Raw genomic sequence first — 72,089 nt, 5'->3', positions numbered from 1 at the left:
GTGTCCTTTTCAAGGGAAATAAAGTTCAGGCTTGAATTCACTACCTAATTCTTGTAAGTATTCAGGCTATTGTAGCATGTAATTTGTTTTAAATATATCCCTGGGCTTTATCTAATGTCTATTGATTGATTTTCCATTCATCTGTAATTCTCCTTGTGTTTTAACAAGCTATCTCACTATTATTATTATTTTTTTGAATGAGGCAGGGAACAGCAAATCTTGGACTCAGGGCAGACACAGGAATAGGGGAGGGAGATGGGAAATATGAAATGAATTATGTTCAAAGTAAAAAGCCCATGGCGATGGAAATAAAAAAGTAAAATCAACTAAAAGGAAATGTAAAATAAACCAGAAGGAAAATGCAGGGGAAACCCCCTCAGTATATTTTCTGTGTGCTACTGGATTCACTGACATCTTAAAAAAAAAAAATCTCTTTCGAGATTGGGTCACTTTGCTGTACAGTAGAAATTGACAGAACACTGTAAACTGGCTATAATGGAAAAAATAAAAAACATTTTAAAATGGAAAAAAAAAAGCTCTCTCTCAAAACTTAAGTTCAAATCTCATGAACCATCTAATGAATAATGAATTCTGAACGTCATTCTGATTTAACGTAAAATGTTGAGGACTTACCTCTAAGCCAATTAACTTTCATATAAAGTGCCATATATGAAGGCATGTTGATTTGCTGAAACAAGAAAACAAACAGAACAAACTTTTTCTGACTGCTACAACTGTCATCTTAAAAAAACCACTCTCTAGAATTTAAATAACTTATTTCTAGATGTAACCAAACAAAAGCATGTGTGTTAAGTATTCTTGTGTAGAAGAATGACTGGCACACAAAACCAGAGCCTGAATGTGTAATTCTGGCTATGAATTTTATTTTATTGTCTTTTTGCCATTTCTTGGGCCGCTCCCACGGCATATGGAGGTTCGCAGGCTAGGGGTCCAATCTGAGCTGTAGCCACCAGCCTACCCAGAGCCATAGCAACGCTGGATCTGATCCGTGTCTGCAACATACACCACACAGCTCAGGGCAACACCAGATCCTTAACCCACTGAGCAAGGGCAGGGATCTAACTCGCAACCTCATGGTTCCTAGTCGGATTCATTAACCACTGTGCCACGACGGGAACTCCCCTGTATTGTTCTTAACTTTAATAAGCTTCTGAGGGTTTCTTCTTCTACACCGGTTAACTTCAATGCTACATCTGTTTTGGGGAGCTGCCATCCAAAAGATACTGTCCAAAAGGCTGGAAATCTCCTCGTTTCCATTAGTATCTTTTGCTGGTTCTGTAAATATAGCTGGACCTTGGACTGCCAATGCTGGTCCCCAAGGATGAATGGGAAGACCTAGCCTGTTGTGCTGAAGCTTCCTCTGCAGTTGTTCCCACCAATTACGGAGAAGTCCTCGGGCTGCAGGCCATGGCAGAACCACCAGCAACAGCGTGGCGGGCGCCATGTTGCTCACCCAAAAGCCACCAAAACATTTCTTTTTTTATAGATGCATAGTCCCTGTTCTACGTGATAGTTACTTAGAAGGTTTATTTATTTATTTATTTATTTATTTATTTTTTTTTACTGGGAAAATGTACTTTTATTTGGGCCTTAGAATCAACTTCTTTTTTTTTTTCCTTTTTATTTATTTATTTATTTTTATTTTTATTTTCCCACTGTACAGCAAGGGGGTCAGGTTATCCTTAGATGTATACATTGCAGTTACAGTTTTTCCCCCACCCTTTCTTCTGTTGCGACATGAGTATCTAGACATAGTTCTCAATGCTATTCAGCAGGATCTCCTTGTAAATCTATTCTAGGTTGTGTCTGATAAGCCCAAGCTCCCGATCCCTCCCACTCCCTCCCCCTCCCATCAGGCAACCACAAGTCTCTTCTCCAAGTCCATGATTTTCTTTTCTGAGGAGATGTTCATTTGTGCTGGATATTAGATTCCAGTTATAAGTGATATCATATGGTATTTGTCTTTGTCTTTCTGGCTCATTTCACTCAGTATGAGATTCTCTAGTTCCATCCATGTTGCTGCAAATGGCATTATGTCATCCTTTTTATGGCTGAGTAGTATTCCATTGTGTATATATACCACCTCTTCCAAATCCAATCCTCTGTCGATGGACATTTGGATTGTTTCCATGTCCTGGCTATTGTGAATAGTGCTGCAATGAACATGCGGGTGCATGTGTCTCTTTTAAGTAGAGCTTTGTCCGGATAGATGCCCAAGAGTAGGATTGCAGGGTCATATGGAAGTTCTATGTATAGGTTTCTAAGGTATCTCCAAACTGTTCTCCATAGTGGCTGTACCAGTTTACATTCCCACCAACAGTGCAGGAGGGTTCCCTCTTCTCCACAGCCCCTCCAGCACTTGTTATTTGTGGATTTATGAATGATGGCCATTCTGACTGGTGTGAGGTGGTATCTCATGGTAGTTTTGATTTGCATTTCTCTTATAACCAGCGATGGTGAGCATTTTTTCATGTGTTTGTTGGCCATCTGTATATCTTCTTTGGAGAAATGTCTATTCAGGTATTTTTCCCATTTTTCCATTGATTGATTGGCTTTTTTGCTGTTGAGTTGTATAAGTTGCTTATATATTCTAGAGATTAAGCCCTTGTCAGTTACATCATTTGAAACGATTTTCTCCCATTCTGTAAGTTGTCTTTTTGTTTTCTTTTGGGTTTCCTTTGCTGTGCAAAAGCTTTTCAGTTTGATGAGGTCCCATGGGTTTATTTTTGCTCTAATTTCTATTGCTTTGGGAGACTGACCTGAGAAAATATTCATGATGTTGATGTCAGAGAGTGTTTTGCCTATGTTTTCTTCTAGGAGTTTGATGGTGTCCTGTAGTATATTTAAGTCTTTCAGCCATTTTGAGTTTATTTTTGTGCATGGTGTGAGGGTGTGTTCTAGTTTCATTGCTTTGCATGCAGCTGTCCTGGTTTCCCAGCAATGCTTGCTGAATAGACTTTCCTTTTCCCATTTGATGTTCTTGCCTCCCTTGTCAAAGATTAATTGACCATAGGTGTCAGGGTTTATTTCCGGATTCTCTATTCTGTTCCATTGGTCTGTCTGTCTGTTTTGATACCAGTACCACACTGTTTTGATGACTGTGGCTTTGTAGTATTGCTTGAAGTCTGGGAGAGTTATGCCTCCTGCTTGGTTTTTGTTTCTCAGGATTGCTTTGGTGATTCTGGGTCTTTTGTGGTTCTATATAAATGTTTGGATTGTCTGTTCTAGTTCTATGAAAAATATCGTGGGTAATTTGATAGGGATTGCATTGAATCTGTAGATTGCTTTGGGTAGTATGGCCATTTTTACAATATTGATTTTTCCAATCCAGGAACATGGAATATCTTTCCATTTCTTTACATCTTCTTTGATTAAAGTTTTATAGTTTTCAGCATATAGGTCCTTTAACTCCTTGGTCAGGTGTATTCCAGGGTTTTGATTTTGTGAGGTACAATTTTAAAAGGTATCATATTTTTGTATTCCTTTTCTAATGTTTCATTGCTGGTATACAGAAATGCAACTGACTTCTGAATGTTAATCTTATATCCTGATACTTTGCTGAATTTATTAATCAGTTCAAGGAGTTTTGGGGTTGAGTCCTTAGGGTTTTCTAGGTATAGTATCATATCATCTGCATACAGTGACAGTTTGATCTCTTCTCTTCCTATATGGATGCCTTTTATTTCTTTTGTTTGTCTAATTGCTGTGGCCTGGACTTCCAAAACGATGTTGAAGAGCAGTGGTGAGAGTGGGCATCCCTGTCTTGTTCCAGATTTGAGTGAGAAGGCTTTCAGTTTTTCCCCATTGAGGATTATATTTGCTGTGGGTTTATCATAAATGGCTTTGATTATGTTTAGGAATGTTCCCTCTATACCCACTTTGGCGAGGGTCTTGATCATGAATGGATGTTGAACTTTGTCAAATGCTTTTTCTGCGTCTATTGAGATGATCATATGATTTTTGACCTTTTTTTTGTTAATGTGGTGTATGATGCTGATTGATTTGCGTATGTTGAACCATCCTTGTGAACCTGGGATGAACCCAACCTGGTCATGGTGTATAATTTTTTTGGTATGTTGTTGGATTCGGTTGGCTAAGATTTTGTTGAGAATTTTTGCATCTATATTCATCAATGATATTGGGCGATAGTTTTCTTTTTTGGTGGTTTCTCTGTCTGGTTTTGGAATGAGGGTGATGGTGGCCTCATAGAATGTCTTTGGGAGTATTCCTTCTTCTTCAACCTTTTGAAAGAGTTTAAGGAGGATGGGCACCAGATCCTCTTTATATGTTTGATATAATTCACCTGTGAAGCCATCTGGTCCTGGACTTTTATTTGTAGGGAGTGATTTTATGACCTCTTCAATTTCATTTCTAGTGATCGGTCTGTTTAGTTGGTCTGTTTCTGCTTGATTCAGTTTTGGCAAGCTGTAAGATTCTAGAAAATTGTCCATTTCTTCCAGATTGTCAAACTTGTTGCCATACAGTTGTTCATAGTATTCTCTTATGGTTTTTTGTATTTCTGCTGTATCCGTTGTGATTTCTCCTTTTTCATTTATAATTTTGGTTATTTGGGTTCTTTCTCTCCTCTTTTTAGTGAGTCTGGCCAGGGGTTTGTCGATTTTGTTCACCTTTTCAAAGAACCAGCTCTTGGTTTTATTAATTTTCTCTGTTGTTTTTTGAGTCTCTATTTTATTGATTTCTTCTTTGATCTGTATAATTTCCTTCCTTCTGCTAACTTTAGGACTTTTTTGTTCTTCTTTTTCTAATTCGTTTAGGTGGAGGGTTAAGTTGTCAATTTGGGATCTTTCTTCTTTTTTGAGAAAGGCCTGGATTGCTATAAATTTCCCTCTGAGCACTGCTTTCGCAGCATCCCATAGATTTTGAGAGGTTGTGTCTTCATTATCATTTGTTTCAATGTAGTCTTTAATTTCCTTCTTGATTTCCTCATTGACCCATTGGTTTTTTAGTAGCATGTTGTTTAGTCTCCATGGAGTAGGTTTTTTCTCTTCCTTTTCCCATGGTTGATTTCTAATTTCATGGCATTGTGGTCAGAGAAGATACTTGAGATAATTTCTACGCTCCTAAATTTATTGAGGTTAGCTTTGTGTCCCAATATGTGGTCGATTCTTGAGAATGTTCCATGAGCATTTGAGAAGAATGTGTATTCTGCTTTTTTTGGATGTAGTGTCCTGAAGATATCAATTAAGTCTAACTTTTCTATTGTTTCCTTTAGGATCTCTGTTGCTTTATTGGTTTTCTGTCTAGAGGATCTGTCCATTGATGTGAGGGGGGTATTTAGGTCTCCTACTATGATTGTATTCTCATCAATATCTCCCTTTACATCTGTTAATATTTGTTGTATGTATCTGGGTGCTCCTATATTTGGGGCATATATGTTGATGATAGTAACATCCTCTCCTTGGATGGATCCCTTAATCATTAAAAAGTGTCCTTCTTTGTCTTTCTTTGTGTCTTTTGTTTTAATGTCTATTTTACCTGATATGAGCGTTGCGACTCCTGCTTTTCTGTCATGTCTATTGGCGTGAAATATTTTTCTCCACCCTTTCACTTTCAATCTGTATGTATCTTTTGTCCTAAGGTGAGTTTCTTGTAGGCAGCATATTGAAGGTTTTTGCCTGTTTATCCACTCAGCCACTCTGTGTCTTTTGATTGGGGCATTCAGTCCATTGACATTGAAGGTGATAATTGATAGATGATTATTTATTGCCATTTTGAACCTCATGTTCCAGTTGATTCTATGTTTCTCCATTCTCCCCCCCTTTTTTTTTTTTTGTTGGATGGTCTCTGGTTATTATCTGTTTGAGTGGTTTTTTTTGGTTTGTTTTGTTTTTTTTTCCCATTTTTTTATGAATGCAATGTTTCGTTTTGGCTTGTGGTTTTCCTGTTTTTTAAGTATGCTAACCCCTTCCTATAATTGTGTGTTTTAGCCTGATGGTCTTGTAGGTTCAAACACTTCATTACTATATTAAAATTAAGAAGAGAAACAAACAACAACAAAAAAAGAGTCTATTTATTTCCTAACATCCCTTGCCCACATTTTATGATTTTGATGACTCTTTTTTTTTCTTTTTAATTTTATTTTGTTTGAAGCATGTTCATGATTAAATCTGTATGCTGGCTTATTTGAGTGACTGCTCTCTGATTGTGGTTTCCTCAGTCCTAGTTCTTCCTTTTCTTTTTTTTTTCTTTTCCTTTTTCCTACCTTTCTTTACTTCCTTTCTTTTTGGTTTAGAGAAGCCCTTTTAGTATTTCTTTTAGCCTGGGTTTTGTATTGCTGTATCCTTTTAACTTTTGTTTTTTGGAAAAAAATTTTATTTCTCCTATTTTAAATGATATTCTTGCTGGATAGAGTATTCTAGGTTGCATATTTTTTCCTTTTAGCACTTTAAATATCTCTTGCCATTCCCTCCTGGCCTGTAGTGTTTCTGTAGAGCAATCAGCTGATATTCTTATGGGGGTTCCCTTGTAGGTAACATTCTGTTTTTCTCTTGCTGCCTTTAGGATCCTCTCTTTATCACTAACTTTTGCCATTTTTATTATGATGTGTCTTGGTGTGGGTCTATTTGGGTTCAGTTTGTTTGGGGCCCTCTGTGCTTCTTGTATCTTGAATCCAGTATCCTTTAGACTTGGGAAGTTTCCAGCGATAATTTCTTCAAATATATTTTCCATTCCCTTATCTTTTTCTACTCCTTCTGGAGTTCCTACTATGTGTAGATTGGCCCACTTTATATTATCCCATAGGTCTCTTATATTGCTTTCCTGTTTTTTTATTTGGTTTTCTGTCTGCTGACCTGATTGGGTGATTTCCATTATTCTATCTTCCATAACACTGATTCGTTCTTCTGCATTATTCATTCTGGTTTTTACTGCCTGTAGTTCAGTTTGTATCGCTGCAAATGAATGTTCTAGTTTTTCTTGGCTCCTCCTTATATTTTCTAGTTCCTTTCTGAGGGTATCTGCATTACTGTTCATATCTTCTCTTAATTCCTTCAGTAATTTCACTATTTCTCTTTTGAACTCCAGGTCTGTCTGACTGCAGAGATCTGTTTCATTGTTGACTGTTTTAGGTGAGTTCTCCTGTTGGTTTAGCTGGGGGTGGTTTCTCAGCTTCTTCATCTTGCTTGTTGTTTTCTTTTTCCTGGTGGAGTTGTACTCTCCATGGCTGGGCAGTGTTTGCCTTGTCACTGCCATGGAATGTTTCCTGAGGGCTGGCATTGTTGGTCAGTCTTTGTTGAGTCATTGTCTTGGTGTGGGTCTATTTGGGCTTTTCTGGAGTGTGGGTGGGGCTGACAGGGTCTCTCTGAAGCAAAGGATGACTTCCTGAGGGCAGACAGGACTGGGAGGTCCACACCACAATGGGAGCAGATTTCACTCGGCCGGGCAGAGCTTGCTCTGGTGTTTTTGGGCTGTGGGGCTCTTGCAGGGGACTGGCAGTGCTGGGAAGCTTTTCCACAGGAGCACAGCACCCCCCAAGGGCTGGAGCAGCTCTGGATCACTGAGAACCCAAGAGGCTCTTCCCCAGGCAGCCCAACTCAGAAGGACTGTCTGAGAATGTAGGCAGATCTTTTCAAAGCCCAGCCAAGCTTGTTCTAGCTTTTCTGCACTGCAGGCCTTTCCCTGGGGGCTGGTGGTGTTTGGTGCTGCTCTGAGGGTGTGTAGCCCCTCCAAAGAGCAAGCAGGCCAGGGCAGTGACAGCCCTTGTGGTGGTAGGCTTCAGGCAATTGTTGAAGCCAGCCCTCCTGGATGGCAGGTAGCCCCAGGTCTGGTGTGTGTATAAGGGGTGGCGGGGGGATGCACTGGGAAGCACAGCTTTCTGATAGCTGGCAGGCCAGTAAGCTCGCTGTGGCATGGGGAGTATTCTATGGGGGCCCACCCCTTCTTCTCTCCCCTCCCCAACACTGGCACAGACCCAGCTCTTCTCCCAGGTTCTCTCTGATGTGGCTTTCCACTTCCCTGCCTTTAGTATATTGCTCCATGCCCCCATGATGCTCTGTTTTCTAGTCTCCCAGGCAGTCTCTGCCCCGTCAAACTTGACGGACTGGTTTCTAGAACTCCCAAGCAGTCTCTGCTCCACCCCCACCCCAGCATTTTCCCAGGGACTAACCTCCAGAGCTGAGGTCTCCATGCCCAGCCCCCCCCAGGAGTCTCAATTTTTGGTGACTGTGCCAGTGGTTCAGATGATCTGTTCAGTTCTCGCTCTGCTTTTCAGAACTCTGACTTACTGCTACACTCTTCTCTGAATCTGGAGATTCCTCCAGTTCAGTTGATCTTTCCATCAAGTAGGTGACTTTCCAGGATGTGGGATCCCTTTCTCCTCCACAGTTCCCTTTCGGGAGCACCCCTCCACCTTGGATTCACATTCTCTCACTCTCCTCTTTTCTCTTGTTTTACCTAGTATTGTCACAAGATTCTTGCCATTATTGGAGTTTCAGGTCTTCTGCCAGTGATTGGTTGCCATTCTGTTTGAGTCGTTTATCCTGTAGATGTGTTTTTTTTGTTGTGTTTGTAGGAGAGGGCAAGCGTGTCCCCCTATTCTTCCACCATCTTGCCTCTTCTCCTCATTTCCTTTTATTCTTTTCCATGGCATTGATTACTACTACTCTGTCTTCCACCTCACTAATTCATCTCTGCCTCAGTTATCGTGCTGTTGATTCCTTCTAATGTATTTTTCCTTTTGGTTATTCCATTATTCCATTATTCGTTTTTGTTTGCTTGTTCTTTAAATGTTCTAGCTCTTTTTGTTACACAGCTTTTGTAACTTCTTGATTTGTGTATCCGTTCTTTTCCTGAGATCTTGGATCATTCTATCATTACTTTGAGTTCTTTTACAGGTAGGTTGCCTAGTTTCCCTTAATGAATTGTTTTTGGGTTTTTCATCTTGTTTCTTTGTCTGAAGCATATTTCTCAGTTGTTTCATTTTGCGTAATTATCTCTGCTTGTGGACTTCTTTCCATAGGCTTCAGGGTTTGAGTTCTTCTGGTTTCTCGTGTCTGCCATCTGGTGGGTGAGTTGGGCCCAGCAGCTTATGCAGGCTTTCTGGTTGGAGGGCTTGGTGCCTTCCCACTGGTGGTTGGAACTGGGTTTTGTCCATCTGGTGGTCAGAGCTATGACATGGAGTGTACTGATTGATGGCTTTCATTTCAGTATGATTTTAGGCAGCCTGTCAGCTCTCCACAGCATATTATGGCCTTTATCCTCTTAATAGGCAGTGTACTTGAGATTGTGCTGACTTCACTGAGCAAGCCTTTCTGTTTGCTTTTTGTTTTTCACTGCCCTCTTAGGGTCTGCTCCCTGTTGTTGGAGTAGGAAACTGTTTCAGAGCTATGATTCTGATCTGCAGTGTGAGGTAGGGGGGTTTGCAGCAATCCACCTGGGAAAAGAGCCACTGAGTATTCCTCTGCTGGAGCTGTTCACCCGTGAGTCTGCCCTGTTTGTCACCTTTCCCTCATTGTGTGGGCACCCAGAGGACACTGTTTTTGGCACTGTTCCAGAACCTACCTTAATCATGGGTATGTCAGTTATAGGCCCTGGTGTCTTTCAGTCATTGTTTTCTCTAGGTCACCAGTGTAGATCCACTAAGGTCAGGGCCCAGGATTGCAGTATTCATGCATCTGGGCCTGCTCTGCGATTTATGGAGGCAGCTCAGACACTGGCCTTGTCCAACCCCCAGGTGAATATGCCCACAAAGCTTTCAGTGCTCAAGCTAGACCAGTCTCAGGCGTGCGACCACTCATTGTCCATTCAGATTGTTCCACCAGCACTGAATTAATAAAGCTGGCAGTGAAGGTGTATGTCTGTCTTTTGTGCAGTTGAGAGGAGATTTCAGCTATTCTTACTTCATTGTAACACTGTTTTAGAATGGGTCCCTATGGAACCCTCCTGCACTGCTGGTGGGAATGTAAACTGGTACAGCCACTATGGAGAACAGTTTGGAGATACCTTAGAAACCTATACATAGAACTTCCTTATGACCCTGCAATCCCACTCTTGGGCATCTATCCAGACAAAGCTCTACTTAAAAGAGACACATGAACCCGCATGTTCATTGCAGCACTATTCACAATAGCCAGGACATGGAAACAATCCAAATGTCCATCGACAGAGGATTGGATTTGGAAGAGGTGGTATATATACACAATGGAATACTACTCAGCCATAAAAAGGATGACATAATGCCATTTGCAGCAACATGGATGGAACTAGAGAATCTCATACTGAGTGAAATGAGCCAGAAAGACAAAGACAAATACCATATGATATCACTTATAACTGGAATCTAATATCCAGCACAAATGAACATCTCCTCAGAAAAGAAAATCATGGACTTGGAGAAGAGACTTGTGGCTGCCTGATGGGAGGGGGAGGGAGTGGGAGGGATCGGGAGCTTGGGCTTATCAGACACAACTTAGAATAGATTTACAAGGAGATCCTGCTGAATAGCATTGAGAACTATGTCTAGATACTCATGTTGCAGCAGAAGAAAGGGTGGGGGAAAAAACTGCAACTGCAATGTATACATCTAAGGATAACCTGACCCCCTTGCTGTACAGTGGGAAAATAAAAAAAAAAAAAAAAAAAAAAAAAAAAAAAAAAAAAAAGAATGGGTCCCTATGGTCTCTTAGTGTGTGTGGGAAATGATTCCTTAGTATACCATTTCCCCCTTTGTAGCACGTGTGCAGATGTGGCCATCTTGTGCCTTGTCCTGAAGTTCTCTGTATAGTAGCTCACTTGCACAACCAAGCCAGGCAGGACTAGAGATGTAGTCCATGAATGTGGTGTCAGTGGCTTCCACAACCCTTCATGGAGCCTGGTGATGGCCAGTGGTTGTGATTTTGTGACATCTTTTGAGTTTCCTCGGCAGAGTGTCATGGCATCTCTGTACAGTGACAGTTTTCCATGTTCCTTTCCAATTCTGATGCCTTTATTTCTTTGTCTTTTCTGATTTCTGTGGCTATGTTGAGGAGAATTGGTGAGATTGGAGATCCTTGTCTTGTACCCTATTAGGAGGGAAGGCTTTCAATTTATCACTGTTGTGTATTATATTGGATGTGAGTTTGTCCTAGATAAATTTTATTATGTTCTGTTCCTCTGTACCCATTGTGGTAAAAGATTTTCTCATGAATGTTTGTTGAATTTTATCAAGTGCTTTTTCTGCATCTATTTTGATGGCCATGTGTTTTTTTACTTTACTTATGTGGTGCATCACATTCATTGATTTGTGTATGTTAAATCATCATTGTGAAGTTGAGGTGAGTCCCTCTTGGTTGTGGTATATGATCTTTTTATGTGCTGTTGGATTCTGTTTCCTCGTATTTTGTGGAGGATTTTTGCATCTATTCATCAAAGATGTTGACCTATAATTTTCTTTTTCTGTGGTATCCTAGTCTGATTTTGGTATCAAGGTGATGGTGAGTTTATATGCTGTCTTTGGGCATGTTCCCTCCTCATCAATTTTTGGGAAGCATTTGAGAGAAATTAGTATTAGTTCTTCTCTATATATTTAGTAGAATTCTCCTGTGAAGGCATCTGGTTTTGGACTTTTGTTTGTAGGGAGTTTTTGTTTTTGATTGTTTTGTTTTTTACAGATACTCTTTCACTTCTAGTGATTGGTCTGTTCAGATTATCTGTTTCTTTTATTCAGTTTTGGTGGTCTCTGTGCTTCTAGAAAGTTGTCCATTTCCTGTAGGTTGTTGAATTTATTGGCATGTAATTTTTCATAGTGTTTTCTTATGATTATTTAAATGTACATGATTACCAGTTGCTATTTCCCCTTTTCACTCTTATTTTATGTGAATTCTGTCTTGGTGAGCATGGCCAGAGGATTGTCCATTTTGTTTACCCTTTCAAAGAATTGTAACTTGGTTTTATTAATTTTTACAAATTTTATTTAATGAAAATTTTATAGCTCCGTTTGTAGCATATGGAAGTTCCTGGGATAGGGATCAAATTGGAGCTGCAGCTGCCAGTCTATACCACAGCCACAGCAATGCCAGATTGAAGCCCTAAACCATGGCTTGCAGCATTGTCAGATCCTTAACCCACTGACTGAGGCCAGGGATCAAACTCACATCCTCATGGACACTTATGTCAGGTTTTTAACCCACTGATCCACCACGAAAAGGTATTTGTAAAATCTGTTTTAGTTATTTCCTCTCTGATCCTTATTATTTCCTTCAATGACTTTAGGTTTTTTTTGTTTTTCTAATTTATTTAGGTGGTAGGTTAGCTTACATACTTGATATTTCCCGTTTTTTGAGAAAGGCCTGTATTGCTCTGAACTTCCCTTTAAGATGAATCTACTGCTTTAGGCAACTGAGCTTTTGCTTTCTTATCCAAGAAATTATTGCCTAGTCAAATTATATAAAACTTTTATATTTTCTTCTGTGATATTTATAATGATCTCTCTATATACGGCTTCAGTCCTATTTGAGTTACAATTGTGGGTTGTGCTAGGCAGGGGTCTACCATCTTTGTTTCACTTGTGAACATCCATCTTTCCCAACACCATTTGTTTTGAGACAATGCATTTCCCATTGTGTGGTATATGTCCCTTTGTTGACGATTATTTGTCCATAAATTTAAGAGCGTTTATGTCTGCTCTCCATGCTGTTGCACTCTTCTCTTTCCATCTGCATGTTGTACTTTATTGATACCTCTGAGTACTATGTCTTTGAAGGAGGTTTTACAATCAGGAAGTGTCATGCCACCAACTCTCCACTCACTTTGCCAGGATATTTAGGATATTTAGTGCTTTTGATATTCAAGATACATTTTAGAAAGAGCTTTTCTATTTTCATGAGAATTGTTCTTTAGATTTTGAAAGTTTCCTTTGAATCTATTGATCAACATGAGTAGTGTTGACAATTAATTATGTTAAGTATTCCCAATCAGGTATATGGAATATGTGGTGTTCATTTTTTAAAATGTCTGGTATAGTTTTTTCCAGCAGTATTTTATGATTTTCATCATAAAAAACTTTTACTGCCTTTATTAACTCATTATTTTATTCTCTTTGATACTGATATGAAAGAAAATATATTTTCATAGTTTTTGGATTATATTCTGTTAGTATATACAAATAAATTCTTTTTTATTCATTTTGTATTAATTTTGTTTTGATCTCTGTGTACTTTGTTTTTTAAAATATGGATGTCTTTGTCATATGTGAACAAAGATCATTACTGCACATTTTCTGGTTTAGATGGCTTTTTATTTCTTTTCCTGCTCACCTTGGTTAGAAAAAAATCAAGTAATAAATTTAATCAAAACTATAGAGTGTTCATTCTTTTTTTTATTTTTATTTTTATTTTTTTGTCTTTTCTAGGGCTGCACCAGTGGCATATGGAGATTCCCAGGCTAGGAGTCTAATTGGAGCTGCAGCTGCCAGTCTATGCCAGAGCAACAGCAACACCAGATCTGAGACATGTCTGTGACCTTCACCACAGCTCATGGCAATGCAAGATCCTTAATCCACTGAGCAAGGCCAGGGATTGAACCCGCAACCTCATGGTTCCTAGTCAAATTCATTAACCACTGTGTCACAATGGGAACTCTGAGAGTGTTCATTCTTAAAATTTTCATATATACAGAGATTTTAATGATAACTCTGTGTTTTTCTTACATAATCTTTATTACATTTCCATATTACAGTCAATCCCTGATTTCAGTATAGCAATCATGAAAGGGTACTTAATATTTCTATGTATCTATTTCATTTGATATAATTCTGTAGTATGATCTTAACGCTGTGTATGTGCACTTAATTTCTTAATTTACTAATCAACCCCCTGGCTTTCATAAGTAATACTGAATTATTTTTGCTGTATAATGCTTTTAATGAGGTTTGGAGTTCACATTTCTAGTATTTTGTTCAGGACTATTGAATCAGTATTTATTAAAATATTGGCTTGTAATTTTGTGGGTTTTTTTCTTTTCTAGAAATTTTCATTTCTAGTGTCTTTGCTTACTTTTCATATTGCTTAATATTGGCTTCATAAATAGTCTTTCTATAATTTTACTCCTACTCAAACTTTGGATATATTTGTGGAGAATTCATAGTTGTTGTTGTTGTTTTCCTAAGTTGGAATTATCCTGTTGAGGTATCTAATCTAGACATGTTCTCTTATGAGGATTCTTTGCAATTAATATTTTAGTCTACTTAATAGTTTTAGGTTTGTTGTGATTATTTATTTCTTCATGCTGAAATCTAAATAGGATGTATCTCCCTGGAAATTCATACTTTTTTGAAGTGTCCAATTTGTTGGTATACACTTATTCATAGTAGCTTCCCACACATATCTTTATTTCTGTGGTGTTATTTATAGGATCTCTGTTTTCACTTCTGATTTTAGTTGATTCTTCTCTTTTGTTTTTTAATCTAGCTAAGAGATTGTCCTTTGTACATGAAATTGTTAAGTGTGTTCAATGAAAACAGTAACTTGGATAATTTTTTTTGTCTTTTTGCATTTTCTAGGGCTGCTCCCACAGCATATGGAGGTTCCCAGGCTAGGAGTCCAATCAGAGCTGTAGCCACCGGCCTAACACCAGAGCCACACAACTCAGGATCCGAGCCACGTCTGCAAACTACACAACAGCTCACGGCAATGCTGGATCCTTAACCCACTGAGCAAGGCCAGGGATCAAACCTGCAACCTCATGGTTCCTAGTCAGATTCGTTAACCACTGAGCCACGATGGGAACTCCATGGATAATTTGTTACTTGTTATCTTCCAGCTCTGTCTTCTCATGACACCCAGGGTTTGATGCTATAAAACCCAGGCATGGAAATTTCTTGCAAACAATGGTGCTGGGAAAACATGAAAGCTCTCCTGTTGGTACTTTTGATGTAATTAGAGGCAGTGAAGGTAAGGGGGCATGTGAAGGACAGGAAGGTTGTTATGATGAACATGCTCCTACTGGGACTGTTATCCATAAGGAAAATGTTACTGCTAAAAGAGATCAAGAATCTAAATTAAACTGTGAGAAACTTTAAGTCAGTACCATTGGCAGAAAAATATTTTTTTTGTAAGCAAAGACCCATGTTATTTATTGAAACATAGATCTCTGAAAGGAAATTTGGAAAATCAGGATAATCATATAGTCTGTACTACAAATGATGATGCAAAACATGAATGTATGCTTGGACTAAACATTCATTCAAACATTTATGAACACAGAGGTTTAAAAATGGAAGGAATCCCCCCCAAAGTGATCAAATCAGGAGATCTAATAGCAAGAGTTCATTAATCTTCAACCAACAAATATTTCCTCATTGTTCCAACATCCCTAATATTGACACTAATGGGGGGGTCTTGATCCAAGCATCATTATTCAATAAGCATAATAATATATTTAATATAGACCAACATGCCACGTGTACTAAAATGAGCAAGCCCTTAAGCAAGAACTGTGTATAATTATAAGAGTATACACACTGGAACAATAAGTGATGCCTGCATTGAATCTCAGACTTTGACCCAGATGCAAATCTCATGAAACATCAGGGAATTCAATTTTCAGAGAACCAGTCAATAAGAAATAAACATAGGAATGTCATTTCTCAAAGCTCAGATCCCACTACCTATCAGAGAATTTGTATTCAAGAGAAAGCTTGCCATTTTAGTGAGTGTGGCAAAGTTTTTAGCCAGTATTATTCAACATCAGAGTTATCCAACAACAGCATAATCATACTAGGAAGGAATGATGCACGTGTCAAAAATGTGAGAAAGTCTGTAATCAGTCATTAAATGTGCCAAGAGAGAGGAAAAAACATACTAGAGGAAAACCTGACAAATGTGAAGGTTCTAAATGGTATTCAACTTTTAGCAGACATCATCTATTCCCTACTGCAGAAAAGCTGTACAAATGTATAAAGTGTGGCCAAGTCTTTAGACGGTGTTCACATCTTTATGGGCATCAGAGAATTCATACTGGAGAGAAATTTTACAAAGGTACAGAATGTGGCAAAGCCTGTAAGTGGCCTGGAGTCCTTATTCATCATTGGAGAATTAACAGTGGAGATAAGCCTTACCAATGTACAGAATGGCAAAGCCTTTAGTCACCATTCTCCTTTTACTCAGCATCTGAGATCTCATACTGGAGAGAATCCCTACAAATGTACAGAATGTGGCAAAGCCTTTAACTTCCCTTCATATCTTATTCATCACCAGTGTTCTCATACTGGAGAGAATCTGCCGGAGGCCAGCTCCAGCTGCCAGGGAGTGCACGTCCTGAAAGGAGATGGACAGTGTCAGCGAATGCACACAGAGACAGCTTCTTTGTCCCTTCTTTCAGAGCACTGGACTGCTTAAATTTTATTGGGATAAGTGATTGTTATATAGACAGTTTCTAACTGTAGATTATATCACAGTGTTAAAAGTACATTGGTTTATTTTTACATTTTGTTTTTTGATGACATGGTACAGCAGCAATACGTCATGTTCTAAAATCTTCAACTTGACTAAATTTAGTGAGTACAATTCAAGGACAAACAGGCACAACATATCATGTGGGAAAGAGGAGACCCAGCACAAACCATCCCATGGCCAGCCAATTTTTACAAACTGAAGAGGCCACATAACAATTCTTGCCTTCAGACTAATGTCTATCTTCAAAGTGTCCTTGGCAGAGAGACAGTGTGAGAAAATACAAATTAACTTAGCCAGCTATCACTAAAAGCTTCTACAATCAAGGACAAAACTCACAGCTAGGTTTCTTTTGATCATGAATAATATGTGTCTAACTTCTATAAACTTTATTAAAATCCTAACTCTAAAGTTTACTGTATAACTAGTTAGTAGATAAACACTATGTTTTAATTAAGTTGGATTTAACTAGGGGAAAGTCCTTTAGAATTAAATTTTTATTATATTATTATTATTGTAATTTTGTTAAATCACAAATCACCACAGGAAAATAAGAATGGGAAATAAGAATAATAAGCAAATAATCAGGAAAGACTGAGGAAAACTGAATAACAAATAAAACAACAGGAAAGACTAGGTGACCCAAGAAACAATCCATGTTCTCTGGTGCAAACATGGAAATTGTTTCCCCAGGAAAGCCCCAATTTTTCCCCATCAACATTAACATAAGAGCCGTTTAACCTGAGGCCTGCCCTCGGATTGTACCGTACAAACAGGTTTCAGCCTGTCCTTGGTTTTTCACCATACAGGCAGGCTTTAGCCTGCCTTCAGTTTTTTACCATACAGACAGGCTTCTATTCTGACCAGAAACCCACCTTCAGCTTGCACCATTCAGGTGAGCTCCCTTCCTTGGTTAGGAACCTGCTTTCAGGTTTTTCTGCCGTCAGGCAAGGTCCCTTCCTCGAGTCCCTGCATTTCCTCCGCTCCCCACAAGAATCCGTAAAAATGTACAGAATGTTGCAAAGCCTTTACTTACCCTTCAGATCTTATTTCTCACCAGAGGATTCATAATGGAGGGAAGCCTTTCAAATGTACAGAATGTGGCAAAGTCTTTAAATGGCATGGAGTCCTTACCCAGCATCAGAGATTCCATACTGGAGAGGAGGTTTATAAATGTACAAAATGTGGCAAAGCCTTTAGTTACCATTCTCAACTTACTCGGCATCTGAGATCTCATACTGAAGAGAGGCCTTACAAATGTACGCAGTGTGGCAAAGATTTTAATCAGCATTCTTCTCTTATGCGGCATCAGAGATCTCATTCTGGAGAGAAGTCCTAAAAATGTACACAGTGTGGCAAAGCCTTTAGTAAGCAGTCAGGTTTTAATCAGCATTGGTGATTTCACACTGGAGAGAAGCCTTACAAAATGTACAGAATGTGACAAAACTTTTCAGTGGCATGAAAACTTAACTCAACATCAGGGAATACTTACCGGGTAAAAAACATACAAACATAATCAAACATACAAATATAATCAGTTTGAATACCTTTACCTATCACTCAAATCTCACTCAACATCAGAGAGTTCATACTACAGGGAAGCTTTACAATTATAATATGTTTCAAATCCTATAAATAGTATTCAGTATTTTCTAGACATCAGAAAATACATACTGGGGACAAATTTCACAGATGGAGAGAATGTGACAAAGCCCTTCATCAGAGTTGTCACCTCTCTTAACATCAGAGAATGTATGATGGATGGAAATCTTGCCAGTGTAATATGTGATAAAGGATATTTATACTAAATACACACTTTAGAGAACACCAGGGAGTTCATACATGAAAGAAACATTAATGATGTAAAAATTGCAGGGGAGTGTTTATTGAAAATCAAATCTAACTCCATATAGGGAATGCATAGGAGAATGAATTCAGTCAATAACTCTTTTCTGAGATTGCTCTAACTTAAGCAAATAAGCCAATGGAAACACTAAAAATATCAGTATGGACAAGAGGATTAAGGGGAGGAATATTAGGGTTGGTGATATTCTCATCAGTGTGTCTATATTGACATTATCTGGGCTTATTAGACAAAAAAATGCTTGTAATTCAACTCTCAAATTACTAAATGCCATGCATTTTATTCCTACTGTGTATGTGGATTTTGTTTTTCGTGATTGCAGCTTCAAAGACAAGAGGAGCCCTTCCACATTAGGTGGGAATTATTTCTATCTGATACTCCATGGAAGTTTAAGGACCCTGTAACATAAATGTGCAAGAAAACCTAAATGGAGATGGTATGTACAATTGATTTAAAACCTTCCTGTTGATCACCACTTTTTAGTGTTTTGGAAATCATTCTTTGTAATTATATAAGACAGAAGATTGCTGTAAATTTGAAATATTTCTTCCATCTGCTTTTTCATGATTAAAAGGTTTCCATTTGTTTAAAACCTGATGTATCATCATAAAAGCAATAGAACTGATGAATCTCAGTTGACATGTTAGAAATAAAGACATTGTCACCTTTATTCAAGAAAAATAGAGTTAACTCTTTGCTTAATAGTTAAAAAATTAATGTACATCCATTTTCCCTAAAGAATTAGTCCCTATTTTGTAAACCATAAAAACCCAACTCCTCAAAGCAATGTATTTGAAGAAGAATGCTTCTGATTTCTGATAATTTGTATTTTGATTGAGGATCATACAGTGCATTATGAAAAGTTTCATTTACCTTATTTATGAAATTAGTATAGTTTATTTAATAACAGAATTTAAAAATATGGTAAACTTGGTATGTAATTAATGAAGTGTTATCAACCACCAGGATGAAACCGTCCCACATTATTTAAGGTTTTAGGTAACAGATCGTAGCAATAACCTATTTGATCAAAAAATATGGTGGCATCTATAATCATCTTCCTACTGGCCTCAAAACTCAAATAATTTTTTTATGTTTCATAATTTGCATGTAGTGTCATTTTCTGTTTTATTTTTAGGACTGGCATGTTATAATGGTTTTAATAAGGATTATCTGGAGGATTGTTGAAAACTTAGCTAAACTATACTCTGATATACTTCATCAGCAGTGATTTGTGTATCTAGGCAGGCTCTGGGAAAACTTGAACTGATACCAGTGATTCCTGTGAGCATATGCACTAGAAAAAAGGCTGCAAACCCAGAAGCAAATGCAGGTTTTTGCTCTGTCTCCCTAGCAGCCCTTGTGTTCCAGTCTTCCAGAGAAATTCTGGTTCCTCTTTTCTTTTCTTTCTTTTTTTTTTTTTTTTTTTTTTTTTGGTATTTTTTCCTTTTCTAGGGCTGCTCCTGTGGCATATGCAGGTTCCCAGGCTAGGGGTCCAGTTGGAGCTGCAGCCGCAGGCCTATGCCACAGCCACAGCAATGCAGGATCCAAGCCGAATCTGCAACCTACACCATAGCTCACAGCAACACTGGATCCTTAACCCACTGAGCAAGGCCAGGGATCAAACCCACAACCTCATGGTTCCTAGTTGGATTCGTTAACCACTGAACCATGACGGGAAGCCCCTGGTTCCTCTTTTCATGGATGCCTTCAATAGGACTCTTTAAGAGTATGAAAATCCTCCTCTTTTGGGTTTTCATTCAACAATTTACACTTATACCAGTAAACTCCCCACATTTCAGTCATTGTCACTGATAAATGCATGCACCAAATTACTGCCACTGTCTCTCCCTGCATCTTGCTTTTGGCTTCAGGCATGGGCCAGCTATTGAATATTTTAGGAAATGTGTGTCCTAAACTCATCTATTTTGATTTCCTTTTATGTTGAACCTGTACTCCCCACGCATTTGTGGGTGTTTATTTTAAACTATTAATTTGCAAAGTCAAAAGAATAATGAAAATCCATTATTTGGAATTCGTTGAGACTATACTTATATTTGATCCATCATATTTTCATAGTTTTGTATACAGGGAATGCCATATGGAGATATATAGAGATATAATTAGAAGTAAGAAGACTAAAAAGGAAGAGGGGGTGTGTACACACCTTTAGAAAGAATTTAGACATATTGGATCACAACTGGTAATTTCAAAATTCAGCATGAAGTACTTCCAAACTACCTAACCCTACATATTGGTAATATAAATCTATTTTCTCTACAGTAAATTGAATAGATTATTTTCACATCTCTTGAGACCTGGTGGGAGATGCTCCCCATGCAGATCCTGTCTTTTTTGCTTGCCTGTTCATCATGGAAATGATTAGATTTTTTTATTTGTTAAAATTCATGAACTATTTCTTTTAGGATATTCTCAGGCATTTGAAGAATGGTTTTCATTAAATGTAATGGTATACAGAAGTTACTTGGAAGATGAGAGTGATCCCTTTGTGAGAGTATTATGTTGATTTCATAGATATTATACCTTGTATTACTGCCTTCTTAATTTGAGAGGAACAGTAAGGAAACTTTTCTTCACTTGTTTTTTCTTCTTTTTCTTTTTTTAATTTAATGTTTTATAGAAGCAGACAACATACAATGTGGTGATAATTATTATACAACAGGGACTCATTTATACATATATGTATACGTATACACATACATATATCCACTCTTTTTCAGGCTCTCCCAGATAAGTTATCACAGAATATTGAGTTTTCTGTGCTGTCCAGCAGGTCCCTTCAAACCATCCATTCCATGGACAATAGTGTGCCTGTCAGTCTCAAACCCCACATCCATCCCTCTCTTCCACTTTTCTCATTGGTAACCATAAGTTTCTTTTCAAATGGTGAGTCTATTTCTGTTCTGCAAAAAGTTCATTTGTATTACTTTTTTAGATTCCACATATAAGTGATATATGGTGTTTGTCTTTACTTCATTTCATATGTAATCTGTTTCTGTTCTGCAAAGAAGCTGATTTGTATTTTTTTAGATTCCATATATAAGTGATTTGTGGTATTATTCTTTCCCTGACTTCAAATAGTTTGAAAAACTCTAAATCCAACCATGTTGCTAAAATGGCATTGTTTTGTTCTTTTTTTATGGCTGGATAATATTTCCTTGTATCTACGTACCACATTGTCTTGATCCATTCATCCTTAATGCACATGTTGTTTATACGTCTTGGCTATTGTAAACAGTGCTGCAGTGAACATTGGTGTGCATGTATATTTTTGAATTATACTTTCTCTGGATATATGCCCAGGAATGGGATTTCTGGATGATATGATAGTTCTCTTTTTAGTTTCTTTCTTTTTTTTTCAAGTTTTAAAACAACTTTATTGAGGCATAGTTGATTTACAATGTCTTTTTAGTTTCTTAAAGATCCTTCATACTATTGTCCATAGTAGTTGTACTACTTTCCACTCCCAGCAGCAGGGTAGGAGTGTTCTTTTTTCTGCACATCCTCTTCAGCCTTTATTATTTGTAGACATTTTGATGATGGATATTTTGACTAGAGTGAGGTGATACCTCTTCATATTTTTGATTTGCATTTCTCTAATACTTAGCATTGTTGGGCATCAAAGTTTTTTTGGCTATCTGCATGTCTTCTTTGAAGAGATGTCTGTTTAGATATTCTGCTTTTTTGTTTGTTTTCAAATGTTTTTTTGGTGTGTGTTTTTGATATTGAGCTATGTGTTTATTTTGTATATTTTGGAGATTATTACATTATGGCTGTCTTTGTTGCATGTACTTTCTCCTGTTCCACTTGTCGTCTTTTATTTTGTTGATGGCTTCCATTGCTGTGCAGAAGCTTTTAAGTTTAATTGAGTGCTGTTAGTTTACATTTTGCTTTTATTATTACTCTAGGTTTGGATCAATAAATACATTGCTGCAATTTTTGTCAGAGTGTGTAATACTTATGGTTTCCTCTGTGAGTTTTATAGCATCTGGTCTTACATTTAGGTCTTTAATCCAATTTGAGATTTTGTTTGTGTGCATGTGTATGGTCTTAGAGCATGTTCTAGTTTCATTCTTGTACATATAGCTGTCCAGTTTTCCTAGCATCACTTACTGAAAAGACTGCCTCTTCTCTTTTATTTTTGTGCCTGCTTTGCTGTAGGTTAATTGACAATAGTTGCATGGGTTTATTTCTAGGCTTCCTATCATGTTCCATTGATCTGTTTCAGTTTTTTTGTTATAGTACCATACTGGTTTATTGACTGTTAATTTATATTATAGTCTGAGGTCAGGATCCTGATTCCTCTGGCTCCATTTTTTCTTTCTCAGAATTGTTATGGCAATTCTGGGTCTTTTATATTTCCATACAAATTTAAAATTTTTTGTTCTGGTTGTCTGAACAATGTCATTGGTATGTTGAATCTATAGATTTCTTTGTGTATTATAGCCATTTTTCACAATATTGATTCTTCCAATGTAAGAGTATGGTGTGTCTTCTCTCCATCAGACTGTGTCATTTTGAATTTCTTTCATTGGCATCTTCTAGTTTTTGGAGTAATGGTCTTTTGCCTGCTCATTTAGGCTTATTCCTACGTATTTTATTCTTTTTGATTCAATGATAAATGAGATTGTTTCCTTAAGTTCACTTTTTGAAGTTAGGTTGTTATTGCATAGAAGTGCAACCCATTTCTGTGTATTAGTTTTCTATCATTCAACCATACCAAATTCACTGCTGAGCTCTCATAGTGTTCTGGTACCAACTTTAGGATTTTGTATGTATAGTTTTATGTACTTTGCAAACAGTGACACTGTTTTTTTATATCTCTTTTTCCATTCTGGAGTCTTTTGGTTGTTTTTACTTTTCTAGCTGCCATGGTGAGGACTTTGAAAACAATGTTGAATAAAAGTGGTTGGAGTGGTTGTCCTTGCCTTTTTCCTGATTTTAGAGGAAATGCTTTCAGCTTTCCCCCACTGAGTATATTACCTATGGATTTGCCATATTTTGCCTTTCTCATGTTGAGGTTCCTTCAGTGACAACTTTCTGAATATCGTTTATCGAAAATGGATGTTGAATTTTGTCAGAATCTGTCTGCATTGATTGAGATGATCATACAGTATTTATTATTCACTTTTTAAATGTGGTATATCACTTATTTGTGGTTAATGAAGAATACCTGCATCTCTGGGATAAAGCCCTCTTGATCATTGTGTAGGATCCTTTTAATATATTTTTTGTTTGGTTTGTTAGCATATTATTGATGATTTTTGTGTCTGTGTTTATCAGTAAATTTATTTTTTGTTTAAATTAAATTTTTGTGGTATCTTTTGGGTTGGTGTCAGTGGGTGGTGGCCCTATAGAATGAGTTTAGGGGTGTTCATTCCTCTGAAATTTTGTGGAATAGTTTCAGAAGGTAGGTGTTAACTCTTTTCTAAATGTTCCAGAGAAGCCATTCAGTGGTGGATTTTTGTTCCTTGGACATTTTCTTTTTTATGTATGTATGTATGTATGTATGTATGTATGTATGTATGTATGTATTTATTTTCCCACTGTACAGCAAGGGGGTCAGGTTATCCTTACATGTATACATTACAATTACAGTTTTTCCCCCACCCTTTCTTCTGCTGCAACATGAGTATCCAGACAAAGGTCTCAATGCTATTCAGCAGGATCTCCTTGTAAGTCTATTCTAAGTTGTGTCTGATAAGCCCAAGCTCCCGATCCCTCCCACTCCCTCCCCCTCCCATCAGGCAGCCACAAGTCTCTTCTCCAAGTCCATGATTTTCTTTTCTGAGGAGATGTTCATTTGTGCTGGATATTAGATTCCAGTTATAAGTGATATCATATGGTATTTGTCTTTGTCTTTCTGGCTCATTTTACTCAGTATGAGATTCTCTAGCTCCATCCATGTTGCTGCAAATGACATTATGTCATTCTTTTTTATGGCTGAGTAGTATTCCATTGTGTATATATACCACCTCTTCCGAATCCAATCATCTGTCGATGGACATTTAGGTTGTTTCTATGTCCTGGCTATTGTGAATAGTGCTGCAATGAACATGCGGGTGCACGTGTCTCTTTTAAGTAGAATTTTGTCCGGATAGATGCCCAAGAGTGGGATTGTGGGGTCATATGGAAGTTCTATGTATAGGTTTCTAAGGTATCTCCAAACTGTTCTCCATAGTGGCTGTACCAGTTTACATTCCCACCAACAGTGCAGGAGGGTTCCCTTTTCTCCACAGCCCCTCCAGCACTTGTTATTTGTGGATTTATGAATGATGGCCATTCTGACTGGTGTGAGGTGGTATTTCATGGTAGTTTTGATTTGCATTTCTCTTATAACCAGCGATGTTGAGCATTTTTTCATGTGTTTGTTGGCCATCTGTATATCTTCTTTGGAGAAATGTCTATTCAGGTATTTTGCCCATTTTTCCATTGATTGATTGCCTTTTTTGCTGTTGAGTTGTATAAGTTGCTTATATATTCTAGAGATTAAGCCCTTGTCGGTTGAATCATTTGAAACTATTTTCTCCCATTCTGAAAGTTGTCTTTTTGTTTTCTTTTGGGTTTCCTTTGCTGTGCAAAAGCTTTTCAGTTTGATGAGGTCCCATGGGTTTATTTTTGCTCTAATTTCTATTGCCTTGGGAGACTGACCTGAGAAAATATTCATGATGTTGATGTCAGAGAGTGTTTTGCCTATGTTTTCTTCTAGGAGTTTGATGGTGTCCTGTAGTATATTTAAGTCTTTCAGCCATTTGGAGTTTATTTTTGTGCATGGTGTGAGGGTGCATTCTAGTTTCATTGCTTTGCACGCAGCTGTCCAGGTTTCCCAGCAATGCTTGCTGAATAGACTTTCTTTTTCCCATTTGATGTTCTTGCCTCCCTTGTCAAAGATTAATTGACCATAGGTGTCAGGGTTTATTTCCGGATTCTCTATTCTGTTCCATTGGTCTGTCTGTCTGTTTTGATACCAGTACCACACTGTTTTAATGACTGTGGCTTTTGTTCCTTGGACATTTTCAGTCAATGTTTCAATACTTGTGATTGGTCCATTCATATTTTCTCTTTCCTTTTGGGTCAATCTTGGAAGGCTGTACCTTTTTAAGAATTTGTCTATTTCTTCTAGGTTGTTAGATAACATTGGAATAGTTTTTTTTGTTTGTTTGTTTGTTTGTTTGTTTTTGTCTTTTTGCCTTTTCTAGGACCACTTCTGTGGCATATGGAGGTTCCCAGGCTAGGGGACTAATCAGAGCTATAGCCACTGGCCTACACCAGAGCCACAGCAACTCAGGATCTGAGCCGCATCTGCGACCTACACCAAAGCACACAGCAATGCCAGATTGTTAACCCATTGAGCAAGGTCAGGGATTGAACCTTCAACCTCATGGTTCCTAGTTGGATTCATTAACCACTGCACCATGATGGGAACTCCTTGTTGTAGTAGTCTTTTATGGTCCTTATGACCCTGGTATTTCCATGGTGTCCGTTGTAACATCTCCTTTTTCATTTCTCATTTTACAGATTTGAGCCCTCTCCCATTTTTCATTATTTGGCTAAAGTTTTATCAGTTGTTTTCAACTTTTCAAAGAACAAAGTTATATTTTCATTGATTTTTATTCTATCATCTTCTATATATATTTTATTTCTGCTCTGATCGTTATGATTTCTTTCCTTGTAATAACTTTGGGTTTTGTTTGTTTTTCTTTCTCTAGCTGTGCTAGGTCTAAGGCGTTGTTTATTTGTGATTTTCTTGTTTCCTGAGGTCATAAATAGTGTACTGCTACACACTGCAGGTTGCATTGCTATATGCCTGCAGGTGGTTCTGGCCCAGATTCTAATGGAGTCCCTACTTTGCCCTGGGACCCAGCACACATGAAACCTTGTATGCATACTCCAAGATTGGATTGTCTGTTTTTCCCAAAGCTGTGGAGCTCCTGCCATTAAGCCATTGCTGGCTTTCAATGCCACATGCTCTAGGCTTTGCTCTTCCCATTGCCAGATTGCCAGACTAGGGCACCTAACTGGGTTCAGAATTCATACTCCATTGTGAGAGCTTCTGCAATATAAACATTTTCTAGTTTGTGGTTGGCGCACCCACAGTATATGGGATTTGCTTCTCCTCCTACAATCTCAGTATGGAGAATTCTTTTTCTTGTGTGTAAATCATCTTTTTTGGATAGTTTCCAGTTACTTGGTTGATGACTTTTCAGAGGTTGGTTTATTTTTGTGGTATTATGAGAAGTTGTGTATTTCAGTCCTCTACTCCATCATAGTGCCCATCCCCTGAAAATGTGTTTCTTCTAGTGACATTATCAAAAATAATTCACTTTATTATGGCAATTTGATCAGGTAAAAATCTGGAATATTACCAAGTCATGAGGTTGTTTAGACATGTATATGAAGTGAACACACATGGTGGTGAGGGGTGTTTATTTGATAATGTATAATTAGCAGATATATATTTCAATTAAGTGATGCTTTAGCATGAGGTAAGAGAGAGAAAATGTACAAAATGAAGAACTGCATCAGTCTGCCTGTGGAGAGCATATTCCTTGTTCACTGGTTACACCATTGACACACTAAATTTAGGAAGAATTTCTATTTTTTATTTCCTAATAATTTCAAATTTTCAAATGTATCCTCATTGTCTTCCTTGCTATTTATGAATCCCAGGTATTGTCCTTTTTCCTTTGTTATGGACACATGGTTCGCACTGCTCTCCTCACCCCAGTCAACCATGCAGGCCCTGGTAGTTTTTCATGTGCCCTTTCCATTTTTTCTAAAGGAATGAGAAATTTAAGTGACATATTCTCAGTCATTTATAAGATGCTAATTCAATATTGTGATTAGTTAATCATGAGAAGAGTGGAGATGTTTCAATGGACCAGAGTTTTAGGTCAGACAGCATTAAGAGTCATGTGAAGACTGACAAAATAGGAGAATGTTGTTTTAGAGAGTCCCAAGATTCTTTGAAAGTAAATATGGGGAAGTTTAAGAATGTAGGAAGGAAAGGGAAAGGAGGCTCACTTTAACCATTTCAGGATCTTAGGCACCTAGTCTTGGTGCAGTCTTGTGTAGAAATGATAGAGATGGAGTCTTGGCAAGTGTAGTGGTTTTCTTAGAATTCAGGAAGTCAGACAATGTCCTCTTGATTTAAACAAATTTCTGGTCAGTACTGAGAACTACATGTGGTTAGTAGGCAGAGAGTATTCCTTTCCCAGACTTAGATTACTGGCAGTTTGATGGAGAGGGAATGTGAGTGAAACAAACTTTGTGAAGACATCATTAAAATGTCACATGGAAGAGTAGATTTGGGAGAAGAGGAAGCCTTCTGGGCACTGTATAGACAGATCAGCAAGCTGTGTACTATAGTTTCACAGAAAACTACTGCCAGTTATGTAACTGCAACATAAATTATATATCCTTTAAATGAATAACCTTCCAGGGAAGCTAGCTGACCCACCAGTGGCAGGGTTCTTTTTCACTTTCTCTTACCAGTGTAATGGTCATATCATGAGTTCTGGGTTCTGGACCAGGGGATCCTCTAGATAGATGAGAAGTTCATCAGTCGGAGGCAGCGAACTTTTCTTTTGCAAACAGTTTCTTGTATAGACTTTTCCAAATTTTTCACAGCCCATTTTGCCTTTTTACATATCTTGACTGGCTTGGGAGGAAATTTCCTTCAATTTTGGTCATTGCTTTGATGAAATATGATTGATGATTGTGCTGCCATTTAGCATTAATACAAAAGATATATGATAATGTGTCTTTTTCAATAATTAATATTTTATGTTCCCTTATACCAAGAAGTACCTGATACATATTTATAGAAAAGAATGTCTATTTGGTGTTATGTACACAGGGAACAGGTTGATGTTCACAGTTGATAAAAGGACTGAGAAAACATAAGGTACCTTCTGTTTTTTCACTTCTCTGGAACTGTCTAGATGCACAGATTTCTGTTCTTTCATAATGCCCATATGGTTGCCACACCGCCAAGCATCAAACCATGTTGCATGCATCAGAAAGGAGGATGTGTGAATCTGATAGGACATGGGGGTTATGATTTTTTTAATTGTTTAATTAAAATGTAGTTGATATGCAATGTTCTTTCAATTTCTGCTATACAGCCATACAGTCAAGAGACCCCATCATATGTGCGTGCGCACACACACACACACATTTTTTTTATACCATCTTCCATTATGTTCTAACCCAAGTGACTGCACAAAGTTCCCTGTGCTGTACAGTAGAACCTGCTTACCCAACGTTTGAAATGTAACACTTGGCATCTAACAACTCCAAAGTCCCCATCCATCTGCTTCTCTCCTTCCTCCCCCCTGCCAAAGGCAAGTGTGCTCTCCATGCCCATGATCTGTTTCTGTTTTGTAGATAGGATCATGTGTGCCATATTTCAGATTGTACATGAGTGATATCATGTAGTACTTGTCTTTCTCTTTCTGACTTCACTAGTTCCATCCACATTGCTTCAAATGTTACTATATTGTCCTATATATTTCTCAGTAGTATTTCATTGTGTGTGTGTGCATGTGTATACTACATCTTCTTAATCCATTCATATGTCAGTGGACTTTTAGGTTGTTTTCATGTCTTGGCTTTTGTGAATAGTGCTGTGATGAACATAGAGGTGTGTGTATCTCTTTAAATGAATGTTTTCTCTGAATATATGCCCAGGAGTGGGATTGCTAGACCATATGGTAGTCTTATACTTCATTTTCTGATGAACCTTCATAGTGTTTTCCATCTCTTTTTCTTTGTATTTTCCTTTATGGTTTCATGAAGTTTTTCTTGCCCTATCATAATCCTGAGGTCATTTGTCAAGTGTTTTCCAAATTTTCTGTGTGAAGAGTTCCACATGTTGATATATTCTCAATGTATTTCTGGAAATAGGTGAGCCACACGCCCAACTAACTCACCATCCTCTTCCATACTCTCCTTTCGTTTATTTTAGAACTTTGACTATATTTTGCCACTCCCTTCTGGCCTGCAGTTTTTTTTGTATAGAAATAAGGTGAAAGCCTTATAGGGCTCCCTTGTAATTAACTCTTTGCTTTTCTCTTGTTGCCTTTAGAATCCTTTACCTTTCACTTTTGCTATTTTTGAAAATAATATGGCTTTGGTGTAGGTCTGTTTGGGTTTGTCTTGTTTGGGACCCTCAGTGCCCCATGTACCTGCATATCTGTTTCCTTCCTTAGATTTGGGAAGTTTTTAGACTTCAAGTACATTTTCAACACCTTTTTGTCTTTCCTCAACTTCTGGGATCCTTGCTATACATGGTTTGACACATTATATACAATCCCCAAGATCACTTGTATTGTTTTCTTTTCTTCCTCCTCTTTTTTTTTTTTTCCCTGTTCATTTGGCTCTCTGTCTGTTGTCATGGTTGAGTGATTTCCATTATTCTGTCTTCCAAGTTACTTATTTGTTACTTCACATTGTTCATTCTGCTATTCATTGTCTTTAACTCTGCTTTTATCATGGCAATGGAGTTTTCTAATTTTTCTTGGCTCCTCCTTATAGTTTCTAGTTCCTTTTTACAGCAATCCACATTTCTGTTGATAGCCTTTCTTAATTGCTTCAGTATTTTCATTACCTCCTTTTTGAACTGAATGTGTGTTAGCTGGTTTCATTGTTTGCTCCTTCAGGGGAGTTCTCCTGTTCTTTTAATTGGGATTGCTGCTTGTGCCTTTTACATTTCACTTATTTTTCTCTTAACTTCAGATATGTGGGGATCTTCTCGTCCTTTAAGAAGGCTGATTTTTTTCCTTCAGTGTCCAATAAATGTACTGTGAGAATTGTTTTACATGGGGAATTTTTAATATATATTTTTGGGAGAAGGTGGTATCCACCTTCTACACCTCTGCTGTCTTCTGCTGATCTCCCTTCCTTTCCTCTTTTGGTCTCATCTCTTGATTTGATGACTACCTTTTATTTAATGTTGGAATTCCTTTTTATTTCTTTTCTTTTTTTTGGGTGTATAACTGTTATATATTTTTGTCTTGTGGCTACTTACCACCAGGTTGCAATATAGTAGTCAATATGAATGTTTTCAAATTGCTAATCTCTTAAATTTCAAATACCTGCATTTATACTCTTCTCTAATGATTACTGGTTTTTATATCATATTTGTGGATGATTCCCTATCTTAATTATGTTTGCCTTTACCACTGAGAAAATTTCATAATTTTCTGTTTCATAATTTTCCTGTTTCTACCTGTTGCCTTTTCTACCTACAGGAGTTCTTTTAGCACTTGTTTTAAAGCTAGGTTGGTGTGTAGAATTTTTTTTTTTAATTTTGTTTATGTGTAAAGTGTTTGACTTCTCCATCAAATTTGGATGAGTACCTGGTTTGGTAGCATATTTTTGGTTGTCGATATTTTTCCTTTCATTGGTTTGAATATTTTGTGCCACTCCCTTCTGATGTGCAAAATGTTTGCTGAATAAATCAGATGATAGTTTTATGGGGATTCCCTTGTATGCTATTTCTTTCTTTTCCTTAGTTACTTTTAATATTTTCTCTGTCTTTTTCTTCAATTTCATTACAATGTGCTTTTCAGTATGTTCCTCCTTCAGTTAATCCTGCACTTTCTGGATTTCAGTGACCGTTTCCTATCCCATGTTAGGGAATTTTGCTCTTATCTCTTTAATTTCTCAGGCCCTTTCCATCTTCTCCTTCTGGGGCCCCTATCATGCAGATGCTCCTGTGTTTGACATTGTCCTAGATATCTGGGATTTTCCACATTTCTTTTCATTCTTTTTTCTTTATTGTGTTTCATGGCACTAATTTCTACCACTCTGTCTTCCAGATCACTGATATATTCTTCTGTTTAATTTATTCTGCTGTTGATTCCTTCTAGTATATATATATTTTTTGTTGTTGTTGTTGTTGTTTGTTTGTTGGTTTCAGTTATATTCTTCAGCTCTGGTTGTTCTTTCGTTTTTTTTTTTTTTTAACTTTTTGCTAATTGCTTCTGGTACCTTCTTGCTCTGTCTATATGTTCTTTTATGAGTTCTTGGATCACCTTTATAATCATTACTCTGACTCTTGTGTAGATTGCCTGTCTCCACTTCACTTACTTCCTTAGGTTTTATCTTGTGCCTTAGCCTGGAATATATTCCTGTGCCATCTCATTTTGTTTAAACTTCTATTTGTATTTTAAGTATGCAGTAGCCTTTTCATGTTTCTTGACCTTGGAAATGTCCTCTGTATGGGATGTTCTATGTGTGCCAGTAATACACTCCCCTCTTATCACCCAAGGGTCAGGGACTAGCCAGTCCCATGATAGGTTCTGCCTGTGCTTATGGACTCAGTTCTGTAGACTGCAATGTATTATCTCATTTCTGATGTCTGCGTGTTGGTGGATGAGGCTGGTCTGGAGGCTTGTGCAGGTTTCCTGGTTTAAGGGGCTGTTGCCTGCCCACTGATGGATGAAGCAGACCTTGGCTGTATATTGTGCAGTGTGGTTTCATGGGACATGTCTAAAGGTGATTGTAAGCTCATAAAGCCTTTAGCCGGCCCGACTGCTGATGGATGGGACTGTATCCCCATAGTGTTGGCTGTTCAGCCTTAGGTATGTCATCATCGTAGTTTCCACAGTGTTGGGTGGGTTCCCAAGGACCCACATTGTCTCCCTCTAGCCAAAAGTTCACATAGGTCCCTGCTACCAGTCTTTATGACCCCAAAGAGAGCCACTGCTGACCCCTGTCTGCCCAGGAGTCCTGATAAGATCAGCAGATTGGTCTGTCTAAGGCTCCCTTGGTGTCACTGGTTTTGCCCTTGTTCCCAGTATATGTGAGATCTTGTCTGCATCCTCCCAGATTGTAGTCTCTTTCTGCGAGTACTATGGAGCACCTGAATTTAAGTTACATTGGTCTTCAAAGCCAAATGCTCTGGACGGTTTTCCTCTCAAATACTGGACCAGTAGTCTGGAGAGCATGGCATGTGACTAAGAGCTTTACTCCTGTTGGATAACTTCTGCAATATAATTAATCTAGTTTATTGTTTGCCCACATGGTTGGTATGGGAGTTGATGATGGTGCAAGTGAGCCCCCTCTTTGTCTCATGGTTTCATCTTTGTGTCATTGAATGTAGAGTATCTTTTCTCTATTTTGGGGTAACCTCCAGTCTTTTGTATAGGGTGATCAAGATTGGCTGTTGTGATCGTTTTTTATTTTTTATTTTTAGGGCCGCATTTGGAGCATATGGAGGTTCCCAGACTAGGGGTCTAAATGGAGTGTAGCCACCAACCTACACCACAGCCATAGCAACATCAGAACCAAGCTGCATCTGCAAACTACACCACAGCTCAGTGCAATGCTGGATCCCTAACCCACTGAGCAAAGCCAGGGATGGAATGCACCTCCTCAAGGAGGGTAGTTGGGTGTGTGAACTGTTGAGCCATGATGGGAACTCCCTTTTTAAAAGTTTCAAAAAATTTATTTATTCATGGCAGTTGTGGTTTTTGTGTGCTTAAGAAAGGTGAGCTCAAGATTCTTTTACTATGCTATATATTCTTCAATCCAATAAATTTAATAATTAAGCTTTGAATATATGTTAGCTTTCCAGAAAAAATCAATTTGTTGTATTACAATGTGATTTTTTTCAACCTTTCCAAGAAATTACATCTATTCAGAAAATATTCTATCTAGGTTTCCTTTAATTTCCTCAATTACCTCTCATTGATTCACAGACGTAAACAACACCTTTTCATGAATCTGATTTTGAAATCTCATAGTCATTCTCACCAACTCTTCTTGCCTCTTCATATCTTTAGCACTTCCATCATACCAGAGAAGCAAAAACCTTCCTTGGGCCTTTTTCCTCAGAGGGTTGAGTATCCCATATTGTAAATGGGAGATTGCAATGGATCAAGAGACAATTCCACAGAGGTCTTTCATTTTTTTCATATCTTCTGTCAGCCTCTGCTTGCACCTCTGTTCAAAGATTTTTGTACAACACAGTCACAAAGATGCAAGCTTTCTCTGATTGGGGCAAAGGGATGATTAATTACCTGACAAAATATAGGCAGTGTCTGACACTGCTAAAATATTGTACAGGATTGCTTTCATCCTAATTTAAGAGTTTGGGATGAGTGAAGCTTAAGATTCCTAATCTTTACTCCATATATACTGATTACACAGCAGCCAACTCAACTACTTTACTTCACTCCCTGGAACATGTGTAGAAAAGTTGTAGATAAAAACAAATCCCAGTGCTGTCTGTTTGTGTCAAGAAAATAATTTTTTTATCTCATAGTAAGTATCTAAAATACTTTTTTCCCTAAAATCCTTAGAACTAAGGCTAAACTACTGTAACTTCAAATATGGTAAACTCTAAGACCCTTCAAATTTATTTACATTTTTGGTGATGACTGGATACCATGAGAGATCTGAATATGTTAAATAGAATATATAAAGGTCCTTCATAGCCTTGACTGGAGAATATGAAACTATCCCTTGAAAAAGTTAAAATTCTCCAGTACAACTAATTAGTAAGATGGTAGTACGGGGTCTCCATTCTCCTCTGCCTTAATACAGATGATGTGAGAGGTGAGGATAAAACAAAATATCCTTCATTTTTGTATCTTGAACTACTAGTAGAAAGAGGAAGGATTGAAGAGTCACCATGCTTGATATAGCCAATCAGTTGCTTGAAACTATACAGGAATGTACTTGCTTGTATTTTCTGTGCAGTTGGGCTACTTTCATTATCAGTTACTCATGCTACCTCCCTCAACTTACATACCAACTCCAGCAGCATTAGGCAGAAACCCAAATCTATTCCTTGGAATTATGAGCAAGGGAAGAAATGAAATATTTACAGCATATTTTATGCAGATACACATGCCACCCTCCTTTTCTAGTGATGCCATGCATGGAGGGTCACTAGGTTCAGGGGAGGGTATAAGCACCAAGTTCTATGGGATTAATCATGGCTGTTATTCATGGGCAGCAAAGGAGAAGTCCCCCATTCTGGTCAGATCTAGATGTAGTAAGCAGAAAGAGGAGGTAGCTGAGATCTTAGAAGAGCCAACCTTAAATGAAATGTCCTTATTACTCTAGGCAACCTCTTACAATATCCTCCCATACATAGCTCATTGAATTCCACACATACTTGCACAGGGAATAGTGCAATATTAGTAGAGTATGTGACACTTTCAGATGAACATTCTTGGCATTCAACAAAATAAAAAATATGTTCAAGTGCCAGGGTTTGAAAAAGGTTCAGAGTGGTAAGAAAACTGCTGTAACAATACGGACATGTCCTTTTGGATGGATTCACCATCCTGTTGATTTTGCTGCTTCAGAATCTATAGAAAAGATTGGTGTATTTCATGATGTACTCCCCCCCATCTTATCAGTTTTAGATGGAGTATCCCATTAGGAAGAAGTGCATATAATGAAGGTTAGCAAGGCAAACTCCCCTGCCCTCTGTCAACAGTGGGTGCAAAAAATTTTAGCACAAATAGCTTCATCTTTGATATCCAATGTATTACTATGTAAATGATCTTTTGTTTGTTGGCAGTTGCCGAGAATTGGTCTCAATATCCATGTTTAAAAAAAAATGTTATCACATGTCTGCCATAAACAATAGCTAATAAAACATGAAAAATTTGAGTTCTTCTTTTTTTTTTTTTTGTCTTTTTGCCTTTTCTAGGGCCGTTCCCACAGCATATGGAGGTTCCCAGGCTAGGGGTCAAATTGGAGCTGTAGCCGCTGGCCTACTCCAGAGCCACAGCAACGTGGGATCCGAGCCGCATCTGCAACCTACACCACAGCTCATGGCAATGCCGGATCCTTAACCCACTGAGCCAGGCCAGGGATCAAACCCACAACCTATAGTTCCTAGTTGGATTTGTTAACCACTGCACCACGATAGGAACTTCGATTTGAGTTATTCTTAACAATTAAGGTTTGTTGGGACTATATCAGAAACAAATTGTTCAAAACTTTTAATATGAATGGAAAAATTAATCAACTCTGTGGTCCCTACTGTGGTATAAACATTTGGTCCCTTAAGTTTTCAAATTTTGAAATTCAACTCCTGTGGTGATGATATTAGGTGAGTCTTTGGGGAGGTGATTAGGTCACTAGGCCAGAGACCTCAAACATGGGATTAGGGACATAAATGTAGCCAACAAAACCTTACCCTCCATCTCATCATTTCAGTACATAGCTAAAAGATCCATTTATGAAGCAGATATTTGTCCCTCACCCAACACAAAGTAAGCTGGTCACTTGTTCTTGAACTTTTCAGCCTCAGCCATTGTAAAAATAAAATATTCTATTGTTTCTAAACTACCAAGTGTCTGGTATTTTGTTTTAGCAGCCAGAGAACTGGCTGAGGAAAAATATCTCTCAGCTCATAGACTTGTCAAGAGAAAATTTGAAATCTCAAAAGAAAGAAAATTGGCTGGAAAAAAATCAACAGAACAGAGGAATCCATCATTATGGAACAACTAAAAATGATATGATATATACATAATGGGCATAGCCATATTAGAAAACAGATAGAAAGGAACTGAAATTAATTTTTAAAAAAGTAATGACCGAGAATTTCCCCAAATGAATGTCTGACATCAAAATCACAATATCCAAACTCAGACAAAAATATGACTAGGAAACTACTGACCAATGTTGCTCAGGAACACAGATGCAAACATTTTCAACAAAATCCTAAGAAATTGAACCCAACAATGTTTTGAGAGAATTCTATATCATGACAGATGGATTAATCCCAAGTAGGCAAGGCTCGTTAAACATTCGACAATCAAATAATCATATCAATGCCCTAAAGAGAAAAATAATTGTCAGTAGATGCAGAAGGTGTTTGAAAAAAATCCAACACCCATTCTTCAGAAAGACTCTCAGTTAAGTATAAGCGGAGTGGAGATTTCTCAAGCTGATAACAACAAACTACAAAAAAATCTTCTATTTCACATTGCGTTTGATGGTAAGAAACATGAAGCTTTCCCACTAAGGAGGTAAAAATCAAGGATGTTCCCTTCCATCACACCTTTTCAGTATTTTACTCAGTCCTTGCTAATGAAATAAGGCAAGAAAATGAGTAAAAGAAATACAGATTGGATAGACAAAATAAAAACAGCCCAGATAAAAAGTGGACTTGGAATTACCTCATGGATCAGCAGTTTAAGGATCCAGCGTTCTCAGGGCCATGGCATGGTTTGCACCCCTGGCCCAGAACTCGTGCTTGCCAAGGGCATGGCCAAAAAATAAGTGGACCAAGAAACTTTAAAGACATCTTGTCAAAGAAAATAGATGCTTTGCACATAACTATATGGAATAATCCAGATTACATGATATCATTACAATGCAAATTAGGAGTTCCTGTCGTGGCTCATTGGAAACGAATCCGACTAGGAACCATGAGGTTGTGCATTTGATCCCTGGCCTCGCTGAGTGGGTTAAGGATCCAGTGTTGCCATGAGCTGTGGTGTAGTTCGCAGACATAGCTTGGATCTGGTGTTGCTATGGCTGTGGTGTAGGCTGGCAGCTACAGCTCCGATTAGACCCCTCGTCTAGGAACCACCATATGTTGCAGGTGTGGCCCTCAAAAGACCAAAAAAAAAAAAGAAAAAAAAAAGAAAAGGAAAATTAAAACTACAATGATAACCAACTACATAGCCCTTAATTTGCTAAAATGTGTAACAATTACAACAACAAATACTCTAGAGGACATAGAGCCATAGAAAATTTCATTCATTGCTGGAAGAAGTGAAAATACAGCTACTTTGGAAGACAGATTGACAGTTTCTACAATATTGAAAATACTCCCACCTTACAAAGTGGAAAGTATTCTCGTAGATATATTATTACATATATCCTGAAAGGAGTTAAAAACTTAAGTCCATACAAAAATGTGCATACTGACATTTATAGCACTGTTAGTATTGCAAAAATGTAAATAACATCAAGGTGTCCTTCAGTAGATGAATGGGAAAACATACTGTAGTATATTCTGGGAATGTAATAATTTTCAGAACTGAAAAAGTAAGTTATCAAGCATTAATTGTAGGTTGGGAGGGTAGATAAAGATGGTGGCAGGAGGACATGGAACTTACCTCTTCCCACACATACACTGGGAATACATGTACACATGGAATAATCCTTAAAGGACAGTGACCAAACACTGACAGAAGAACTCAAAAAACCTAAAAAGAAAGATCTTCATGGAACTGGGAAGGATGAAGGGGAAAGAAAAGAAAAAGAAGGAGGGATAACTGGAAGTAAGTTAGGAGCTGCTCCTCTGGGAAGGTGTTGAAGGAAAAGAGATGCTCACAGCCAGGGATATCCCCTCACCAGCAGAGAGGTCAATGACAAATTCTTACAAAGATATGACCTTTCAAGACTGAAAGAAAAATACAAAATATTACCAGACCAGTCACAGATAATGAAATTGAAACTGTGATGTAAAACAACTTCCAACAAACAAAAGTTCAGCACCTAATGGCTTCACAGTTAAGTTCTGTAAAAATTTAGAGAAGGATTTCCTGTTGTGGTGCAGCAGAAACGAATCTGACTAGTATTCATGAGGATGCGGGTTCAATCCCATGCCTCGCTCAGAGGATCGGGGCTACAGTGTTCCTGTGAGCTGTGGAGTAGATAACAGATGAGCCTCTGATCCTGCATTGCTGTGGCTGTGGCACAGGCTGGCCACAATTCGACCCCTAGGCTGAAAACTTCCATATGCTGAGGGTGCAGCCCTAAAAAGGAAAAAAAAAAAAAAAAAAAAAAAATTAGAGAAGAGTTAACACCTGTCCTGAAACTATTCCAAAAAATTACCAAGGAAGGAATACACCCAGGTTCATTTTATGGGACCACCACCATTCTGACACCAAAACCAGACAAAGAAAGACAAAAAGTAAAAATACAGGCCAATGTCACTGATGAGCATATATGCAAAAATCCTCAAATTTATATTGGTGAACCGAATCCAACAATATATTTAAAGGATTATACACCGTGATTAAGTGGGATTTATGTCAAGGATGTAAGGCTTCTTCAATATCTGTAAATCCCTTTGACATACCACATTAACAACCTGAGGAATTAAAACCGTATAATGATCTCAATAGATGCAGAAAAATCTTTTGAGAAAATTTGATTAAAAAAACCACCAAAACTCCAGAAAGTGGATATAGAGGGAACCCACCTCAATCTAATAAAGGCTATATATGAAAGACCCACAGCTCACATCATTTTCACAAGTGCAAAGCTGAAAGAGTTTCCACTAAGCTGGAACAAGACAAGGATGTCCACTCTCACCACTTTTATTCAACATAGTTTTGGAAGTCCTAACCATTACTGTCATAGAAAAGAAATAAAAGAATCCAAACTGGAAAAGAAGTGAAAATGTCACTGCAGGTGACATGATCCTATACATAAAAAATACTAAAGGTGCTATCAGAAAACTACTGGAGTTCAGCGAATCCAGTAAAGTTTCAGGATGCAAAATTAGTACAGAGAAATCTCCTGCATTTCTATACAACAATGAAAGATCAGAAACAGAAATTAAGAAAATAACCCCATTTGCCAATGCATCCATAAGAATAACATATGTAGGAAGAAACCCACTTAAGGAGGCAAACTACCTGCCTTCTGGAAAACATAAGATGCTGATGAACAAAATCAAACATGACACCCACAGTAGAGAAGATATATTATGTTCTTGTACTGGAAACATCAATACTGTCAAAATAACCATACCACCCAAGGCAGTCTATAGATTCAATGCAATCCCTATCAAATCACTAGAGGCATTTTTCAAAGAACTATACAATTTTTAAAAAAAATTTGTGTGGCAACACAAAAGATTTCCCTCCCCCGCCAACAAAAGCCATATTAAGAAAGAAAAATAGAGATGGTGGAATCATGCTTCATGGCCTCAACCTATAAAACAAAGCTACACTCATCAAAACAGTATGGCATGGCACAAAAACAGAAATATAGATCAGAGGAATAGGATAGAGCACACATTATTGAACCCACATATCTATGGTCAATGAACCTATGACAAAGATGTCAAGAACATATAGTGGAGGAAATTGCAGCTATATATATATATATAGCTTTTTAGAGCCCCACACACCATATGAAGGTTCCCAGGCTAGGGGATGAATCAGAGCTGCAGCTGCTGGCCTACACTGCAGCCACAGCAACTTGGGATCCCAGTCGCGTCTGCAACCTACACCACAGCTCATGGCAATGCCAGATCCTTAACCCACTGAGCAAGGCCAGGGATCAAACCCACAACCTCATGGTTCCTAGTTGGATTTGTTTCCGCTGAGCCACGAAGGGAACTCCAGCAATGTTTTTCGATCTATGTCCTAGAGTAATGGTATATTTACATAATGGAGTATTGCTCAGCCAGAAAAAAAATGCCATTTGCAGCAACATGGATGGATCTAGAGACTCTCATACTTAAGTGAAGTCAGTCAGAAAGAGAAAGATCAATACCATATGATATCATTCATATTTGGAATCTAATAAATGGTATAAATGAACCTATGTATAGAAAAAACAAACTCACAAATATGGAAAACAGAATTGTGGTTGCCAAAGGGGAGGGAAGGTAGTTGGATGGACTGGGAGTTAGGGATTAGTAGATGCAAAATCCTGCATTTGGAATGGATAAGCAATGAGGTCCTGCTGTCTAGCTCAGGGAACTATATTTAATCACTTCTGATGGAACATGTTGGAGGATACTGTGAGAAAAAGAATGTTTGTAGGAGTTCCCGTCGTGGCTCAGTGGTTACCAAATCCGACTAGGAACCATGAGGTTGCAGGTTTGATCCCTGGCTTTGCTCAGTGGGTTAAGGATCCAGCGTTGCCATGAGCTGTGGTGTAGGTCGCAGATGCGGCTCGGATCCCGCATTGCTGTGGCTCTGGCATAGGCTGGCGGCTACAGATCCGATTCGACCCCCAGCCTGGGAACCTCCATATGCTGTGGGAGCAGCCCAAGAAATGGCACCAAAAAAAAAAACAACCCCCCCCCCAAAAAAGAATGTTTATATATGTGTAACCAGGTCTCTGCTGTACAGCAGAAATTGACAGAATACTGTAAATCAAGTATAATTAAAATTTTTTTAAAAGAAAAAAATGCTAACTGAATTAACAAAGATTACTGATAGAAACGCAGGTCACTGTAACGGCACTGGAAACTATAAAGATGAACCAGTCAAAAACGGACAAATTGCTGGGATAAAAAGCACTCTAGAAGCAATGAATAGCAGACTAAATGACAAAGAACCAGTAAGGGATCTGAAAGATAGAATAATGGAAATCACCAATCAGGACAGCAGTCAGAAAAACAAACAAACAAAAAAAAAGAATGAAGCCAATATACATGATGTATGGAATAATTGAAAATATGCCACACTACGCACAATAAGGGTTCCAGAAAAATACCTGCAAATGACACAACCAATAAGGGGTTAATATCCAAAATATACAAACAACTCATAAAACTCAAATGTTGAGGAAACAACCTAACTGAAAAATGGGCAGAAGACCCAAACAGACATTTTCCAAAAGACATACAGATGGCCAACAGCACACAAAAAGATGCTCAATGTCACTATCAGAGAAATGCACGTCAAAACCACAATGGAAGTATCACTTCCCACCTGTCAGAATGGCTCTCTTCAAAAAGTCTACAAACAATAAATACAGGAGAAGGGGTGGAAAAAAATGGAACACTCATACACTGTTGATAGGCATATAAATTAGTGCAGCTACTCTGGAAAACAGTATGGAGATTCCTTAAAAACCAAAAACATCTTCTTTATCCATTCCTCTGTCAATGGACATTTAGGTTGTTTCCATGTCTTGGCTATTATATATAATGCTGCAATGGACATTTGAGTACATGGGTCTTTTTGAGTCGATTTCTTTGGATAGATGCCCAGGAGTGGGATTGCTGGATCAAATGGCAGTTCTATTTCTAGTTTTTTGAGGAATCTCCATACTGTTTTCCACAAGTGATTGAGTCAATTTACATTCCCACAAGTGATTTTGAGTCAATTTACATTTCCACCAACAGTGTAACAAGTTTCCTTTTTCTCCACACCCTCTTTAGCACTTATTGTTTGTAGACTTTTTGATGATGGCCATTCTGGCCGATGATAGGTGGTACCTCATAGTGTTGATTTGCATTTCTCTAATGAGCGATGTTGAACACCTTTTCATGTGTTTTTGCCATCTGTATGTCTTCTTTGGATAATTGTCTCTTTAGATCTTCTGCCCATTTTTTGATGGGATTGTTTGTTTTCTTGGTATTGAGCTGTAGGAGGTGTTTATAAATCTTGGAGATTAATCCCTTGTCAGTTGATTCATTTCAAATATTTTCTCCCATTCTGTGAGTTGTCTTTTCATTTTGTTTAGGGTTTCCTTTGCTGTGCAGAAACTTTAAGTCCCATTTATTTATTTTTGTTTTTATTGTCATGACTCTTAGAGGTGGATCTGGGAAGACGCTGCTGTCGTTCATGTCAGAGAGGGTTTGGCCTATGTTTTCCTCTAAGAGTTTTGTAGTATCTGGTCTTATATCTAGGTCTTTAATCCATGTTGAGTTTATTTTTGTGTATGGTGTTAGGGAGTGTTCTAATTTCATTCTTTTACATGCAGCTGTCCAGTTTTCCCAGCACCACTTATTGAACGGGCTCTTTTCTCCATTGTATATTCTTGCCTCCTTTGTCATAGATTAGTTGACTGTAGGTGTGTGGGTTTAATTCAGGGCTTTCTATCCTGTTCCCCTGATGTATATTTATATCTTTGTGCCAGTACCATATGGCTTTGATGACTGTAGCTTTGTAGTATATTCTGAAGTCAGGGAGCCTGATTCCTCCAGCTCCTTTTTTCTTTTTCAGGATGTCTTTGGCTATTCTGGGTCTTTTGTATTTCCAAATAAACTTTAAAATATTTTGTTCGAGTTCTGCGAAAAATGTCCTTGGTAATTTGATAGGGATCACATTGAGTCTGTAGTTTTTACAGGGAAAAAAAAAAAAAGTCATGGTCAGAGTTATTTACTAGCAGGCCACAAGGAAACAGAGGTCTAGAGGTCAGGATGCAACAAATCTCACAGTGGTTTTTTTTTTTTTGTTTTTTTTTTTTGTTTTTTTTTTTTAATTTGGAGGGAACAAGAATTAAAGAAATAGGAATCAGGCTGAAGAGTAATCTTTGTCCTCATCACTAAACACAGATTTAATGTTAATACTTTGAAGAAAAAATATATGTACTCTAATTTCCCGAAAATGCTCTATTTCTCTTATAAAACCTAATACAAATTTGTGTGGGTTTGTAACAATTTATGGATTCCGAAGCTTTCCTTTTGATTGAATTTCATTGTATTTCCCCCTTACTATATTTTTACTGGCTTCTTGGTAGTACAAATGCACAACTGGATCACTGCTTTTCACTTACCAACATAACCTGTTCTCACAGCTTTGTAAGGTAGATATTGCAATTCCACAATAAAGAAAATGAAGGGGATTAGTGACTTTTGCATATGACATTGACAACAGAAACATTCATTTAATAAAAACTGTCTGTTATGTATCAGACACTCTTCTAGTGCTAGACATGCATCTGTGTTCCAAATAATTAAACAAACAAAAAAACCTACCCTCATGTACCTTATATTCCAGTGAGGGGAGACAGACAATAAAATAATAAGCATAAGTCAAAAAGCTCATTGTAGTTTTTTTTTTTTTTTTTTGTCTTTTGTCTTTTTTTGTCTGTTGTTGTTGTTGCTATTTCTTGGGCCGCTCCCGCGGCATATGGAGGTTCCCAGGCTAGGGGTTGAGTCGGAGCTGTAGCCACCGGTCTACTCCAGAGCCACAGCAACGCAGGATCCGAGCCGCGTCTGCAACCTACACCACAGCTCACTGCAACGCCGGATCGTTAACCCACTGAGCAAGGGCAGGGACCGAATCCGCAACCTCATGGTTCCTAGTCGGATTCGTTAACCACTGCGCCACGACGGGAACTCCTCATTGTAGTTTTTGTATTTTTATTTATTATTTATTTTTTTCCTTTTTTAGGGCTGCACCATTGGCATATGAACTTTGCCAGGCTAGGGGTTGAATCAGAGCTACAGCTGCCAGCCTACTCCACAGCCACAGCCACACCAGATCCGAGCTGCATCTGCGATCTGCATCATAGCTCACAGCAACACTGGATCCTTAAGTCACTGAGCAAGGCCAGAGATCGAACTTGCAACCTCATGGTTACCAGTCGCATTCATTTTCACTGAACCACAATGGAACTCCTTATTTTCGTGTTTTAGAAGATAGTTTATCAGTTAGCTATTGCTATAAAACAAACCACTGCAAAACTTGCTCAAAATAGTAAGGATTTACTATGGCTCATGAGAATAAAGGGAGATGAAAATGTGATTGAGAGGGTTAGGGTGCCGCATTAAATCAGGTGGCCTTATTGAGAAGGTGACTGGTGGGCAGCCTCTTAGATGGCCCTGCTAACCCACACCTTCCTCATAATCCTGCCTTGAATAGTTCCCTTCCTTGCAGAGTGAGCTGGACCTTGTGACTTCTTTCGCACAGACAGACACAGAAAAAGTGATGGGATGTCTCTTCCAAGACTAGGTCACAAACAGGTGGCCTTCTGCCTTTCATGGCTTTGCCTGCCTGCTCTGATGGAAGTTAGGCCCCATGCTATGAGCTGCCCCACAGAGAGACCCATGTGGCAGGGACCTAAGGGAGGCTTGGCCCTTAGTTCAATAACCCATGACGCTAGCTGAATCCTGCTAAGGCCACATGCATTTGGAGGGGGTCTTCCCTCAAGGGAGCTTACTGAAGGGACCTCTGGCCTCCTGACATCCTGACTGCAGTGAATGCTTGAGGCACAGGTACCCAGTCATGGGACACCTGAAATCCTGACCCACAGAAACTATGAGAGTTGTTTTGTCCTTTTATGCTGCTAAGATTTGGAATACTTCATGACACAGCAACAAATCACACAATGACTAGAGGCGAGGGAGTTAGTCACGTGGCTTTCTGGGGGAAGAGAAGTCTACACAGAGGGGACAGCCAGTGCAAAGGCTCTGATAGGAGCATGACTGATATGCCCAGGGAACAACAAGGAGGCCAGTGTGTAGGAAGAGGGAATGAGAGCAAGAATAGCAGATGAGGTAACTGGGGATAGCAGATGAGAGATGACTGGGGGTCATATCATATTCGAAGCTGGTAACTCTGGACTTAGTCTAAGAGCAATTGGGTGCTGTTGCAGTGTTTTGACAGAGCAGTGATATGATCTATATTTTGGAAAGATCGCTCTGGCTTGTATTGAGAATCAGCTGGAGAAAATAAGAAGAAAAGCCAGATCAATAAGGAGTCTGCTGCAGTCAGGCAAGAGATGACGGTGGCTCAAATCATTAGTCATGGTCACGGGGATGACATCAGGACATAGGACCACTGATTGGCCTGTGTGAGAGGCCAATGAGAGAGAGAATGAGAAGAGTCACGGAAGACCCCACTGTTTTCACTGAGTAAGTAAAGAAACGGAGTCTGTAGGAGGATCAGGTGTGGGGGATGAGGAAAATCAGAAGTTCAAGTTTAATTGTGTCAAACTCCAGATATCAATTACACACCATGTAGAGACCTTAAGCAGGCAGTTGGACATGAATCTCGAGTTGAAGAATAATGTTTAGGCTGGAGATAAATGTATACTGAAGTTGTCAGTACACAAACAGTTTTAGAGTCTTAAGACTTCATGAGATCAACATCTATTGATAGACAAAGTGACTATAAACTGGGAATTGGTGTTTTCCTACATTCAGAAGTCAGGTTAAGACAAAGAATCAGTGAAGCAACCCAGGAAGGAGCATCCAGGGAGGGAGGAGGAAAACCAAGAGTGTGTGGAGTCTTGGAGTCAGTTAAAGGAAGTGTATCAAGGTGAAGTGACCTAGTTCTCTATGTTCATATGTTTACTAAGAAGTGACCCCTTGATTTAGCATGGTTGCCAGAGACATTAAGAGCAGTGGCAGGAGTTCCCATCATAACTCAGCAGTAACCAAAATGACTACTATCCATGAGGACATGGGTTAGAACCCTGGCCCTGCTCAGTGGGTTAAGGATCCAGCGTTATCATGAGCTATGGTGTAGGTTGCTGATGCAGCTCAGATCCTATGTGGCTGTGGCTGTGGTGTAGGCCAACAGCTGCAGCTCCAATTCGACCCCGTGCCTGGGAACTTTCATATGCTGTGCATGTGGCTCTAAAGATAAAAAAGCTCCCAAAAAACCAGTGTCAGTGGAGCTGTGAGGTCTAGAGAGTAAATGGAGTGGGTTTAGTAGTGAAAGAAAAAGAACTGTAGCTGGTAAAAAAATAAATATTTAGTTTTGATGCAAAGGCACCAGAAAAATAAGGTTGTATCTGGTGAGGGAAATGGGGTTATGTTTTGGGGTTAGGGGATGCCAACTGTTACATTTGGAATGGATGGGCATTGTACAGCACAGGGAAATATTTGTGATTTTGTCACGTTGCTGTACAACAGAGATCAAAGAACCATTGTAAATCAACTACACTTTAATAATGATTAAAAAAAAAAAGGTATTTGTCTGCTGATGGGACAATGGAGAAAGGGCAGAACTTTGCTGATTTAGTTGTTGGAAGAATGGCTAACCAATGTCTTCAGGTGGAATCTAGTTAGTGCTCAAGGAGAGGGCCTGGCTTTGAGTAAAAATCCAGAGATATTGTTTATGTTTTCAGGAAAAAATTATAAATGAATTTGAAAAGAGCAAAAAATATGACTGGTGTTTTGTCTAGCACAGGCTTCAGTTTATCTGCACCTTGTCTTTGAGCTATTTTATAACTTTCTAAGTCACAGACATTTCACAGGAATGCAAAAAAATTATTTTCTATAGACATGCAAATGAATTTTGTACAATGGAGGCACAACTGATTTCTCTCCGCCACTACAGAAGCCAGCTGGGCATCTATTAAGCGAATTCATTTTGGCATACCTCATCATCCCTATGTGTCTGCTCTTTGAAATTCTTCTGTGAACTGATGCTAACATCTTACTAGTTTCTTCATTATTTAATGAGTTCAATAAAAGCTTTGGCACAGATGGAAGTTCCTGTTGTAGCTCAGCCATAACAAGCTGACTAGTATCCAAGAGGATGAAGGTTCAATCCCTGACCTTGCTCAGTGGGTTAAGGATCTGGCGATGCTGTGAGCTGTGGTGTAGGTCGCAGACTCGGCTCAGTTATTGTGTGGCTGTGGCTGTGGCACAGGCCGGCAGCTGTAGTTCTGATTCAACCACTAGCCTGGGAACACGTGTGGCCCTAAAAAAGCAAAGGAAAAAAAACCAAAAATAAGGCACATATTCATTTTATATTTGTATGAGGATCATGGTTTTTTGTTGTTGTTGTTAGTTTTTTGTTTTTTTTTTGAAGTATCTTTCAACAATAGTAATGAGGGCAGACAATGTTTATGGGCAGATGCTCAGGTGGGTACAGGTCGTGTTGGTATTCTGTAGAATTCCTCTCCCAACATCTTGTTTTTCCTGAGGACAGAGATGTGACAGTAGAATGGCACAGTGAATGGAGTAGAGATGTTTAGTATGATGGTAGCACAGAAGTCCGCTTGAGGTTAGTGGCCACCAATATGAAGGGGGCTGTTCACACACAAAGGAAGGAGGGCTGAATCTAACCAGGGGGGTGTCTTGGTGAAATCAGCAGGAAGGAGCAATAGAGTCGGGGATGTGTACAAAGATTAGAGTGATTCACTTGGAATTGAAGGAGGATGAGGAGGTAAGAAAAGACAGAAAAATGCAGACAATCATAATGTCATGATATCAATATATTGGAGGAACCCTTAAGTTGGAAAGACTGTTGGAGTTGCTGTACTAGAACTGTGAGCTGGAAAGACAAGGGCTGGTAATCAGCGAAGCAAAGTATTCTATGTGGGGTCATCATCCTAGCATCTGAACAGTCTATGATTTGAGGGTCACTTACCTGATAAGCATCAACTCCTTTTTGTGTGTGGAAAACACAGATGATTTGCATGGAGTGCTTATTCCCCTTCTAGTTTTATTCTTATGGTCTTTCTCAATGAGATGATTCCATGAAATCAAGTCTTGTTTTCTTCAAGAGTGAACAGAATCTGCAGACAGACAGGCAGCATGATGAGCAGGGTCTCTAGGGAAGGTTGTGCAGTTTGTGCACCGCATAGAAGACACCAGGCTCAACAGTGAGTGGGCTGAGACCCAGCTCAAGCTCTACTCAGTGAGCTACAGTCCCATCAACAGTTACCTTGTATGCCCACAAAGGTTCATGCCCCGCTCTCATGAGGATATTCCTAGAGTAATGACTTTTCTAATTCACAGAAAGATCCTATGCAGGGTTCGATCCCTGGCTGGATAGAGTGGGTTAAGGATTGGCATTGCTGCAGCTGTGGCTCAGATTTGACACCTAGCCAGGGATCTTCCATTGTTGTGGGTGTGGGAAAAAAAAATATGTCATAGAATAGCTCTTCATAGTACAGTTTTTATTTGAATAATTAAAAATTTCCCCCAAAACCAATAGATGGGTTCCTAGGAGATCTTTGGTATTTGCGGAAAATGATGAAGTATGACTCACGTGGATGATTTAAAGATCCACTGCCACCTTCAGGGCTTCTTGTCCATTTGTCAGAAAAATCTTAGAACACTAGACTAATGTGAGATCCTGATAAAAATCAGTTAAATTTTTTTTTCTGATAAACAATGTGAGCAAGTGGGCAAAACCTGCTTAGACAGGTATAAGATTTTCTACTTGTTGATCTACTATTTTAAGATCTTTAACATATCAGTTCATTTTGAGATACATTACTTATCAATGGTCCTTGAATTTTCAGTTAACTTTAGTTATGCAAATGTTTAGAGTCCCCTTAAACTATCCATTAAGCCTTACATAAAAATTCCAGCAAAGGCTTCCTCTTTTTTTGATAGGAATTTTAGCCATAACCACTCATTGAATATAGAACAAAGCTTTTGTGGACAAAATAATCTATGCTCAATGAACGCAAATGTTAGTGTAGAAGATGAGCTACAACTCAGAGACTTAATTGTTATTCAGTAGTTAATCCAGGGAATGCTGTTTGGAGGTAGTTGACTATCATTTCCTGGAACTTAATAGCAACAGAAGAGGAAAAATTAGAGCTATTCCACTAAGCCAACAGGAAAATCAAGAACACCCCCCCCCCCAGGCTATTTCTGGATCACCTATGTGAAGAATTTGTAGACTCCCTTTGGTGCTCTCCTTTTAGGCATATGGAACATCTTCACCAACACAAAGAGCAATCCTGACTGTGACCTTGCAATCACCACACAGTTCTGAATTATTTCCCATGGTTGAGCTTTCAAAGACCACAGGACTTTGCCCTGAACCCCTCTGAGGACATCACTACTTCCTTTTTTATTTTCACATAGAAATGCAATGTTTGGGCAAGGAAGGGGGTACTGGGAATGCTCTCCAGAACAGCAGTCAAATTCCTAGTCTAAGCCAGCATAAAATTGCATGCTAAAGCAAAATACATTTTTTCATCCCAAAATAATATGCTACTAAAAATTATCCATGCCATTTGGGTGAAAATTATGACTAAAACATTATATGCTTTACTTTTCTAATGTAGAAAGTTGTGTTCCTGAGTCCTGGTCCTGAGGATGGTAAAACCAAATGTTAAGTGAAGTGAGTATGTCATTTATTTGAATAGGTTGAGCAGCTGATGGAAGTGGTATCTGATTGCTGGAGGAGAAAATGCTACATCCGAATTCTAAGAATTTTAGAATATGGGCTGACATACATATATTTAAAGTCAGATTAAATGAGAGTGTATTTAAAAGCTTCAGTTGACTCCTCCAAGGATGGGGCTGGGAAGGATATTCTTAGACTGTAAATTTCATTATGTGTTTGGTTAATAATGAGGTTCTTTCCCTCAGTTACTGCAAAACTTTGGTCTCCAGTAAACTAAAAGACATTTCTATAAAAGGAATAGTTAATACCTCAGCCAATAAGCCAGTAAATCTTATGCTGCACAGATGTGCAATTTTTACTGCATTGCTCAGGCTATAATATTATTTTCTATTTTCATACCGTGCATTTATAGCCACTTGATTCAACCATGGCTGTTTTCTTTAACATAAGCTATTTCAAGTGTAAACTTTATTTTTAAACATGTTTGGATTTATTCTATTAGAATAAACTCAGGCAGACATTAATCTAATTTGAATAACTACATATGAATGAGGCTACAGTACCATCCCATCAGACATGGAAGTCAGTTCCATTCAGGAAGGCCTTCTGTGCATAAATATAAAAATAGTTTATTTTCAGATGCTTTCACTTTTAAGGTACTCCTTTGAAAGGGACGTCAAAAAAGTATTACATAAAAGGTTTCACACTTTCTGTCAGGCTATGATTTGAGGGGGAGACGATTACTAATGATTAATTACATACAGAAATCCCTGTGGTAATAAATCAAAGTATAAACTAATTCCCATAAACTCATTTTTCTCTGAATCCATTGGTATAACTTACACATTGTCGTCATTTTCAAAGGCTATTCTGCCTTGATTGCAATATGATAAGCAGTTACTGAGCACCTACTACACTGTGTGGTCTAGTTAATTTGTCTGTAGCGAAAACGAAGCCATGGATGACTTCTCTCTTCCTCTGTGTAGGTTTGAAGCTGTTCGTATGTTCTTGGTTAGTCGGATTTTAAAGCAGTTTGCAGAGGTCTCATCTACTTTTGAGCAGTTTGTTGGTTTTACAAAGCTCTCTCAGGTCTGTCACAAGTATTTCTTCTCTGAAGACTCTTTTCCTTGAGGAATAGTGCTTTGCTCATTCAGTGAAGACTTTTGGATACAGAAATGGAACAGAGTTTCAAGCAGTCCAGCAGAGAGTGTACTTTGATCTCTAGACTTCGTGGTCCTTAAGAATCGTACGCATCACCTGGTTCGCATTCTTCATGACTGAGGTTTTCTTAAAACAGAAATGGTAGGAAAGCTTTCCTATGCTTTGGATAGGAGACAAATTTGCTTCTGTAGAACTTGTGACTGAGGAAAGCAGACAGGGCCTGGTTGAAGAAGACGTATGTTACCACGAGCCACCAAGTTAAGTTGTGGAATCCAAAGGTGACAGCCATGGAAATGTAGATCATAAGCTCTGCTAAGTAGTTAGGAGAAGAAACGTATTCAAACCAGTCTCCAAAAGGGATTCGGTGGTTACAGTGAATGACCACTCCTGAAATGGAAAAAGAAGATACCGTGAACGTTGAAGCTGCTACAAGAAAGTTTTATTATGTCACTCCCCAAATAATTTATAAAAACTCCTTTAGATGGGAGTTCCTGTCGTGGCTCAGCAGAAACTAATCTGACTCGTATACATGAGGACACAGGTTTGATCCCTGGCCTCGCTCAATGGGTTAAGGATCCAGGATTGCCGTGAGCTGGGGTGCAGGTCACAGACATGGCTTGAATCCCACGTTGCTGTGGCTGTGGTGTAGGCCGCCTACTGAAGTTCTGATTCGACCCCTAGCCTGGGAATCTTCATATGCCGTGGGTACAGCCCTAAAAAGACAAAACAAACACAAAAAACAAAACCCAAAATGAACAAAAAAAATTTATTTAGAAAAGGGTGTCACAGACCTGTGCAAACCACCATGCCATTAGCCATTACACCCCCCCATCAAAGTACTCCATGTTAAAAAGTCACATGCCTAGGTTACACTAACAACTGTCCGTAAGCACAAAGAAAGCCTGTTATCTCAAGAATCCTCCAAGCTAGTCATTAAGAGCTCAAACTAGAGTCAGACTTCCTAAGTTCAAATACTGGCTCTATCACTTTGTTTTAAATTTTTTTTTCTTATACTGGATTTACAATGTTCTATCAATTTATGCTGTACAGAAAACTAGCGGTATCACGTATAGGCTGTGTAACTTTAGATAAGTTTAGATAAGTTGCTTAATGAACCTCTTGTGCCTCAGGTTCTTCATCTGTCAAATGAGGTTCCTCATCTGTCAAATAAGCAGACTGTACCTACTTCAGGCCAGTACTATGAAGTACGTATAAAGCACTCAGGATGGGGCAGGCACAAAATACTCACTGGATAAATGCTGAACAGTACTATCCCACTTTTTAATATTTCAAAATGCCTAATAAAACCTGTATCTGTGATAAGACAACATAAGCTAACTAAAACGATTTTTTGCTTTGGCTGGAATGATACTAACTAACTCAGCACAGTAATACCAGTAGTACTAATGCTGGTTAGACACATATATATGCATTGTAGGCCCCAAATGTGGGCAGAGAACAGAATCATAGAAGTCTGGGCTAGATGGGGCCAGAGCGGTTTTTTAACATAAGGCTCGCATTTTATGGAAGATCAAGACCCAGAGAGTCTTGTCAAAAAATGAGTATTTGATAGATGAGTCAACTAATTAGGGCTAAAATCTGCATGCAGTGGTTCTGAAGGATATCTCACCTGCTTTATTTTTCCTGAGGTTGCCCAGAATGACATGGCACTTATACTGATGGACAGATGACCAGATGAACATCATCATTCCAAGGATATGGAACCACCGAGCCTGCATCACGAGATTCTTCCCTATCACATTGACTACAGAAATAAGAATTATCTCATTAGCTGACTCTGCAAAATTTCAGAGGCTCAGAGAATTAAAAAAATGACTGTCAGTAGAACACCATTATCCACTTAGTTTGCTCCTCATGACTAGAACATCATCCTGATGTAATTTCCCAAGTCCAGAGGGGAGAACACCATCCCGCTGGATGAAGGAGGCGTGCTCCTCAGCCAGGGGCAGGTGTCATGGCCCCCGGTGGAGAATCCCATACCGACCCTTCTCTTGCTCCTTCAAGTGCTTCAAGCACAGAGGTCAGCTCTGCCTCTCACTCTCATGATGCACTCTTGTGTGGTGGGTCTATTTTGCATTTTTATTTCTAAGCCTGCTTTTATGTCTTTCTTACACCTCTCTGCTGAGAGAAAAACACTTTCTTTTTTTTGGCTTTTTAGGGCCACACCCACAGTATATGGAGGTTCCCAGGCTAGGGGTCTAATTGGAGCTACAGCTGCCAGCCTACACCACAGCCACATCAATGCAGGATCTGAGCCGCATCGGTGACCTATACCACAGTTCACGGCAACGCCGGATCCATAACCCACTGAGCGAGGCCAGGGATTGAACCTGCGACCTCATGGTTCCTAGTCAGATTTGTTTCTGCTGCACTACAATGGGAACTCCCAGAAAAACACTTTCTAAAGCATCTCACCCTGAGCCACGGCTAGGGAAACCTGGAATACTCACTGGCTCTGGCTACTGAAGAAAGTCACTGGAAGTAAAGGCTAAGGGTGACGCTTCTCAAAAAGAAAAGAAACGTAAACTGCAAGATGAAGAACAAAATGGTATCCCTTTCTGGTTAGAGAGAACCTAGTCAGAGAGATTTCGTTTCAGGAGTAGGAACACTCAAAGCCTCATCTTCCTCTTCCTTCTCCAGCTACTCAGGAAGATGGGAAGACTGCGGGTCTCCTAAGGACTGGCACCAGAAAAGCAAATGAAGGACTTCCCTGTGTTCTTCAGGAAGCAGTTGGGCTATTTAGGGACTTGACTGAAGAAACTCAGCTGCCCACTGGCAACAGGAAAGAGCCCGAGGCTCTGGAGTCAAGAAGGAGCCCCTGCAAAGTTGATTCAGGTAAGAGAACCAAGGATCAAGCTATTCCAAATGGTACCTGGAGGCAGGACTCAAACGAGGACAGCAAATGAACCATGACAGTCCCCTCCCCTTTCCTTCTTTCCTTTTTTTTTTTTTTTTTTTTTTTTTTTTTCTGTCTTTTTGCCATTTCTTGGACTGCTCCCGCGGCATATGAAGGTTCCCAGGCTAGGGATCTAATCGGAGCTATAGCCACCAGCCTACGCCAGAGCCACAGCAACACAGGATCCGAGCCACATCTGCGACCCACACTACAGCTCACGGCAATGCCAAATCCTTAACCCACTGAGCAAGGCCAGGGATTGAACCTGCAACCTCATGGTTCCTAGTCGGATTTGTTAACCACTGAGCCACGATGGGAACTCCATTTTTCCCCCTGCTTTTTAGGGCAGCACCCATGTCATATGGAAGTTTCCAGGCTAGGGGTCAAATCAGAGCTGTAGCTGCTGGCCTATACCACACCTATACCAATGCAGGATCTGAACCATGTCTGCAACCTCCACCACAGCTCACAACAATGCCAGATCCTTAACCCACTGATCAAGGCCAGCAATCAGACCTGAGAAGTCCTCAGGGATACTAGTTGGCTTCATTACCACTGAGCCACAATGGGAACTTCCAAGCTCCTATTATTTCCATCAGACCCCACAGCTGGCACATGCCTCTGTGTATTCTCTCTCAATGAACTCCTGAACCAGTCCTGGCCATACTGTCCCAAATAACAGCAGATGACCTCTTGAAGGGCAGGTGGGTGAAACGCAAGTTTCAGAAACGCTTCAGAAGGGAATGTCTACAAGCTAGTTTGTGTCCCAGCAGCCTTTCCCTGCCTGCTTTTCCAGGAGAGAGGGCAGAAATTGGGGTCCAACCAGTAGAGGAAACTCCAGGAGAGAGATGTTATACTAACAGACTATAAGCTAGTGGGCTTCCAAAGTGCTCTGGAAAGTTCCTTAGAGTGAAAACCTAGGACGGTTCTCCAGGAATGATAGTTCAAACTGTGACACGGCAGCACAAAGATGCCATGGCAGAAAGCTCAGGGAGGAAAAACTGACAATTCAGTTCAGAGAAATTAGATGGCGATACTAGCTGAGTGGCTGGAGCCAATAAATATTCCAGGAATTGAGAAAGATCATCAATAAGCTGTACTTGAAAATCACTCCTGGAGCCAGGGTTGTCCAACCGCAAGAGTGAGAGGATGATCAAAGCCACTGACTCTGAAATCAGACCTGAGGAGAAAGCTCATCCACTGAGTACTGGAAATATCCAGACCTTGGTCTCAATTTACGAGGAGGGAAAGGGCAGCTTTAGGAAACAGGGAGGGCTGGTACAAAGAGAAAACAGTCACCAATGATCTAGCCTACAGTGTCCAAACAGATGAAGTGAGCTCAGCACTAAAAACTCATTTCAATCACCCCACATAATATTTTTTTTCAAAAACAATGTTCATATATGTTAGACATCCAATCCTCCTCTCTCCTGACCTCCAAGTCACATTTCATTTCCTCCTCAGAAGGAAAGGCCAGGATTTTGCTTCCCTCTTCCTGGCTAGTGAGAGGGGAGAAGTGTTAATAGACAGAATTCTGATTGCCCACAGTGCTCTTCTGTGCTCTCCCCTCAGGCTGCCTCACTTGAAGAAAAGCTTTGTTGTAACAGAAACAATCACACAACTAAATGGTAACAAAATGGCTCCCTCCATCTTCTTCAAATCACAGCTATTCACCATGAGCTCAGGCACCCCTTCCTCCTCTGGTCTTCCAGGATTTCACCTTGCAGGACAATGTGCCCTCCCCTCCTGAAACCCTCTCCCCCACCCCAGGATGAGGCTTTGGTGAGGCCACCTGGCTTGCAGACCTTGTCTCCTATTCTTGGGTGTGTCCCTGGTTTCCCGCTCCACTCCTGACCCTACTGGCTCTTTCCTTTCAGAGGGACTCCACAGGAGTCCAGAGACTTTGGTCCCATTGAGGGAAACCCCACGTCTTCATCCTCACACCAGGCCTCCTGACAACTCTGCACTTTTCTCTCTTTACTGAATGTACTTCTCACGCTGGCGACTCCCAGGTTTTGGCAGTTACGTTAATGTGATGGGTAACTGTCAGGTACCTTTGGCCATGGTGAATCTGTAAAGCTACAATCAGAGCCCCAGTTCCTCAAATGCAAAGCGGACTGGGCATGCATGTGTCAAACTTCCAGAATGCTCTGTGGAGTGCTTCGCCCACTGGGTCCCTTAGACACCCAGCTGTCGGACTCTAGCAACCACTCACCATGCCGGCCGTCCATCGGCACCTGGCTCAGCACAGTCAGGCCGACGAGGACGTAGTAGACAAGTCCAAAACAGTACTGCACGATGTGAATCACAGCATCAGAGAAGACACTGACATAGAAGCACTCGAGGAGTCTCCGCACGCTGTGCAGCCACAGAAACACCAGCACTAAGAAGGCAGACAGAGCCAGCTCACCCCCTACAATTCAGAACGGAGCATGCTCAGCATTTCTCTCCAGGACAAATTCAAAGTTATGGTTTCCCTACCATTAAACACAGTTTTAGACAAGGTTGGAGCCAGGAAAGGACCCTAGACACCATCCAGTCTAATACGTCCTTTTTTGGGGAATGGGGAAGAGGGCCAAGCAAAGTCAAGGAACATGCCTCAAGGTTACACTGTGAGCTAGTGACAGAGCTGAGACAAAGACAGGTCCCTTTACTTCTTTATGGGAAAGACTTTCGGGTTACATGACCATCATTGTGAAAGCGTCTGTGCATTCAGAACCCGACCCCCACCCTGGCACGAACAGCCAGGTGAAAATGTCAGGAGTTGTTCCTGGATTACCTCGGAGCAAGCCCCCACTGGGGGCCTCCCTGTGATCATGGGGGGACAAGAGACACAGGCACGTAAGAGGCAGAAATGGAGATATGAACAGATGAGGATATTATGCATTTCTTTCCATACTAAAAAAAAAAAAAAATAAATACTTTTGGGAGTTCCCATTGTGGCTCAATGGTAAGAAACCTGACTAGTATCCATGAGGACATGGGTTCAATCCCCGGCCTTGCTTAGTGGGTTAAGAATCCAGTGTTGCTGTGGCTGTGGTGTAGGCTGGCAGCTGCAGATCCGAATCGACTCCTAGCCCGGGAACCTCCATATGCCTCAGGTGCAGCTCCAAAGAGAAAAAAAAAAATTATACTTTTGGGAGACTGTGAGCCTTGAGATCTGTCTTCCATCTGCTTTTCACCCCTTGCCCTAAAAGAAGTCAAAAGAAATGCTAGTTTTTAAAATGCCATAAAATCTATATGTCTTTAAAAATCTTATCATAAACACATATCATAAAAACACAATGAGGATACAGCCTAATGAATTTTCACAATCTAAACCAGCCCATCCCACACATACAGCTCAGCTAGATTAAGAAGTGAAACACAACCAGCTCCCCCTTGTGTCCCCTTCCAAGTACTGCTCCTTCCCCAACCTCCCCAGGGTAAACTCTATGGAGATGTTCATCACGGAGATTAGCTTTGCCTGCTTTTCTACTTTAAATATAGTAAAGCCTACTTCTAACTCTTCAGGAATAGGTTAAAACAAACAACAAATAAAACTCCTCAAAACCACCCTCCAAATACCAAAACCCCAGCCAGCCCCACAGTAAACAGTAAATGAAGAGGTGAAGTTTTCATGGGTGAAGTGGGATTCACTGAGGTAATGCCCCCTTCCAAGTAGGATTTGCAGAGATTATTCCTTTTTTTTTTTTTTTTTTGCTTTTTAAGGCCCCACCCACAGCATATTGAGGTTCCCAGGCCAGGGATCGAATCAGAGCTGGCCTATGCCACAGCCACATCCACATCAGATCCAAGCCACGCCTGTGACCTACACCACAGGTTCACGGCATCCCTGGATCCTTAACCCACTGAGTGAGGCCAGGGAGTGAACCCGAAACCTCATGGATGCTAGTCGGATTTGTTTCCGCTGCACCACGACGGGAACTCCGAGGTTTTTCCTTCTAACTGCCACCTTTTGCAACAAATTCCCCTGGTCATACAGAAAAGGATTGTTCCTAAGAAGCCAGTGGTTTGGCTGCTGGAACAAAGGACAGAGATTGCACCAGAAAAATTTGTTTCTAATTCTGCCCCTCTCCCCATGCCTAACATTAATTGAGGCCACTTTATGGCTTTTACCTTCAATTCCCTGCTTTTTAAGTTGTTCTCTGTATCCTTTCCACGAGGCACAGTGAGGCAAATTTAAAAAAGGTTATTTTCTAAACATATGGTCAACTATTTACAGCCAATTTTTATTATATAACCAAAGCCTTATGGCATAAGGAACATTTTAAACCATGATCAAAAGTAATTTTCTATCAAATTTCTGGAGCCCAGAGATGAGATTTTGGTTGGAACTATATGTAAGATAAATGTTTCAAGGCAAACCCAAGGGATCCTAAAAGCTTTTCCCCTGAAGTGTAAAGACTTATCAACAGTACTCAAATTATCAGAGGCAGAGAACAGCCAGTCCTGTCCATAGCACAGTGCTTGCTGAGAATCAGGGACGGAAGCTGACTCTCGGCTCTGCCATGACCTCGGTGAGAGACTAGGGGCCCTCCCCGTGGCCGTCTGGCTATGATCCATGAAGAACCCTTTCTGCCCCCACCATCCACTTCCAAGGCCCCGCTGAGGAGGAGCCTGAGAGTGGCTATGAAATACCAAGAACAGCTCCCTGCAGGGTGGAAAGACAGGAAGAGGAGGCAGTGGGGAGTTGTTACCTCGGAACTGCGCAGCCCCAAGAAGTCTCAGCAAAACATGAAGCCAGTCTGGAAAAGGCACTCCCAGGAAGAGAGCTTGAGTGAGGTTCCAAAGCAGGAAGCCGTTCCACAGCACTGACATGATGTAGAAGTGAGAAAAGTACCTGCGAAGGGAAAAGATGGTAGGCAATAACCAGAGCAGATCCACTTGAGGCCATTGTGCAGGAGGACTATCTTTAGTCTTCCCCCCGTTCCACAAGTATAGTTTTCCTTTTTTTTTTTTTGCCCTTTTAGGGTCACATCTGCAGCATGCAGAGGTTCCCAGGCAAGGGGTCTAATTGGAGCTACAGCTGCTGGCCAATGCGAGAGCCACAGCAATACCACATCTGAGCCACATCTGCGACCTACACCACAGCTCACAGCAATGCCAGATCCTTGACCCACTGAGCGAGGCCAAGTATTGACCCAGTGTCCTCACGGATACTAGTCGGGTTCGTTAATTTTAGGGAACTAAAATTTCACTTCAAATGATGGGACTGATTAACTCATATGAAAAAAAGGCTTCCTGAGGTTAAGACGAACATGAATGACCTTAGATGAGGGTCACCTAGCTATCTCTCTTAGCTCACAGTAACAGGAATGACTCAGACTCAAAAGAAGGGGACTCCAAGGTCTGGTAGAAGAAGCCCAGACCTGTATGAACACAAGCCAAATCTGTGGAAGATTTCTAAATCTCGAGTAGTAGTGCCAGAATAGCCACACAACTGCTATGCAAGATTTGGACAATCACAGGCTCTCAGGACTGCAAGAAACCTTAAAAGTCTTCTGATTCAATGTTTTCCTAAATTGTGTTGACCTAAGTTATATTTTATAATAACATGACAAACTTTAACTCGTAAAACTGGCTATCAACTCCTGATGGGTACAGCGCCTATTTTGCGATCAGCACGGTAAAGAAAAAAGTAAAACCACAAAGCCAATAAAAATCGCTATTAGCAATTAATAATGTTCATTTAACACAAAAAATGTTGGTTTGCTGCAATGAAATCATCTAAAACGACACAAGGGTCTAACACAGGTTTTTTATGAAGTCTCTTTCTTTTCTAAATTTTTTTGTCTTTTCTAGGGCTGCACCCGTGGCATATGGAGGTTCCCAGGCTAGGATTCTAAGCAGAGCTATAGCTGCTGGCCTACGCCAGAGCCACAGCAATTCGGGATCCGAGCCGTGTCTGTGAACTACACTGTAGCGCATGGCAACACCACATCCTTAACCCACTGAGCGAGGACAGGGATCGAACCTGCAACCTCATGGTTCCTAGTCGGATTTGTTAACCACTGAGCCACGACGGGAACTCTGTGAAGTCTCTTTATTTATTCTTCTACTATCTTTCTCTATTCAAATCAACTCGGGGTTGCAGTCATGGCTCAGCGGTAACAAACCCAACTAGCATACATGAGGATGCGGGTTCCATCCCGGCCTTGTTCAGTGGGTCAGGGACCTGGTGTTGCCGTAAGCTGTGGTGTAGGTCCCAGACAGGGCTTGGATCCTATGTTGCTGTGGCTGTTGTGTAGGCCGGCAGCTGTAGCTCTGACTGGACCCCTAGACTGGGAACTTCCATATGCCGCAGGTGTGGCCCTAAACAAAGGACAAAAAGAAAAAAAAAAATCAACTCAAAATATCTGACTCTGCAGAGTGCCCGGAGGTCATCTGACCTTCCCCGGTGTTCAACACATCACATCTCATTAGGCCCTCCTTGTCTCATTAATCTGCAGTGTAGTAAGATGGCCCGGCTCACACATGGGTTCAGGGGCTCCTTCCAGCCATACAGAATACATGTGCCAGCACTCACAGCCCCCAGATCACGCCCACAACCCAGTCTGACACACACTGATCTAGTCTGACCACTCCGCAGCAACCCACTTAATTCTTCCCACTATGGTTAAAAATTCTATCACCGGATCTGTCCTCTCTGAGACATCCTGTTATTCCCAATAAGGATCTTCTCCAGCCTATAGAGCTTAGTTTCCTCCGAAGTTGATGCAAGAGTGTCAATTCTACCCACCTGTCTCCACCCCTAGGCCTCAGGCCTTGGGTTGTCTCCCAGGGCCTTCCTTAAGACACACTTCCTGGAACTGAGCCCAGGTCTGGGATGAGCAGAGCAGAAAGTCGCTAGCACCTTTCTCAGCAGGAGGCCACAGAAAGGGGAGGGGTTGGCTTCTGGGGGTGACTTTTTCTTTTTTGTTAATGCCTTTTTTTTTTTTTTTGGTAGTAAAGTATAGTTGATTTACAGTGTTGTGCCAATTTGTGCTGTACAGCATGGTGATCCAGTCATATATACATACACATATTCTTTTTCTCATATTATCCTCCATCATGTTCCATCACAAGTGATTGGATATAGCTCCCTGTGCTGTACAGTAGGACCTCACTGCTTTTTCATTCTAACTGTAATAGTTTGCATCTACTAACCCCAACTCCCCATCCATCCCACTCCCCCCCCTCGCCCCCGCCTCTGGCAACCACAAATCTGTTCTCTCTGTGAGTCTGTTTCTGTTCTGTAGATAGGCTCATTTGTGCCACATTGTATATTCTACATATAAATGGTATCATAACGGTCTTTCTCTTTCTGACTTACTTCACTTAGTATGAGAATCTCTGAGGGGCAACTTTTGAACCATTTCCCTTCATTAAAAAAAAAAAAATGGGAGTTCCCGTCGTGGCGCAGTGGTTAACGAATCCGACTAGGAACCATGAGGTTGCGGGTTCGGTCCCTGCCCTTGCTCAGTGGGTTAACGATCCAGCGTTGCCGTGAGCTGTGGTGTAGGTTGAAGACGCGGCTCGGATCCCGCGTTGCTGTGGCTCTGGCGTAGGCTAGTAGCTACAGCTCCAATTAGACTCCTAGCCTGGGAACCTCCATATGCCACGGTGTGGCCCTAGAAATAGCAACAACAACCACAACAACAACAACAACAACAAAAAAAATGATGGAGCACTTCGAACCTGCTAGGTGATGTTCTTGCAACTGGGGACTCAGCAGGGAGCAAACTGTGACCAGGTGCCTGCCCTGATGAAGTGTGCCTTTTAGCAGAGAGCAAATGCACCTTTAGACATCTAGGCTAATGCTGGGTGAATGGACAGAGAGGGCGCAGGGGGCCACTCTGGGCGGGTGGTCAAGGATGGCCTTCTGGAAGTGACCAGAAGTAACCCTTGTGAATTTCTAAGGAGAGAATTTTCTAGGCAGGGGAAACAACAACCACAAAGGCCTGAGGAACAGTGTAGGACAACCTGTGTGCAAAGGGCTAGGCCATGAAAAAGGAGAGGAGGACACTACAGGGTCTATAAGGGCACTGACGGGGAGCTGTCTGAACAGACTGACTTCAAGTGATAATTCATGTTTTAAAAATCCCGCTGGCTGACAGAAAAGTTCTGGAGGTGGATGGTGGTGATGGCTGCACAGGAATGTGAACGTACTTAAAGCCACCGAACTGTATCTACTCAAAAAAGGGTCAAAGTGGTAAATGTCATGTATATTTTATCACAATCAAAAAAGAGAGCATTGCTCATTCATTTCACTCTTTTAAGTTAAAAAAAAAAAATTCTCTGGTGACTAGGTAAGGGAACAGTCTAGTTATGGGGAGACCAGTGAAAGATTATTTCATCTTCCCAAACATCCTATCAAACTGACGTGGTTATCCTCATGTGGCAGATGAGCAAACAAAGCTCAGAAGGTTAAATTACTTATCCATCCAAGGTCACGCAGTAAGTGGCAGTGTTTGGGTCCAGACTCAGCCCTGGTGACTGTAGTTAAAATCACAGCACTGTGCTCCTGCTCATGCAAGCTAGACTTGCCTGAACCTGCTTTTCTGACCCTACATCACATATGCCAATTTAAACCAAACCTTAAAGTCACCCAAATCACTCTGGTATGCCTGATATAAGCTGCTAAGCCACATCCTGCTGTGCCATATTTGTGCCATGGGTGTTTTTTTCTTTCCTTCTTTCTTTTTTTTTTTTTAGGGCTGCACCCACTCACGGCACATGGAGATTCCCAGGCGAGGGGTCGAATTGGAGCTGCAGCTGCCGGCCTATATCAGAGGCACAGCAACTCCAGATTCGAGCTGTGTCTGCGACCTACACCGGATCCTTAACCCACTGAGTGAGGCCAGGGATCAAACCTGCATCCTCATGGATACTAGTCAGGTCCATTTCCACTGAGCCGCGAAGGGAACTCCATGTCATGGGGTTTTGATTCACAGGAAAGTTGTTTCTGCGATTCTTACTCCTACATTTTGCATATTCTATCTCTTGTTTGGCTTGCCTGATTGCCCTCCATAGGACACATGTTCTCCTCTTTATTCAAGGTTGTCTCTCTCTTTCTCTTTATGGCCCCACCACGGCAAATGGAAGTTCCTGGGCCAGGGACTGCAGAAACTACTGCAAATGTGGCAATGCCAGATCTTCTAACTCACTACGCCTGGCCAGGGATCAAAACCGCACCTCCTCAGTGACCCAAGTCACAGGAGTTGGACTCTTAGCCCACTGTACCATAGCAGGAACTCCATTATATATATACATATATATATATTTTTTAAAAGACTCAGCTTGGCTCTAGCCACAAAAGCAAGCAGGTCTAAACATTCCACTTCGTTCTGTTCCACATGTTCTCCCTCTTTTTCCTCCCTTGGCCACTTTGTTTAATTGAAGCAAGTCCCTGAGAGCAAGAGTAAGATATTCTTATGGTAACACTGGGCTGGGCCCTGAGCAAGCACTCCTCTGATCTAACCTTTTGGTGCACATTATAAGCCAGGGATTGATCTAGGCTCTGGGGATGTAACAATGAACACAAGAGACAAGGATTCCTGCCTTCCTTATACTCACAGTCACTCACAGAAGTACATTTTACAGCATGTCAGCAGGTGCTAACTGCTAAGGAGAAAATTAAAGCTGGTGAGAAAAGAAGACAGTATTATACTTTTAAACAGTGTAAATAGGGCATGTCTCACTGAGAAGGTAATATCTGAACAGAATTACAGGAAATGAGGGCATAAACCACCTGGCTATTTTGAGGTAGAGCTTTCCAGGTAGAGGAAACAGGCAGTGTGAAGGCCCTGAGATAGGAGAAAGAACTAGCAGAAAGGCCCAGAAAACTGGACTGGAGCTACATGGGGGGCAAACCATAAGATACAAAGTCAGTGAGGTGGTGGGACAAGACGGTAGAGGGTCTTTGAGCTCTTCCTGTCTGTTGGAAGCCACTAGATGGTTCTGAGTCAGGAGATGTTATCTGACTTAATACATATTTGCTGACTCCCAGAACTGATCCCAGAACCAGTTAGGGGAGTTTTGGCATTAACTAAGGAAGGGAACTAATGGTTACTGAGTTCTGAGGAGGTCCCTGGCCGTGTGCTATGTGCTTGGATGTCATCACCACCTATATGACAAGCAGATGCAATTATGCTAACATTCTAATCCATAGAACAACCTCTTGTGTGGACCACAGTAACAGCCTCTTATCCAGTCTTCTCCACACAATGACTAGTCATCTTTTCCAACATAAACCACATCATGCCATGCCCCTTCCCCCATCCTAAAGCCACTTTCCACATACTCAGAACAAAATCTAATCTCCACTGTGCTCTGTAAGTCCCTTGTGGGCCATCTGTCCTGGCCTTCTGGAACTGAACTGCCATATCCCTGCCCCACCCCTTCCTGAACAGCCTTTCCAGTGTTGTCACCACCACCCCACATCTTGCTTGGTTAAATAAATGAATGAAAGAGAAGGTATCTCATCCAAAGTTACCCTCAGAGAAAGGAGTCAAGTTAATCAACAAACCAGTTAAACCTAAAACCTTTTTTTTTTCAAATTCATTCAAAACACTGATAATTACTGATCAGGGATTGGGCCAGGGCTATGGCAACAAATAAGACAAAAGTAATTGTATGGAAAGTTTATAGTCTAGAACAAGAGTTCTTTTTTTTTTTTTTTTCTTTTTTTTAAGGTCACATTCGTGGCATATGGAGGTTCCCAGGCTAGGGGTTGAACAGGAGCCACAGCTGCTGGCCTACGTCAGAACCACAGCAACGCCATATCTGAGCCTCATTTGTGACCTACACCACAGCTCAACACCAGATTGTTAACCCTCTGAGCAAGGCCAGGGATTGAACCCACAACCTCATGGTTACTAATCAGATTCATTTCTGCTGTGCCACAATGGGAATTCCTTGAACAAGGGTTCTTAACATTTTTCTTCCACAGACTCTTTTGGCAGTCTGGTGATGACTACGGGCCCCTTGCCAAGCAAAAAATACTTAGGGATTACAAACCAGTTATACTGAAATAGAGATAATATAACCACTAAGAAACATATGTGATATAGTAATATACGTGCTGTTTCTTCAACGTGTTAAATAACAAAATCTAGTGGAGAATAACAATATAGTATTCTTACAGTGATAAAAATAATGTTTTGAGATCCCTTCAATATTTTTAATGTAATATTAAAAAAAACCCGCCACGAAATTGCAGGTACTGCTAATGCTACTGTGGTTTGTTGATTACGTTCATCATTAAAGAAATGCTGAACTTTATTTCACTAACTAAATCAGCTGGAAGTTAGTGAAATAAAGATGTAATTTTTTTCAATCTGATTTGCCCCAAATTCTATCCACAGACCCCCCCCTGGACTGCTGGTTAGGACCCCTGAACTCCAGTAGGGAAAGCCTGGATGGTTCTCTTTGTCTCTAGAGCTCATTCAATTGCAGTGTTTCCATAACATTTTGAAATATTAGAAAGAGAAGTACCTCCAAATACACTATGCAAGCCAAGAGCACTTTAACTCATTTTCTAGGTCATATATTTAATCAGACTTTCTGGGAAATCAAAACGCTAGGAACCAAAAAGAAAACAAGAAAAACAATTATCATATTAACTTAAAAAAAAAAAAAAAAGGAAAAATATCAGACAGGGCTACTGAAATCAAACTCCACGAACTCATTTTAGGTTTAATTCTTGTCTCTTTAGGAAAAAATAATCCCAAACAAAATTACCTAAGCTTTTAGATGAAGAAACATGATTTATAGCTGTCCATTAGAAATGGAGTATAGAACTTACAGGCTCATTTCCACTTTTAAGAGTACTACTAAATTTTGAACAAGGAAAAGTTGTATTTATTTATTTTTTGCCTTTTTTTTTTTTTTTTTTTTTTTTTTTTAGGGCCGCACCACAGCATATGGAGGTTCCCAGGATAGGGGTCTAATCGGAGCTACAGCTGCTGGCCTCTGACACAGTCACAGCAATGCCAGATCCGAGATGCGTCTGCAACCTATACCACAGCTCATGGCAACGTCGGATCCTAATCCACTGAGCGAGGCCAGGGATCGAACCCGAGTCCTCATGGATCCTAGTCAGGTTCATTACTGCTGAGCCACAACAGGAACTCCCACTGGTACCTTTTCAAAATGCAGAAAATAAATTGCTAGAATTGACACTCTCAAAATAATTTTTTTCTTCACTTTATAACATTAAAATAAATGACAACCTAGGAATGCCTCCGCTATGAGGTAGAAAAGTACTTAGTATAGTCGAAACCTGATTAAAAATAGTGACAGGGGAGTTCTCCTGGGGTCTCAGTGGTGATGAACCCAACTAGTATCCATGAGGATGTGGGTTCTATCCCTGGCATCATTCACTGGGTTAAAGATCTGGCACTGTTCTGAGCTGTGGTGTAGGTTGCAGATGCTGCTCAGATCCTGCATTGCTGTGGCTGTGGTGTAGGCCAGATTTGACTGCTAGCCTGGGAACCTCCACATTCCACCAGCGTGGCCCTAAAAAGGCAAACAAACAAGCAAACAAAGCCAAAAATAGTAACAGGAAATTTCCACTTGTAAAGAGCCTGTAATAACTAGTAAGTTTAATCCTCATGTTTGAATCCTCTACTTCTTCCCAGGACCTCATTCCCTTCACTGTTGCTCAGAATGATCTAGTTCTCCCCTCTCAGTGTTAATACCTGATGAATCTTTCTCCAAAATGGGAAGCCACGGTTTGGAAGCCAAGTTTACTTAGGCCCTATCCTGTCTGTGAATATGGGGCACTGCCTACAGAGAGGTTAAGCAGTAAGTGACCAAGGTGTTTATACATCATAAACCCTGTCATATTTCTCCATATTCTTTCCTAAATGCCAACTTAGGACGTACCTCCAAGTAAAGTCATGGCTTTTGTTCCTACCATCTAGAAGTGGGTGGCTCACTGTTCTGGCTATATTCTGAATTTAAAGTAAAAACAGAGAAACAAAAATATCGCCAAACAGGCCTTACAATTTCTGAAAGAATTCTATTTAAGCCCTAACGGTGTAACTTCCCATTAAATTCAGTTATGAAATTTGCTGAAAGTCAAATGGCGCTTGGGGGGACCTGCTTTGCCTAAAACGTGCCATCTCGGGCAATTTTCTCCAGGGGCACCTGCCAAAGTGCGGGTTTGAGAGTCAGTGGCGTCAGCCGGTAACCAGCTTCTCAGACTTAGTCCTGACTGCGAGGATTGATGAGACACATAGGGCACAGAGAGGAGCGAAGGGGGGGCTTGCCTTCATTTCTAGTGAGTTCCGCAGACCTCAAGACAGATGATGAGCCCCTAAAGTGCAGGAGAAGGGAAGGAGGAGAATCTGGGGGCAAAAGAGACTTGAACTTGTGACCAGGCCTAAATTTGGAAGTCTTTCCCCAAAGGAAAGACTACGTGCAACCACCAATTCACCTTCCTGCGCCCTCGAGGATGCGCGCGGCTCAGCATCACCGGTGACGGCGGAACCGCGGCGCATTTCGCCCCCAGGGCCACGCAGCAGAAGCGGGCTGCGCAGGCGGGCGGCCTGTCTGGGAACTCCTCTGGGCCTCCCCGGCCGGGTCCGCTTCGGCTCACGCCCGCCTCTGCTGCCCCCTGCTGGCTGTCTGAGCCCGGCACGCTTTAGCCACCGAGACTCGCGCCCGAGCACGGTTACCTCTTGGGGACATCAAAGGCCCGGCAGATAGCAGGGCGCGGCGGTCCCCCATGCTTCGTTTTTCCATGGCGGATGAGGTCCTGGAAGAGCGCGCAGCCCGGAAGCAGGCGGGGCGGCATGAGCTGCAGCAGGAGGGTCAACAGGAAGGCGGCGGCCAGCGTGAGCCATACGGCGCGCAGCGGGTTCAGTACCAAGAGCTCGGCCTCCAACCGGGGGACCATGGCCGGCACACCCAGCGTCCACGCTCCGGAGGTCGGCAGCGAGGGGCAGCAGAGACGCCAGCACACGCAAACCGCACCCGGGGCTAGCCGGGCGGGACGTCGGTGACGCAGCGCGGGGCGGAGACGTGATAGGCCCCGCCCCTGGGGGAGGCCACGCCCCCTGGGAGGAGACGACGCGCCACCGCGCGGGCTCCAAGGTCTGGGTCCCGCTGATGCTAGCAGGTTGTCCTTTGTCGCTGGTTTGAGTTGGGGTGCCTAGATGGGACCCCAGAATGTGATTGAACAGTATGATTCAAAGAGGCAGAACGGATAAGACGGTGCCTGAGAGTTTTTATTGCAGCATTATTTTCAATGGAAAAGTGGAAACAATGCAGAATGTTCCACTTTAAGGTATTTAGCTAAATTATGGTACAGTAACACATTGGAATGTCATACAGTAATTGACATGGTAATTATGAAAACTAAAAACGCAGTGAACTCTTTACTATAACTGAACCTGTGGACTAAGGGAAAAAAAGCCAATTATAAAATATATAGCTATGATTGCAATTATGTAATGTGAATGTACGGATGAAGACGGTAGATCATACACAAAAATGAATATTATATTAGATAAATGTGTATGATTTGAATACGCAAACTAGAAAATCATGAAGACACTTGCAAATACAAAAATGAAAGTGATAAAAATTGGTCCTTTTCCTGCTGCAGTTCCACTCCACATAGGCAAAGCTTTTAACTTCATCAGCAATTTCTTTTGATATTTACCTCTCTGCAGTAACAGTGTGATTTTTCTTGACTCATCAGTTTTAAACAACATTGATTTTTGGTTAGGACACATGAAAATTTAACCCTTTTAATACTTTTAAAAGCCTTTAAAATGACAATTCCAAAAAATATTATCATATACCTATTATATGACGGGTATCATTTTGGACAATGAGAACAGAGAGGCTTATGGGACAATGTCCTTGACTTTTTGAAGCTTACATTCCTGAGATTGGGTGGCATGTGAGGGGAGCACCAGCCCTTATCCCAGTGAGGTACCCTGTGTGTGTTGTAAATCAGCGTCAGGGAACTGGGTGGAAGGTTAATGTGGCTTGAACAGTCTTTTGCATTGTTAAATGTGCCAGCTTCTTAGAGTTTTGCTTCCTTGTGCAAGGAAACCTCAGGCTGTACCAGTGACTTAAGAGCCATGTGATAAAGGATGGTCACATTGGCCTTCCAGCTGGGACAATGAGATCTCTTTCTATGACCCAGGGTTTTTGCAGGGTCACCTCTTCATTGCCCCTTCACTGTTTTTAGGGTAAGCCCATAGAATCTCAGCTGGCCCTTCTAGGACATCTTTCCAGAAAAGCTACTTGAAGTGCCTTGCAGGGACCAGATTTCCTGGGAGGTTCTGTTGTACTTTCCTGACCTGGGGCAGGATTGCAAAACAAGGTGTGTGTGTGTGTGTGTGTGTGTGTGTAGTGGAAACAGGAAAGACTGAGGATGGAGGAATAAATTAACCTCTATTTTGGGGGTTGGATTTTTATCAGCACGCACAGCTCATATTCAGACAAGCTTCCTGTAGAGGGCAGTAACTGAATAGGAAATCCCAAGTTAGGCCCAATTAGGAGCATTTGTAAATGTTTTAAATTTTTACTAGAGTGTGAGTTATTTTTGGTAAATCAGGCTCAAGCCTGTTAGATCATTGCCAATAAATATCATTTGGTTTCTGTCTTTTCTTCATTTAATTACCAGAACTGTACAATCAACAAACCTCTGGCTTGGCCTGCAGTGTCATTTTTCCAAATGTTCAGGCCCAAATCCTGAACTCAACCTTTTTTTTTTTTTTTAATTTTTAAAATTTTTATAATGATTTTTATTTTTTCTATTATAGCTGATTTGCAGTGTCCTGTCACTTTTTCGCTGCATAGGAAGGTGACCCAGTCACACATACATGTATACATTCTTTTCTCTCATATTATCACGCTCCATCACAAGTGACCAGACATAGTTCCCAGTGTTATACAGCAGGATCCCATTGCTTATCCATTCCAAGAGCTATAGTTTGCATCTATTAACCCCAAATTCCCAGTCCCTCCCACTCCTTCCCTCTTCTTGGCAACCACAAGTCTGTTCTCCATGTCCATGATTTTCTTTTCTGTGGAAAGGCTGAACTCAACCTTGATTCCTCTCTTGCTCTCACAGCCTAAATGCAATTTGTCAGCAAATCCTCTTGGCTCTGCCTTCAAAATAGAAAACCAAAATTCAGTCACCTTTGGAGTCACTGCTTTCCTGAAGTCCCTAGCCAGCTCAGTAAATAAGAAAAAGAAAGAAAAGTCCTAAGGACTGAAAGTAAGAAACAAATTATAATTATTTGAAGATAATGTGAAACTCCAATAGATTTTACAGATAAGATATTAGAACTAATAGAGTTTGATAAAGTTGCCAGGTACAAAAATTAGTTTCTAGATGTTGATCCTTTCTGTTTCCCAGAAATGAACAGAAAATAAATGTTTTAAAGATAACCATTTTCGGAGTTCCCATTGTGGCTCAGTAGTAATGAGCCCGAGTAGTATACATGAGGTTGCGGTTTTGATTTCTGGCCTCGCTCAGTGGATTAAGGATCCAGCGTTGCCCTGAGCTGTGGTGTAGGTCACAGACATGGCTCTGATCTGATGTTGCTGTGGCTGTGGTGTAGGCTGGCATCTGCAGCTCCAATTCAGCCCCTAGCTGGGAACTTCCATTTGCTGTGGGTGCAGCCCTAAAGAGCAATAAATAAGTAAATAAAATTAAATGTAAAATTTAAAAAATAAAAAATAGGAGTTCCCTTTGTGGCTCAGCAGTTAATGAACCTGACTAGGAACCATGAAGATGTGAGTTTGATCCCTGGCCTCCCTCAGTAGGTTAAGGATCTGGCCTTGCCATGAGCTATGGTGTGGGTCACAGAAGCAGCTTAGATCCCACGTTACTGTGGCTGTGGTGTAGGGCAGCCGCTGTAGCTCCGATTTGACCCCTAGCCTGGGAACTTACATATGCCGCTGAAAAAGCAAAACAATAAAAATAAGAAAGATACCATTTTCAATGACATAAACTGTTATGTATCTGGAAGTAAACCTAGTAAAATGTATGTAGGTCTTCAAAGAAAATAAAATGTTACTGACAGAGAAAATCCATTTAAAAGGAGAGCTATACTAAGCTCACAAATTGGAAGACTCAGTATAGTTAAAATGACAATTCTCCCCAAGCTGATTTATGGAATAATGTAATCCCAATCAAACCCCAGCTTTTTGTGGAATTTAAGAAGCTGATTCTAAAATCTGTAAGGAAGTAGGAAAGGCTAAAGATGGTCAAGGCACTCTTGAAGATTAAGAAGTCGACTTGCTTCATGAGCTCTCAAGACTAAGACAGAGATCTAGTAATTATGTCAGTATAGTGTGGAAGCAAAGGATAGACAAGAAGACAGTGGAGCATAACAGAGTGTCCAGAAACAACCTCCTCCCGCTTCCCACACTCCCTTTGTATTTTTCCATAACCCTTGCCACCACATGCCATGCCGTATGCATTCATTTCTTAATTTAGGAAACACATTTTTACCTCCCAGTACATAGGAGGTACTCAGTAAATATCTGTGGAATGACCAAACAAATGCATGAATGAATGAACAAATTTCCTGAGCCTCCACAATGCATAAGGTCTTATAATAATAAGCTGTGGGACGGTCCACAGGGCCAAGATCATAGGCTTCTTGAAGAGCATATCAGAGTAAAAAGCCCAGGGGTTTGGGAGGCAAACACACCAGGGTTAGGCTCCATTATTTACAATCTGCTGTGTACATTACAGTCCCCTCCGAAATAGAAGCTGTATCATGTGGCTGATGCGCGGGTTGAATGAGGTTATGTATGGAAAGCTTTGTGCACAGAATAGGTCCTGGATAAGCATTACCATCTCTCTGCATTCTTCTCGACTATACAGTGGGCAAGATATATTCTTCCTTGAGACAATCTGGTAAGATTCATCTAAATAAAAGTACCTCATGCACCACCTGTCACACAGGTGTTCAAAAATGTGAATTTCATGTACATTTGAAAAAAAAAAATAACCGCAGTGAAGACTCGAACAAGGGTGAAACGGGTAGAGGGGTCGTTTCTAACTGGTGTGGTCAGTGGTCTTCTTGAAGGGTGGTGAGAGTTCCTAATAGATGAAGAGCGAGGGGAAGAGAGAGACCCTTGTAGACTAAGGAAATGGCACCAGCAAGGTCCTGTTTTGGTGGTGGCGGTGCATCAGATTCCACGTGGAAAGAAGTCATATTTGATCACTTTTTGCAAGCAGATGGAATGTCTGATTTGATGCCACTGCTTCTTTATCTGTATGATTTGGCTTCCTCTGCTGAATAGAAGACCTGGGTGCACAGCATACTGTGTCTGCTCTATCTAGGCAATGGACAGTGACGGAATTTTGTGCAAAGGAGTAACATGATTAAACCTTTCAACTCATTCTGACAGTAGGATAGAGAATGGATGGAACAGTGTGGAGGGAAGGGTGGGTGAGAGAAAAACAGGAGAGCAGGTGGAAGTTTTGTTGTGACTTAAAGGAAAATTGTGGCAGTAGGGAGTGAGAGGTGAATGCTTCTGAGACATATATGCTTTGCTACTTTTCCTTCCCAGTCTGAATTGATGCTATATTGTTGCTTTTTTTTTTTTCTGCTGCTAACCCCATTTCTCATTCCTGTTCTTCTCTTGCAGTAGCCCTGCAAATCCCCAACCCTGTGTGGACCCAACCACCCACTTTCTATCAGAGCTACTGAGCAGGATGGGCTCATTGCAGGATTTTGACCTGAACTCATGGGATGACCCAAGCCACATGACAGTCCTTTCATTTGCTTTCTGTCAATTCCAAGCCCATCATCCTGCTGTGGGTCTTCACAACCTTGTCCATTCAAATCACCTGGCACTTTGCCCTTCAGCCTTTCACTCTCAGAATGACTGAGATCTGAATACCTGCTTTGCAGAAGAGATCATTGGGGGGTGCACTGTGGTTATACTGATGGCCACACCTGTCCTCTGTTCTGCCAAGCAAGCCAGAGCTGGTGACTTGATTCTGACAGCCCCATCCCTGGTAT

At 40.4% G+C, this 72,089-nt stretch overlaps 1 protein-coding gene across 5 annotated transcripts; it reads right to left on the bottom strand.

Moving 5' to 3' along the window:
* Positions 1–15,178: 15,178 nt before the first annotated feature.
* On the bottom strand, positions 15,179–67,086 carry LOC100525350 (polyprenal reductase). Of its 5 annotated transcripts, XR_014812463.1 has the most exons (8): positions 66,762–67,086; positions 57,798–57,940; positions 55,313–55,510; positions 51,811–51,945; positions 49,863–50,567; positions 47,301–47,448; positions 17,625–17,741; positions 15,179–16,271 (listed from the first exon to the last, which is right to left on the bottom strand). XR_014812463.1 is itself a non-coding variant. In XM_003128988.6 (5 exons), exons 1-5 carry the CDS (start codon positions 66,980–66,982, stop codon positions 50,308–50,310), a joined length of 957 nt encoding a protein of 318 aa, XP_003129036.1. In that variant the 5' UTR covers positions 66,983–67,086; the 3' UTR covers positions 47,812–50,307. The 5 variants fall into 5 exon arrangements, 1 of the variants encoding a protein (XP_003129036.1); XR_014812462.1 differs by lacking the exon at positions 15,179–16,271 and having other exon boundaries at positions 16,316–17,741; XR_298920.4 differs by lacking the exons at positions 15,179–16,271; positions 17,625–17,741 and adding an exon at positions 37,009–42,303.
* Between the last annotated feature and the right edge of the window lie 5,003 nt (positions 67,087–72,089).

This window comes from Sus scrofa, chromosome 8 (assembly GCF_054392235.1).
Source record: "Sus scrofa isolate SSC_HxYL_T2T_F1_AM1 chromosome 8, Sscrofa_HxYL_maternal_Yorkshire_Landrace_v2.0, whole genome shotgun sequence".
Lineage (NCBI taxonomy): Eukaryota > Metazoa > Chordata > Mammalia > Artiodactyla > Suidae > Sus > Sus scrofa.
The sequence above is the reverse complement of the archived record's forward strand: the minus strand, read 5'-3'. Positions and strand labels throughout refer to the sequence as shown.

Excerpts from the sequence above, each read along its gene's own strand:
- LOC100525350 (XM_003128988.6), bottom strand. The coding sequence starts at position 66,982 with ATGGTCCCCCGGTTGGAGGCCGAGCTCTTGGTACTGAACCCGCTGCGC. Across the intron at positions 51,946-55,312 it reads GCCGATGGACGGCCGGCATG|TCAATGTGATAGGGAAGAAT; the intron begins GTGAGTGGTTGC and ends TTATTTCTGTAG. Across the intron at positions 50,568-51,810 it reads CCTCAGGAAAAATAAAGCAG|GAGTGGTCATTCACTGTAAC; the intron begins GTGAGATATCCT and ends TTTCCATTTCAG.